Consider the following 59,737-nt stretch of genomic DNA (forward strand, 5'->3'; position numbering starts at 1 on the left):
TGCGCCTGCGCACAGCCCGGGAAGCGGGCGCTGAGCTTTTCCAAGTGTCCCGCAGTGCGCGCGCGGCTGTCATTGTCAGTGAAGTCAGGTTCTTCCGGAAGTTCTGCTCTTGGCACTCGACATGCAGGTGTCGGATCCATCCGCAGTTAATTCTGTGCAGGTGGAAAGTCTGTGTTGTTAACACATTTGCATGTAGATGCCACGGTGGTCCGGTCCCGCGTGTTAGTAAGGCCAGACTTCCTGGGTTTTGTGGTCTCAGGTATCAAAACTGACCTTAGAGTTTTTCTAAGTGTTCTCTCATATTTTGTTGATCTCTTTATTCTTTCCCAAACAGCACAGTTTTTATTGCAGGTGTATGTAAGGTTGTGAAGTCAGATGGTGTCATGGTATGTGGTGTTTATTCAGTTTTGTGTTGCTCATTTTTTTCATTCATGATGACTCTCTGTTGTTCATAGCGTAATGTTAGACTTTATATTGGGTTTTATAGTTCCAATTCTGTACTGATATAATATTGAAACTTCCTGTCCACCTTCATGGCTTTTTTTTTTTTTTTGTGATTGAGTTCCTTGATTGTTTTAAACACAAAGTTACAATTTTGAGTACAGAACTTTGTCACATTTCTACTTCCTGACCATTTTATCCATGCTGGCATATATGAGGTGTGGGGATGTGTATTGTTAATTTCCTAGGTACATGAGTGTTTTGCTTCCATGGATATGTTTTCATCACTTTGGTGTTTGGTGCCCAGAGAAGACAAAGACTGTATTGCATGCCCAGTAAGATGACTTAGAAGGAGTGCTGGTTAGATCTGGTCAGCTTAACACAAGCTAGAGTCAGACTGGTTTGTGGGCAAATGTATAGGGTATTTTCTTGGTTGATGAGTGATGTAACAGTGCTCATCCCAGTGTGCTTGGTGCCACCCTGGACAGGTGGTCTTGAGTTGAATAAGAAAGTAATTCTAGGAAGCCAGGAGATTAGGGCGGTGTGTTAGTCAAAGTTCTGTTGCTGTAAGAGACACCATGACCATGGCAGCTCTTCCATAGGAAATCATTTGGTTAGAGCTGGCTTACAGTTTCAGAGGTTCAGTCTGTTATTGTCATGGAGGGGAGTATGGTCACACACAGGCAAACACAGTGCTGGAGAGGAAGCTGAGAGTTTTAAATCTAGATCGGCAAACCTGAATTAAGCATTGAAACTCCAAATCCCACCCCTAGTGACACACGTCCTCCAACAAGGCTAAAGGTCCTAGTCCCTCTCAAGTAGCACCACTCCCTAGTAACCAAGCATTCAAATCTTTGAGTGTAGTGGGGCAAGGTGGAGCACGTCTGTAATCCCAGCATTCTGGGAGGCAGAGGCAGGTGGATCTCTGTGAGTCGAGTACAGCTTGGTCTACGAGTCCAGGACAGCCAGGCTCCACAGAGAAACCCTGTCTCAAAAAACCAAAAGGAAACCAAACCAACAAAAACCGTTTTAGTGTGTGGGCACCATTTTAATTCAGAGCAGCACAGGCAGTCAGCAGCATTTCCCAGGTCGACAGCATGTGGAATGCCTAAATCTCCAGTGTATAATTACATTAAGTTAGCAAAATCTGCTAGCCAGAGCTTGTTATTATAAAGAGCTTTTAATTTACTAATCTCTAAGTGTGGTGTTATTTCACGTTCCAGACCAGCTTTCCTCTAGGCTTTCAGAAAACTTTTTTTTTATACGGAAAGGTCTCTTATGTTGACTCAGGTTGTCTTCATCCCACTATGTAGCCACACAGGCTTTGCTGCCGTTCTTCGTCAACCTCCTCAATTCTTGGATTAAAGATTTGTAGCACCACACAGTTTCACAGTTTTAAGAATACCCATTTGAGTCACGGAGTGCACTGTCCATAGCAGTAACGGGAAAAGGATTTGTGTGTGGAGCATGGCTTCTTTCTTGAAAGCAGAATAGAAGGAATAGTTTACTGTGAACACTGTAGGGGGAACAGGCTGTTTAAGTCAGTGAGCTGCAGGGGACTCCATTATATATCTTCTGATGTGGCAGGTGAGTGACCTTCTGTGTACTTTCCCAGTGTGCATTCATTCATATATTATGAACGAAGGCAAACCAAGTTGGTGGGTGTACAATCGGGATGTTACCTTGGGCTAATGAAATTTCAAGCTGGGCAAGTCTTATATGGTTATGATGGTTATGTGCACACCTGCCTGGCTCACTTTAGTCTGGGGGAGAATGGAGACAGAGGGCCATCGGCTGTGGCTTATGTGTCAACATACAGCACTCAGCAGCAAACAATTTACACGGGACAGATCATACAGAGGAAAGGGAAGCTACTTCATGGGCAATGCAGAAAGAGGCAGTTTTACAGAGAGAGGTTGAAAGAGAGAGCAAGCTAGACACAGGTTAAGACAGAATGAGCCATAGAAGGAGAAGGACCAGAAGATTAGAGCAGATTGCTTGAGTTAGTTTGAGGCTTGAAGCCAGACCCGATCAGTGAGCTTGGAGAGGAGTTTGAGCCAGAACAGCTGAATTGAACTAGCCAGCCAGAGACCTCTAAGAACAAGAAAGGGGAAGCTTAATAAGAAGCGAGTCTCAGAGGCTGAAAACATTCTATTCCTAGGTTAGATTGTAGGGAGGCTAGAATCTTCCAGGACTAGACCTAGGTTAGTAGATGTAGGCAATAAGCTTCCAAGACAACAATTACAGTAGGCGAATAAAAGTTCCTTTTATAGGGAAGAGAGGCACTGCTCTAAAGGAGAAGAGTCCCTTCTTTAGGTCATTACATTTCTACATCTCTACATTCTGTAGAGAATGGGATCTTTGAGTAATCAGAAATTTTACTGGGTGGGGAGATTAAAACAATGTGAATTTGTTGTTCCCAAAACAAGATTAATAGTATTTGATTTTTTTTTTGACAAATCCCTTCTTTCTCTTTTTTAAAAACACTTTTTTTCAGACTCATTAATGTGTTGTCACCCTGTCCTTTGGTGGACATTCTCCCTACTTTGGTGTATGTTTTCAATTTTTAATAAATGCATGAGTCTTTGCATATATGTACATACATTCAAAACACACATATGTACATATGTACTATGTACAGTGTGCATCACTGTGTGCTTAGTGGTCACTGAAGTCAGAAGAACCTGGGATTTCCTTGACCTGGAGTTAATGAATAGTTGTGAGCCCCCAAGTGAGTGTTGAGGATTGATCCAGGTTCTCTACAAAATCACCTTAACTATTGACCCATTTTCTCATATATCTTTTTAGATTTGATATTGGATCAACATTTATTTGCTAATATTTTTAAGAACCCTTTGATGTGTCAGTCAGTAACTTAAAAATGTTTTTTTTAATGTTTTTTATTTTTGTAAATAGGAATATTGTATTCCCCTTATGGCTTAAACTGGGTACTCCAGTTTTCTGATAGACTAGTATTGAACTGGAGTGAATGTTTAACTCTTTGGATGAATTTTGAGTGAACTTCCAAGTGCTTCCTATTTGCTTCCTATTTTTATTTTTTAAAGACAGGGTCTCACTATGTTACTCAGGCTGTCATGGAAATCAGTAGGCTAGCCTAGAATTCTCATAGATTCACCTGTCTTTGCATCCTGAGGTATGGGATTAAAGGTTTGCATTACCACATCCATCTTGCCCATTCTATTTTGAAGTTAGGCATACAATTTTGATAGTGTATACTCAATAGTGTTTATGTGTTTGAGTCTCTCTCTGTATTATCTGTTAGTTGTCATTTTTCTTGCAATGCCGTATAGAATTCAATGGACCCAGAAATGAGAGGTGATCCTTCTTTTCTGTTTCTTGTAAAAGACGTGGTGATCACATTTGAAATTCTGGATATGGAATAAATGTGTGGAGTACCCAGAAGTATGTAAATATATTGTCAATGAAATGAACATTTATAATGCAGTAAGTCTCACCATTTCTATTATGTACATGTATGGAACATTTTAGGATGCAGTGACCTATGAGGATGTGCATGTGAACTTCACTCATGAAGAGTGGGCTTTGCTGGATCTTTCCCAGAAGAATCTCTACAAAGATGTGATGCTGGAAACCTACTGGAACCTGACTGCTATAGGTAAGATTGTTCGTTGTCCTTCACTCTCTACACAGTGGAACAGGCTTTTCTTAGTTATTGGTGCACTTCTCTGATTTTACTTGTTAAAGATGAAGAATGTGGTGAATAATCAGATATGGTTCTCAGGTTCACCAAAGATACTATGTTAAATTTGTATAATCTTCAACAATAATATATCATAAAATTCCTGGTACTATTTTTTAGGCTACAAATTGGAAGTCTACAATACTGAAGAACACGGTCAAAGTTCTAGAAGACATGGAAGGTAAATTTCATGTGCATGCTGATACAAATGTGTCACTGAAGAAATTTTAATGGGCCCTGAAGTTTTAAAGAAAAGCAGCAGTGTAAACAAGCGCAGGGCATCTTTATGTGCATTGATGATTGTTAAATTCTCTCAAGAACCTGTATTTCAATGTCAGGTAGCTGACCTGTGTTCACAAGGCATTCTTCTAATAAAAAAGACAAATAACAATATCTTAACACATGACACTATTTTAGTCATAGCCAGGAGAAAGCCCTTTTGTAGAATTGTCAATCTAGCTGGGTGGTGGTGGTGCACATCTTTAATCCAAGCACTTGGGAATCAAAGGCAGTCACATCTCTGAGGTTGAGGCCAGTCTGGCTATAGATAAGACAGCCAGGACTATACAGAGAAACCCTTTCTTAAAAGTAGCAAAACAAACAAACAAACAAACAAACAAACAAAAACCCCACTTGTCACTCCATTTAGTTTCCAGCCATTTAAGTTTTATAAATGGCATATACAATGGTTAGGGGATCAGTGTTTGTTCAAGACCTTTTGTGAGCAAATAGTCCATATTAAAGCTAGCGTTACATATACTCCTAGGGACTTTTCAAAGTTTAGTGAGAGGAACAGTTCATGGAGGCAAGAAGATTGTAGTCATGGAGAAACCTTAATCCCTTTAGCACATGCCTATGGGAAACTAAATGTAAATTTGTGTAAATGTTGTGTGAAAACTTCTTGTAATTTCTCTTTTAACAGGTATAGTATCAGTCATTCTGGATACAAGCCTTGTGAGCATAAGGGATGTGGAAAGAAGCAATGTACCTTTACACATAATAGTTTTCTTCAAATATGTGAAAGAATCTGTACCGAAGAGAAACCTTCTGAATGTAATCAACCCAGAAAAGCCTCGGTAAATTTTTGTACTCTTCAAAAACATGAAAAAAATCATACTAGAGAAAAACCCTATGAATGTAATCAATGTGGTAAAGCCTTTGCAAGTCGCAGATATCTTCCAATACATGAAAGAACTCATACGGGAGAGAAACCCTATGATTGCAATGACTGTGGGAAAGCATTTGCACGTCGCAGTAACCTTCAAAGCCACAAAAGAATTCATACAGGAGAGAAGCCCTATGATTGCAAGGAATGTGGTAAAGCATTTTCAACTCGCCATCATCTTCAGGTGCATAAAATAATTCATACAGGAGAGAAACCCTATGTATGTAATCAATGTGGTAAAGCCTTTGCATTTCAGAGTGGTCTTGAAGCACACGAAAAAACGCATACTGGAAAGAAGCCCTATGAGTGTACTCAATGTGGTAACACCTATGGAAGTCGTAGTAGTCTTCGAAATCATGAAAAACATCACACTGGAGAGAAACCATATGTATGTAATCAATGTGGTAAAGCCTTTACAAGTCAGAGTATTCTGCGCAGGCATGAAATAATTCACACTGGAGAGAAACCCCATGCATGTAATCAATGTGGTAAAGCCTTTGCATGTCGCAGTAGTCTTCAAGTACATGAAAGAACTCACACTGGAGAGAAACCCTATGAGTGTAATCAGTGTGGTAAAGCCTTTGCAAGTCGTGCTAGTCTTCAAACTCATGAAAAACATCACACAGGAGAGAAACCCTATGAATGTAATCAGTGTGGCAAAACCTTTGCAAGTCATGCTAGTCTTCAAAAGCATGAAAAGCATCATACTGGAGAGAAGCCATATGGATGCAATCAGTGTGATAAAGCCTTTGCCTTAAAGTGTGATCTTCAAATACATGAAAGAAGTCATAGTGGAGAGAAACCCTATGGATGTAGTCAATGTGGGAAAGCCTTTGCAAGTCGCAGATATCTCCAAAAACATAAAAGAAGTCACACTGGAGAGAAACCGTATGAGTGTTCTCAGTGTGGGAAAGCCTTTTCATGTCGCAGTAATCTTTATATACATGAAAGAAGTCACACTGGAGAAAAACCATATGAATGTACTCAATGTGGTAAAGCCTTTGCATGTCGCAGTAATCTTCATGTACACGAAAGAAGTCACACTGGAGAGAAACCGTATGAATGTACTCAATGTGGTAAAGCCTTTTCATGTCGCAGTAATCTTCATGTACACGAAAGAAGTCACACTGGAGAGAAACCGTATGAATGTACTGAATGTGGTAAAGCCTTTGCATATCCCATTAGTCTTCATAATCACAAAAAATGTCATGTTGGAGAGAAACTCTATGGATGTAATTGAGGCAGTAAAGCTTTGTTATGTTACTATAATATTCATACACTTCAAAAAAACCCATACCAGTGAGAAACCCTACAAATGTAATCTATGTGATAATGCCTCTGCATGTTACAGTCTTCTTCAGAGGCATGAAAGAGTTCATACTGGAGAGAAATACTGTGATTCTAATAAATGCAGTCAACCTTTGCACACCAAGCACATTTTCCCCACTAATGCATATTGCTGTTGCTCATGTGAGACCATTAGAACCCTCTTGGTTGGTCTATTTAAAGTTGCTAGGCCATGCATAGCCATCCTTATCATCTGTAGATCAGCATTCCTTACCCAGTGTTTTCTTCTTTTTCACTTAGTGCCTAAGCTGTGGTCTCTTTGATTCTGAGTATTTGTTTGTTTTAAAAGCAATTCACATTGTTTTTCTGACCTGTCCTGCAGGTCAGTCGAATGAGACCCTAAGAGAGGGGGTGAGAATGGGGTGGGACAAGAGACGTGAAGAATGGAGACAAGACAATTCTGATCAAGTCTCCATTTATTGTTCTTTAGGTTACAGCTTATAAGGAGTAAGAATGGGCAATTTGTGGGGGAGGAACAGGTTTCAGTGAAAATCACAGAGCAGGTCATTCTAAAGGAAGTTCTCAAAGCAGGAGGAAAGTCCTCATATTATACCTTCCAAATCTAAATGGTTGAGCAAACCATTTAGGAAACAACATCTGCGGTCCAGGGGTAAAAAATCACCATGCCATGCTAGCCACAATGTGCCTCATGGATTTCAAGCAGGCAAGAGTCAAACAGCCAGTTTATGGCCCCACACATTTTTCTAAGTGGCCAGGCTGGCCACCATTGAAATCTGCTGATATATGTCTTTGAACAGTGCTGGCTCAGTGGAGCTGAGGGTAGGTTGGCCAGTCCAGCTGGATGTCCTCTGTGGCTGAGCTGGATGGTGAGTGTCGAACGGTTCTTGAGTTGGGTGTGAGGATTAAAATTAATAAACACACAGCACACAGGAAACTTTTTAGAGGTCCAGACTAGAAAAAAGGCAGACTGCTCTAGCAAGTCTCAAGTCTGCCTCCTCCTCTGCCTCTAGCCTTCTCACCACTTTATTATTTGAGGAGTTCCTTTAGCCAGTAAAACATCTCAGAACAATGGGTTAATTTGTACAAGGAGCCTGAGGAAGAGGTGTAACCCTCACCAGCTATCCCACCTGTTGTCACAAACAAAAGGAGATGGACTTGCAAGTTCTTCTCTGCCATTAGTAAAAGGCCTCCTAAAAGCCATCTCTCTGCTGAGATTTAAATATCAAAGCAGGCCAATGAGTCTGGGCTCCTGATAGACACAGAGCCAGGAGATCTGTTGAAGTAGGAACTCTATTTATTAAATTAAGAAGCCCCTTTTATAGGTTTGATCAAGGGGCAGGATTAAGGAAGTGAGGTAAGATAACGTAGAGGGTGAGGTTAAGTGGTGTAAGGTGAGGTGGGCCAGTGACAAAACTCCATGTAACAGTTACCAAGCAGGGTTAATTTTAAGGCGGATATGCTGAATCACTTTTGCCTGGAAGTGGCGCCTCTTAAATCAGAAGCTAAAGACAGGTCTCCAAACTTGAGCCAGGCTCAGGTAGATGCAGCAGGCCTTATCAGGCCCAACAGAACAGCATAGGGTTCTAAAGCAGATAATTTTGTTCAATGTCTGTAGGTCCCCTGTGGGGACTTAGAATGTTCATAGCATTAATCCTTGGCAATCTTCATTGGTGTTATCAAAACCCAGGTGTTTTAATGTTACCCCTTGAATTTGTTGTCCTTTTACCTGGTAATAGCACCTTTGAGTCTTCCTATGAAATCAGCCTAAGGCTCAGAAGGACCTTGTATGATTTTTACATGAGTAGAACTGTAGTCAGGTTTGAGGGTGCCATGTGTAGCTGAGATCACCATGGGTGTGTTGAGGGGATGGCTCACTGCATGGCAGAGTCCCTTTAAGCTTTTAGCTGTATGGCAGAGATCCCTGTGATTGCTTAGAGCCATGTCTGGCCCTTGGTCTCTCTTGGTCTTCTTGTTGTTGCTCCTGGGGGTTTCATGGTGATCAGGAAAATAATGAGGGCAGGTTATGGGGGAATGGAGAATGATTCCCTCAGGGAGGAAAACTATGTGACTAGATGAAAGTTCAACACCTCTTTCACTCCTACTCAGCCTGAGTCTCTGACTACCCCAAATGCTTTAAGAAATGTTACTTTATCTGAACCCACTAAAGGTTCTTTAATGTGTCCTGGTGATTGTATTCTGAGAGGCACTGATCCCAGGAAACATTTTTTGGATAAATGGTATGAGGGACTTAGTGGTACACTAGACACAGGAAGCTGGAAGATCTCTGATTACCCGGAGCAAGGCTTAAAGTCTACACTTGTGCCTAGAATAGCTGGTGCAAGATCAAAGGGGCAGGGGGAAGGTATGCTTACAATTAATTATAAAATTGCCTGCAGTTAGGTCTAAGTTTCCAGACTATGCAGACTACTGGTTGGCAGGAAGAACTTGGTATGCACCCAGAGGAAAGAATTCTGTTAAAAGTGGAATTGTCTTGACTCCCTCTCTGCCATATACAGGGGAACGCACAGAAGGAGTTAGGATAGTACAGCATCATGGAAAAGGAGTAGAATAGAACCATCTTCCTTTGGGAATGTACGAGCAGAGCAGGGCTGGCTTGTAGACCTAAGGTACAGAGGAATGTGCTTCAGAATGAATGCTTAGTGTGCTAGAATAGGGAGCAGCTTGTGCATTAGGCCTCTTAAAGAATAGAATAACTCTGAGATTTGTTTCTCAAGACTCGGAGTCTGGCAGGTTATGCCCCGAAAGGGCAGTCTGACAAAATATCTTAACTAGTACAGAAAGACTTAGTCATTTGCTAACCTCAGGGGCCAGCTGTTTCCTGCCAGACCTGCTGAGAGGGGTGGAGCTCTTTAAATGTAGGGTTGATGGCCTGTGAGTAACTTTTGTTCCCTGGACATGGAAGGAAGAAGTGGGAATCATTGTGAGGCAGTCTTGAAAGTTCTTGGAAATTGGTTATGTAAAGCCAAGCTGCACAGACTTTGCTGCACAAAATGGTTTTATTAGTGAAAAGAAAATGAAAGATGTTCTTTGTGTGAGAAGGCAGAGAGTGTGTGATCAGCATGTCCCTGTGTGTCTCCATTTCTCCCTTGGAGACCCCGCACTTCCTCAGAAACTGAATCCTGCTGGAGCTGGACTCTGGCATCAGATCCTGAGACACTTAGGGCCCTAAGGGAGATGCTCCTGTCACTCAGACCGCAGTAGCCAATCAGTGCCTCCAGAGCGACCCGCCAGCCATAACGGGGAGGGCACTTCCGGTCGGTCTTTCTTAAAGCTCAGCTAAGGTATGGAGGGAGCCTGAGACAGTTCGGTAAGCTGCGCTGTGAGCCCCTGCAGCGAACCGAGGAGAGCGGGGCGAGCTCGGAGCCCGCGCCATGGTGAGCGGGGCCGCCGTCCCCACGCGGGGAGGAGCCGCGGGAGCCCGTGTGGGCTCGTCCCGGGGGCGGGGACCGGCGGTGACCCGCGGAGCCCCAGAGGTCCCTGCACCTCCCGCCCCCCCCCGCGGCCTCTGAATAACTTCTTTCTGCGGGCTGCGCCTGTGCAGAACACGGGGATTGTGTGTCTTGTGTGTCCTCCTTACTTATTGCTGACGTTATCTAAAGGGGTCGCGCACGCGCGGTTTTCCTTGTCAGGGAAGCAGGTGTGCTGACTCGCTGACCCTGCTTTCTCCAGTGTTGTCTCGGAGTTCTGCCCTTGACAGTCAGGTGTTGACTCTGTCCGCAGTTAATTCTGTGCGGGTGGAAAGTCTGTGTTATTAACACATTTGCATGTAGATGCCACGGTGGCCCAGTCCCATGTGTTAGTTACTGTGTTTCCTGGCCTCATGTGTCAAAATTGGCCCAGTATTAATTTTGGTTTTCTCTGTAAGTGTCCTGTCATTTCTATTGATCTCTATTCTTCCCCAAACAACACAGTCTTTATTGCAGGTGTAAGTGAAGTTTTGAAGTCAGATGGTGTCACTGTGTGCTGTGCATTCAGTCTTGTGTTGGTCATTTTTCATTCATGAAGACCTTTTGTCATCAATTTCCTGTTGTTCATAACAGAATTCGTTAGACCTTTTATTGGACTTTTGAATCTATAGCTCAGATTCTGTCGTGTAATATTGAGGCTATCTATTTACAGTCATGGAATTTCTCTCCTTTGATCGAGTTTCTTGATTTTTTTTTAAATTACAAAGTTATAGTTTTGGCTATAGATATTTGTCACATTTCTATGTATTTCTGGCTGTTTTATCTATGCTTTCATATAAGAGATTTAGGGGTCTGTATTGTTAATTTACTAAATTTCCTTCACGTACATGAGTGCTTTGCTTCCACATATGTGTGTCCATCACTTGGGTGTTTGGTACCCACAGAAGACTATATTTGATGCCCTATAACAGGATCTCTAGATATTTTTGTGCCACCGTGTTAGTGCTAGGAACCAAACCCAGGTCTTCTGCAAGAGCAGCAAGTGGTCTTAACTGCTGAGCCATCTCTCCAGTCCAATGTGACAGATTCTCAACATTTTACATGTGTATGTGCACATGCACACACTGGAAACTGAGTGTTAAGAGAATTGAGATTTGCTTTAAAAAAATCTGTCTTTGGAGGCTGGGAGATGACTCAGTAGGAATGATGGTTAGATTTGGTCAGCTTGACATAGCTGGAGTCAGACTGGCATGTGGGCAATTTAAATGTATAGTGTATTTTCTTGATTAATGAGTGATGTAATAGTGTCCTAGTCCCACTGTGGTTGGTCCCATCCTGAGCAAATGGTCCTGAGTTGTAAAGGAAGCAAACTTTGCAAAGCATGATGGCAGGAGGGCAGTAAGCAACACTTCTCTGGATTGACAGCGTATGTGGCGTGCATAAGCCTATGTTGTATGTAAATTAGCAACTCTGTTCCTGGCCACCTGAGCTTTGATGTCATCTAGAGCTGGACACTTGTAATTACTGAAGAGATTTTTCTTTATTAGACTCTAAGAGTTTGCTATAATGTTTCCTGGATCCCAGTATGTAGCCCCACAGGGGCTGTCTTTCTCCTTAACTATTCAGTTCTTGGAATAAAGGTTTGTAGCATCACACAATTTGATTTCTACCCCTTTGAGTCATAGAGTGGCCTGTCCATTTTAGTAACATGGAAAGGGGTTGTATTGAGACCAGAATAAATGGAAGTGTTCATTGTATACACTACAGGGGGAAACAGGCTAGGCAATGGCTGGATTACAAGCTGTTCAAGTTTAAGGCAGTGGGCTGCATGGTTCTCTGTTATAAAGAAGACAGATGGGGCAGTATCAATGGCTTTCGTGTACTTTCCCAGCATGGGTTAATTTATAACTTAGGAATGAAAGAAAACTGAATTGGTAGGTGTACAATTTCTGGAGGTTAGCTTGAGCCTCTGCAATTTCCACCGGGGCAACTCTCTTATGCTGGTAAGTGCAACGATGGTGGTGAGAGGACTGAGACACAGGGAATGTGGCTGCAGGTTGTCAGCATCCAGCACTCAGTGGACATTCTCCAGGAGGCCAACTCATCTATTCTCTTGGTGAGGACATTTCCTCTACCATGAAAGGGCTTACTCTGTTTTACAGTCAATATAGCAAAACTTTCTTTTAGTTATTTTTATTTCCTTTGATATGTCAAGTATTTTATCAGTGTTAGTGTTCTATTGCTGTGAAGAAAAGCCTTGACCGCAGCAACTGTTGTAAAGAAAAACATTTAATTGGGCCTTGCTTACAGTTTCAAAGGTTTGGTCTGTTGTCATGGAAACAAGGGATCATGCCAAGCACATAGAAAAAAAATATATATTTAAACCTAAGTTTGAAAGCCTCACATTTTAATCTCTTGTTAGACAGGGTAGGGAAGGTTATATTAAGGAGGCCTGTAACCCTTTCAGAGGAGTTGGCTCCTTCCTATTTCTGTGCAATGTTTTCTTCTTTCAGGCTCTTTCAGTCTCCCTCTGTCCCTCTTCTCCCACCCCCCATCCCTCTTAATGTTTCTCAGTTTTTTTTCTTTAGAGCTCTTTCTACTTAGGTGATATTTATGTCATTTTTTATATTTATTCAACAGCTTCGAGCTCCTATGTTTGAATGCTTGGTCCCATTTAGTGGAAGTAATTGTGTAAAATTAAGAGGTATGCCTTTGTGGGAGTCGGTGTGTCTTGTTTATTAAGGTGTATCGTTCTAGGTGGGCTTTGAGGTTTCAAAAGACCAGTGCAAGGCAAGTGTTTCTTTCTGCTTCCTGTGTATCAGGGTGAAATAACTCAGCCTGTGCCTGCCCATTATGATGCTTCCTTTCAGAGGATAATAGAGTAACCCTCTTCATTCTAATCAATCCCCAAATTAAAAGCCTTCCATCATAAGAGTTGCCTTGGTCATAATGTTTCTTCACAGCAGTAGAACAGTCACTAAGATTGGTTGTTTTTTTGTAATATTTTGGCATATTATCTGACTGTATTCTGCCCATGTCACATGAAATTGAGTAAGGCTGAATGAAAGAGTAATGGACTGATACCTTGACAGAACATTCAGTCTTCGATATGGTTATTATTGATGACTCATGCAGGTCCATAGAAAAAAAGAGCAACAATAGGGCAGAGCACTAAATAGTTTAGATGGCTGTCATATGCTCAGAGGCAACAGTTACGTGGAGATTAGGGCTACTGAAGAGAAGGCACCTGCCCTAACAGGTATTGTAAAGTTACTGTACCACCTAGTGAAGCATTTAACTGTGGAAGGAAAAGGCAAGGTGATTCCTAATTCCAGAGAGCAGCTTCCTTTAGAACCTACTGCTGCTCTGTTTCATTGGGGTCAGGGCCATCAAAAGCTAGAGCCCCATGTGGTGGTATCACTTATAAGCTACTATTTCTTGAAAGCAAAAAGATGGAAAATTTAAAGGATTTATGGATTCTTCCTCTGTACTTCTAGTTCAACACTGTTGCAACTATCTGTATAGCAGAGTATGATCCCTGGTGAGGAGACTATGAGAGTTCATTGTATGAAGTCTTGAAGATAAAGCCTTGTTTGTATTTTAACATCACAAGGTGTTGATATACCGAAGCTTTGAGACACTTTTCATGAACAGCTTCATGTAGTAAGTGGGTAAGTAGAAGTAGCCAGAGAGTGAGATGTGTGAAAAGTTGCAGTGAGAAAGAGCTATCTAAGCACTTTGAAACTGAATCCCCAGGTATTTAACACAGAGCTGCAGGATTTGATTATTGTTTAGCAGGGTTTCAGGCATGTCTTGGTCCAATTTTTCCTTATTTCTTTGGGATGAAATGTGTACTTTGTGCTATTGTATCTTGAGTAGATATGATTAATGTTTTGAATTTAAATGATGTCACAGTTAAAGAGATTGCTTTGAGTGTTAAAAGAAACTTTGGACATTCAGTGTTGGGACTGTTACATAACTGGGGATTTTGAAGTTAGACTAAATGCATTTGCATCATGGGTTGACTGTGACCCTATCATGATCTTTGTGAAAATGTGGGTTGAATAAAAAGTCTTAAATGTAGGGTGATGTAGTTGAGGATTTGTCTCTGGCTTGTGCCTTTCATTGGGGTGCACATGGAAACTTTAGGAGAAGCCTTTTTGGAGGAAGTCTCTGGAGATGGGTTTTTAGTGCCTATATCCTCACTTTTAAAATGGATGAAAATTCCAATCATCTGATTTTACCAGTGAAGACTGGAGCCAAATGCAGGGGAGCCAGATGCAGGGGTGAAAGCCTGCCAGCTCAGAGAGGCAGAGAAATCACCCAGCTGACCTTCTTACTCAGCTGATGTCCCAGAAGGAAAAAGCCAAAAGCCCTTTCTTCTCCATGCTGTCTTAGATACCCTTCAACTCAAAGTTCCTCCTTTCTGTTTAATCTCTTTCAGATGGTTTCTTGCTCCACCTCTTAACCTAGGGTTAACTTTATTTAATCTTGTGTACAGAAAGCTCTTGGATTAAAGGTGTGTGCTAGGGCTGAGCCAAACTGTAAGTTCTTGATTATAATAAACAGAAAGTTCTTGGATTAAAGATGTGTGCTAGGGTTGAGCCACTCTATAACTAGAAACATGTTTTTACAGTTCACAAGTTTGAGGTTCACAATGAGATCAAATATCCTGCACCACCTTACCACACCTCCACTTCTTTGTGTGTTTGAAACTGAGTAGCCTCTTCTTGTGCAGCCATGCCATCACTACCATTACAGACTCCATCGCTTATTAACATAAGATTAAATAAAAGCAATTGGTTTTATTTGCTAAGCCATTTTACTGACCTAATTTTTGTTGTTGTTGTTAAAATGCCCATGCATGTTTTATTAATAAAAACTAACAGTGCTAAGTTAAACAAGTCAGACAATTTAAGTCTCTTTATATTCCATAAAATATTGCAGAAAAGTTTATTTGTGTTTTAATAAAAAAGACCATCATTTTATAACAGGCAGCTAAGGGCAACTATGCAGTTAATGAGTTCTTGTGAATAAATTTTAGGAGACTTTTGCCTGTCCTTAAATCACACACACACACACACACACACACACACACACACACACACACACACACGTATAAAACTATTGGGGATGGAGAGATGGCTCAGAGAGTAAGAACACTGCCTGCTTTTCCAGAGGTCCTGAGTTCAATTCCCAGCAACCACATGATGGCTCATAACCAACTATAGTGAAATCTGGTGCCCTCTTCTGGTGCACAGGCAGAATGCTGTATACGTAGTAAATAAATCTTTAAAAAAAAAGAACTATTAAAAATGATTGAGTTAAATTTTGAGTTAAACTATTAAAACATTTCTATGTTTAATTTCAACTTTATAATAGATTACAGGAAGACACTTATGAAACAAATACAACATTTGTTTCAGTGCATGTCTTTAAATGATAATTATAAGTATGTAAACAATTATGTAATAAAAAGTTTCCAAATGTAGCCTGTAAGAAATTAGGCAGATTTACCATAAGCAAACTTTCTAGACAATTTCCATAGCTGCACTCGGGGAGGCAGAGGCAGGCAGGTCTCTGTGAGTTTGAGGCCAGTCTGGTCTACAATAAGAGGCCAGGACACCCAAGGCTACACAGAGAAACCCTGTCTTGACCACCCCAACCCCCCCGAAAATATAAATAACTTAAAAATCTAGCAATCTTATATGCCACAGCTGGTTGATATCCATGGGAGGAGACCTGCCCTTTTCTGAAGAGAAACAGAGGATCACTGGATGGGGTAGTGGGAGTGGGGAGGTGGTGGGAGAGACTGGGAGACAAGGAGGGAGAAAAAACTTTGGTTAAGATGTAAAACCAACCAATCAATCAATTTTCACGTTTTTACAAATTCAAACATATTAAAACGTCATTTTCTTTAAAATATCCAGTCTCTCTAAAAATCCAAAATCTCTAAATACTTTTTTCAAGAGGGAAGAATCAGAGCACAGTCACAATATGAACCAAGCAAAACTAAATTCCAGTATTATAAATAACTCAATGTCCAATCATTTTGGATTCACTCATCATTTTCTGGGTTCCTCCAAGGAGCTTGGGTCACCTCTCCTGCTCAGTCCTCCACATAGCTTGCTTTTTAGGGTTCGGCTGGCTCCACTGCACTATTTCTGCTGTTCTTAGTGGTCATCCCATGGTACTGGCATCTCTGAACACTGGGGTCTTCTGCTGCAGCTGGCCTGCACTTTCACCAATAGCCTCTTACATGTTCTCTTTATGTTGCCACATCTCAAAATCTGTGCATGGCCCTTCTATCCTGGGTCTTCAACTGCCACTGAGGCTGCACCTTTACTAATGGCCTCTCCTGGCCTCTCACAGTGTCAAGTCTTAGTTGCTCTTCATGACCCCTTCATGCGTTCAAAACCAGTGCTAGCTGGATCAATCTTACACTACCAAGTTTGGCTTCCAGAACAAGATACAACCTTGGCCAGTTCTGGAACACAGCTTCTGTGTGCTGACACCAAGGAAACATTTCCCAGAAGAGTCCATCTCATTTATGCTGGTTTCTTCTTAATCCCATTCATTTCTTAGCTCCAGCTAAGCAATACCAGCTTTCCCAGTAACACCAAAGTTTTGCTTCAGAAGCAAGCCAATGTGCAGCACACCCACCCAGCAAACACAAACACAGAAAGCAGCACCTGTCTTACACCCATCCCAACCCCAGGAGCCTAGATGCAGAGGCCAAAGGTACTGCTTCCTGGCTTGCTTATTTGTTTGTTTTGGTTTTTTGAGACAGGGTTTTCCTGTTTGGCTTGGCTATCCTGGACTTGCTTTGTAGCCCAGGCTGGCCTCTTAACTCACAGAGTTCTCCCTGCCTCTGCCTCTCTGTGTGCTGGGATTACAGGCGTGCATCCCCTTACCCGGCTAGCCTGTTTTCTTATAACACCCGGGACCACTAGCCCAGGGCTGGCACCACTCACAATGGGTTAGGCCTTCCCCTATTAATATTAATTTAGAAAGTGTTCTATAGCTGGATCTAATGGAGGTATTTTCTCAATTAAGGTTTCCTCTTTTTCAACAACTCTAGTTTGTGTGTCAAATTAACACAAGACTAGCCAGCACAAACACCTCTGACATATACCAGGCCTCAGCAGCTTTCTTTAGCAGGGGAGGGAGTTCCACAACCCCTTTCATGTATTCTTGACTCTAGAGACAGAACCATGTGGCCAAAGCTGCTGAGTGCTGTTGCTTACCGGGGCCAGAACTTCTTCCCCCCTTTCTATTACTTTTGTGTCAGCTTTCTCATGTTGATGGTTTCTTCCACTGCTTTAAGTGTTTCTTCCTTTCTGTTTCCTTTCTGCATTTTCAGGGAGTGTAATGGCTGTGTGTTGCCTGGTAGGAAATTTTCTTTGATCATGTTGTTCACTGAGGGTTCCAGGTAAAATGTGTTCCTGGCTACTGGGAGGTGACAGTTAGGAATGGGGATAGGCTAGGGGTATGAAGGGGTTCCCAGGAGGGAGGGGAGCAGATCAACCAAGATCTGTTCATTTCATCTCCTTACAGTCGGAGAAAGACAGTGAAGAGAGGTCACAGCAGAGGGTCTGCTGTAGGTCTGGAAATGAGATTGGTGGGTTGGTTCTAGAGGAACAACAGGAGAGAGGACTCTACGGACAGCCTACCTGCTTCCCTGGCAGGAGTGCTCTGTCAGTTAGTGCAGGAGTGCCTGCTCGAGTTGGGGCTGAAATAAAGCAACAAGTGCAGAAGGTGGTTGGAAGGGGAAAGTCTGTGGGTTCCACAGGAGACTTGGGTGGAGGGGAAGAGTGCCTGCAGCTGTTGCTCTGTTGTAGAGAACTGGGAGGTTGGGTTTAGAGGAGAGGAGGTGGTGGTGATGTTCTTGAATTAGCTTACCCATTTCTCCAGCCTGCTCAGCTAGAGTGTTCACAGTGAATGCCTGCTGATGTTGGAGCCTGGGGTGGTGGGATGTGTTGGGGGAAGGTTGGAAGAGACTATCTTTGTGATCCACTGGGGATGGATTCAGAGAGGAAAGGGAGACCACAGCAGGGTTTCTGCTACAAAGCTGAGGATGAGCCTTGGCAGACTGATCTGGAGAATCCATGGAGGAGTGTGGATCCAACAACCTACTTGTTGGGAAGAAGGCACCGTCACAGTCTGAACAAAGCAAAATCAAACTTCAGCAGTGTAAATAACTCAATGTACAATTATCTGGGACTCATGATCTGGTTTCCTCCAAGGCGCTTGCATCATTTCTTCAGCTCTGCCCTCAGCAGCACACACAGCTTGTCTTCTAGGCTCTGACTGCCTCCATTCCACTTCTGCTGTTGTTCTTGGTAGTCGTTCCATTTTTCTGGCATCTCCAATGTGCTCAGGCCTCTTGCTGAAGCTTGACTGCACTTTCGCCAATAGCCCCTCCTACGCTTTCTTCCTGGTGCCAAGCCTCAACCTCTCTTTATGAGTTCGTTCAATCCTGGGCCTGCAATTGCTTCTGAAGCTACACCTTCACCAGTGGCTTCTCACAGTGCCGAGCTTCTGCTACTCTCCACGACCCCTTCATGCTTTCAAAACCAGTACCACCTGGGTGACTCTCTCCATTGCCAAACTTGGCTGCCAGCGTAAGGTATAACCTCGGCCATGTCTGGAACACAGCTTCTGTGCATTGGCTCTGAGGAAACATTGCCAAGATTTCACCTCAGTGATCCTGATCTCTTCTTAACCACTTTAAATTTTCAGCTCCAGCTAACCAGTGTCAACTGTCCCAGTAAGACAAAGATTTTACTTTAGTGTTTCTGGTCTCTTGTTAATCACAGTTGATTCTGCAGCTCCAGTTGACCAGACACCACAGACTTGGCACACAAAAGACCTGGTAGAGTCTTTACTTCCCTCTGAAACTTCACAAGCCAGGTCTCCATTGTCTGTACTGCTCTCAATATTCTTATCTTCCAAACTCCTACACAGTAGCTCCCTGAGCTCTCAACACTCAATGGCTTTTCTAGCCCAAAGTTCCAAAGTTCTTCCACAATCCTCCCGAAACAACATGGTCACGCCTGTCACAATAACACCCCACTATCCTGATGCCAACCTATTTTAGTTTGGGTTTCTATTACTGGGATGAAACACTGTAACTAAAAAGGAAGCTGAGGAGGAAAGGGTTTATTTAGCTTACACTTCATATCACTGTACATCAAAGGAAGTTAGGGCAGACACTCAAATGGCTAAAAGCTGGAAGCAGGAACTGATGCAGAGGCCATGGAGGAGTGCTGCTTACTGGTTTACTCAGCCTGCTTGCCCTCTTATAGAACCCAGGACCAGTAACCCAAGGCTAGCACCACCCACAATTGGCTGGGCTCTCCCCCATCAATCACTACTTAAGAAAATGCCCTACATGCTTGCCTGAAGTATATTCTTAGTTATGGTTCTTTTCTCTGAGATGACGTTAGCTTGTGTCAAGTTGGCATAAAACTGTCCAGCACACATTGGATTACAGGTATGTAACATTCTGTAATATGTATGTAACATTCTCCCTACCTTCGTTTATGTTTAAAGTTTTTTTAAAAATTTTAAAAATGTTCATAAGTCTTTTGCCTATATATACATGTGTGTATATCTAGATATACACATATCTACATATATATACATATGTATATATATACACACATATCTACATATATATGTAGATATAAGTGAACCATTTATATTATATAGTGAACCATGTGTGTGCCTGGTGTTCACTAAAGTCAGAAGAGAGCATTAGATTCTCTTGACCTGGATTTACAAATGGTTGTGAGCCTCCAAGTGAGTGCTGAGGACTGATCAAGGATTTCTGCAAAAACATTATCTTCATTGTTGAACATTCTTTTCTTGTCTAGTTTTTTTTTTGTTTGTTTGTTTTTGGATCAGCATTTTCTTTGCTAATGATTTTGAGAACTTTTTAATCTATCAACTAGTAACTTATTAGAAATGCATTCTTTTGTAGGAATATATTAGCCTTCCATTTTACCTGGGGCACTCCAGTCTCTTGGAAGACAAGTACAGAACTAGAGTTGTTATAGGATCTACTTAGACCTTAAATACCAAGTCAATATAGAAAACAAAAATTTATTGTAACCAAGCTGCTATTGATCAATCAGGGACACAGAGTAGACTCAGAAGCTGAACTGTAACCCAGAGCCAGAATGTTGCAGAACTTTTAAGCCTAAAAACCACAAACGTGTGCCAAGTTACAGTTCTATTTCTCCCAGTCAGGATTTAGGGACAGGGCTCTTCCTTAAGAACATGTCTTTGTGTGCACTTACATTCCCATTGGCTAGTTGATTCAACTGTGGCAGGTTACTTGCCTAGCATTTGTGTCTCAACTTGATAACCACGTGTCAGCTACCCACATTCATGTCTCTCTCTGCCAAGCAGGATACTGGTTACCCAGGGAGGTCTTGGGAACTTTAACTTTATTTTACCCCTATTTAAAATGAAAGTTTTACTCAAAATGGCTCCAGTTTGGTTTCTTCTTACAGAGTTAATGTTTAACTCTTTTAAGGAATTTAAGTGAACTTTCTATCCTTTTTCATTTGTTCATCTGAGTCAGGGTATCACAGTGTAGCTCTGGCTGTTCTGGAAATCACTATATAGACTAGGCTTGCCTAGAAATTACAGAGATTTCACCTGTCTCTGCCTCCTGAGATCAGGTGTATAACACTACTTCCATCTTGTTCATCCTTTTTTGAAGTTAGGGATTTTGATTTAATTTTGCTAATGTGTTCTCAGTAGTGTTAATATGAGTGTCTCTCTGTTTCATCTGCTGCCATTTCTCTTCAGTGGCATATGGAATCTCAGTGGGTCCAGAAGTGAGAGGTGTGCTCCTCCTTTTCTGTTTCCTTCTAAAATGACTTGGTGACTGCATTTGAAATCTGCATTATGGAATAAATGTGTGGAGTGCCCAGAATTATGTAAATATATTCTCAATGAAGTGTATGTTTACAAGGCAGTAAGTCTCACTGTTTCTATTATGTACGTGTGTTGGCTACTTTAGGCTGCTGTGTCCTATGAGGATGTGCATGTGAACTTCACTCATGAAGAGTGGGCTTTGCTGGATTCTTCCCAGAAGAGTCTCTACAAAGATGTGATGCTGGAAACCTACTGGAACCTCACTGCTATAGGTAGGAATGTTAGGGTTTTTTCAAGTCACTTTTTACAATAAGAGGACAAGCATTTCTTCATTATTGTTTCTTTTCTGGGATTTCAGTTGAGAAAGAGGAAGAATATGGTGAATAAATCAGGCATGGTTCTCAGGTTCAACGAAGATAGTGACTTAAATTTTGCATAATATCCAATAATATGTCATACATTTTTGGTACTATATTTTAGGCTACAGATGGGAAGACCAGAATATTGAAGAACATTGTCAGAGTTCTAGAAGACATGGAAGGTATTTTTTCAATTTTTTAAAAAAATTATTTACTTTATCCAGACTGCAGTTTCTCCTCCCTCCTGTCCTCCCACTGCTTTCCTTCCACCTCCCATACTACACATTCAGTCTTCCTCTTTTTTTCTTCACAAAAAGGGGCACCCTTTCATGGATATCAATCCACCTTGGCTATCAAGTTGCAGTAAGATTAGGAAAATCTTTTCATATTGAGGCTAGATGACGAAGCCCAGTAGGGATAAAGGGTTCCAATGGCAATCAGTGGAGTCAGAGACAGCCCCTGTTCCTACTGTTGGGGGTCCCACATAAAAACTAAACTACACAACTGTTACATGTGTTCAGAGGGTCCAGGGAAGTCCCGTGCATACTCCCTGGTTGGCGGTTCAGTCTCTTTGAGCCTATGGGCCCAGGTTAGTTAATTTTATAGATTTTCTTGTGGTGTCTTCGACCCCTCTGGCTCCTACAATCTTTCTTCCCTCTGGGCATATACTCAAAACATGGTGGATTGTCCTTTATGTATATGCCCCAGGAGTGGTATAGCTGGGTCTTGGTTTATTTATTTATTGGTAGATTTATTCTCACTTTTATGAGAAACTGCCAAATTAATTTCAAAGTGGTTGCACAAGTTCATATTCCCACCAACAATAAAGGAGTGTTTCCCTAGCTCTACATCCTTGCTAGTATGAGCTTGAATTTTTGATCTTAGCCATTCTAACTGGGATAAGATGGAAAATCTCAGAGTTCTTTTGATTTGCATTTTCCTGACAGGAATTCTATTTAACTCTGTATCTCATATTTTAGTTGGGTTATTTGGTTTGCTGATGTCTAGGTTTTTTTGTTTTTTTGTTTGTTTTTTGAAATTTTTAAATATATTTTTGATATTACCTTCTGGTTGATGTGGAGTTGGTGAAGGTCTTTTCCCATTCAGTAGGCTGCTGTTTTGTCCTTTTGACAGTGTCCTTTGCCTTACAAAAGCTTTTTAGTTTCATTTTGTCCTCTTTATTAGTTGTTGATCTAAGTGCCTGAGCTGTTAGTGTTTTTTCAGGAAGCTGAGCAAGAACTATTCCCTTCTTTATTGTCTATCAAGTGTAGTGTATCTGGTTTTATGTTGAGGTCTTTGTTGCAGAAAATTAAAATGTTAATACTGTTTATTATTAAAGCCTATAATTATTATGGTGGTTATTATTAACCCACAACCTTAAATGCCAATATCAATAAGAGACACAGACACCTGTTATATTTTAAATAAGCCTTATTTCATCTGGGGCTGGGCAGATGTTTTCCCCTAACCTACCTCATTATCTCCCAGGCCCCGAACCATGTCATCTGCTTTAATCATTTCTGTCTGGGCTACTTCCTATCCACATTCCCAAAATACTTGCACATGCTTTCCATTTGGGCAGCTTCTCTCCACACCATGTCTCCGAGTCTATTCCTCCTGGCCACATGGGTCTCCCCATGCCTACCCATCAGCCCACTTCCTTCTCCTCCAGTACTTTCCTTCCGTTATCCTTCTGTCCTCCAAGCCTGAGAACCTTAGCTCCACCCCTCACTTCTGCCCTGCCCAGGTGTATAGGCCTTTTATTCTGTTAATTAAGGATAATTTTGGAGGCAAGGGCAAGATCACATAGCATTACTTGGGGTATGTGATAGTCTGCTCGAAATAGAGTAAGAATCTTGGGGGACAAGCAATTAATAAATACAAGGATTCAGACCATCTTTGATCTACTTGGACTTGAATTTTGTGCAGGGTGATAGATATGGGTTTATTTGCATTCTTCTACATGAAGACATTTAATTAGACCAGCGACATTTGTTGAAGGTGCTCTCTGTTTTCCATTGTATAATTTTGGCTTTGTCAAAAATCAGGTGTCCAGCAGTGTGTGAAGTTATGTCTGCATCTTTGATTCAATTCCACTGATGAACCTGTTTGTTTTTATGCCAATACCATGCAGTTTATATTACTATAATTCTGTAGTACAGCTTGAAATCAGAGATGGTTATGCCTCCAGAAGGTCTTTTATTGCACTGGATTGTTTTAGCTATTCTGTTTTGTTTGTTTGTTTGTTTGTTTTTCCATGTGAAGTTGAGTATTGTTCTCTAAAGGTCTATAAAGAATTGTGTTGGAATTTTGAATCTTGTGTTGTGTTGAATTTTTAAATTGATTTTGATAAGATGACCAGTTTTACTGTGTTAATCCTATTGATACATGAGCATGGGAGATTGTTCCATCTTCTGATGTCTTTTTATGTGCAAGTTGATACATATGTACCTCTGAAGCTTTAAGGAAATGAAACACTAAATAAGCACAGCTTTGTGAAGATTATTAAATTTTTACATACCTCAATGTCAAGTTGGTGATCTAGGTGTGCAAGGCATTCCTCTAAGAAAGAAGACAGCAACAGAAAGCCTTAACAAAGATGTCACCATTTTAATCATAGCCCAAAAAATATGAGAGCCATGTTTTAGAACTGTCCATCCTTGTAGTTTGATACCACTCAAGTATTGTAAGAGTATATATATTGATTAGGAAATCAGTGTCTGTCCAAGGCCTTTTATAAGCAAATAGTCTATATTAGCGCTAATATTTTTTATATGCTTGTAGTGACTTACCCTAATTTAGTGAGAGGAACAGTTTAGGAGAGGCAAGAAGGTTGTTATGGTAGAGAAATCTGAGTCCGTATGCCACATCTCTCTGATACACAAAAGGTTAGACTATGTGAATGCACTGTGAAAACCTTTTATGTTATTTTTCCTTTAATAGGTATATTGTCTGTCACCCAAGATACAAGCCATTTGAGCATAAGGGATATGGAACGAAACAGTGTACCTCTCCTCCTACAACAGTTAGAGGATATATAGTAGTCCCTGCTATGAGTAGACTTCATGAATGTGATATGAGTTTACAAGTCATTGGTATTGCAACTACAGTGGGAATACATCAACAAACTCACCCTGAAGAAAAGCCTTACAAGTACAAGGAATATAGGAATTCTTTTGTTAGTCCTAGTTCACTTTGCACTTGTAGTGTGACTCACACTGTAGGAAAATGTTATGAATGCAGTCAGTGTGGGAAAAATCTAAGTTCTTCCAGTTCTCTTCAAAGATGTGAAAAAACTCATATGGGAAAAGGAAGTGAGAAATATGAGCCATGTACTAAAGGCTTTAACCATCACAGTTATCTTCAAACTCACAGAACTAACACTGAAGAGGATCCCTACAATCAATGTGACAAAGCCTTTGGATCTGATTCCACTTTACAATTACATCAAAGAACTCATTTGAAAACAAAGCCCTATGAATATAATCAATATGAAAAAAACTTTGCACATCATGGTTGTCTTCAAGTACAAAGAACTAATAATAGAGAGAAACTGTATGAATGTAATCAGTGTGGTAAAGCCTTTACAAGTCGCCATAATCTTAAAATACATGAACGAATTCATACTGGAGAGAAACCCTACGTGTGTAATCAATGTGGTAAAGCCTTTGCACATTTCACTAGTCTTCGAAATCATGCAAAAACTCATACTGGAGAGAAACCTTATGGATGTAATCAATGTGGTAAAGCCTTTGCATGTCGCAGTAATCTTCAAATACATGAAAGTTCTCATACTGGACAGAAGCCCTATGAATGTAACCAATGTGGTAAAGCCTTTGCACATGTCATTTATCTTCAAAGGCATAAAAGAAGTCATACTGGATACAAACCCTATGAATGTAATCAATGTGGTAAAGCCTTTACACATTCCAGTCGTCTTCAAAAACATTATAAAAACCATACTGGTGAAAAACCCTATGAATGTAATCAATGTGGCAAAGCTTTTGCAAGTCGCAGTAATCTTCAAACACATGAAAGAAGTCATACTGGAGAGAAACCGTATGTATGTAGTCAATGTGGAAAAGCCTTTGCAAGTCGCCGTAATCTTCAAATACATGAACGAATTCATACTGGAGAGAAACCCTATGTGTGTAATCAGTGTGGTAAAGCCTTTGCACATTTCACTAGTCTTCGAAATCATGCAAAAATTCATACTGGAGAAAAACCCTATGGATGTAATCAATGTGGTAAAGCCTTTGCATGTCGTAGTAATCTTCAAATACATGAAAGTACTCATACTGGACAGAAGCCCTATGAATGTAACCAATGTGGTAAAGCTTTTGCACATGTCATTTATCTTCAAAGGCATGAAAGAAGTCATATTGGAGGCAAACCATATGAATGTAATCAATGTGGTAAAGGCTTTATACATTTTGGTGGTCTTCAAAAACATTACAAAAACCATACTGGAGAAAAGCCCTATGAATGTAATCAATGTGGTAAAGCCTTTACAAGTCGCAGTAATCTTCAAACACATGAAAGAAGTCATACTGGAGAGAAACCGTATGTATGTAGTCAATGTGGAAAAGCCTTTGCAAGTCGCCGTAATCTTCAGATACATGAACGAATTCATACTGGAGAGAAACCCTATGTGTGTAATCAATGTGGTAAAGCCTTTGCACATTTCACTAGTCTTCGAAATCATGCAAAAATTCATACTGGGGAGAAACCTTATGGATGTAATCAATGTGGTAAAGCCTTTGCATGTCGCAGTAATCTTCAAATACATGAAAGTTCTCATAAAGAAGAGAAACCCTATAGATGTAATCAATGTGGTAAAGTTTTTGCACATATTGTTTACCTTCAAAGGCATGAAAGAAGTCATATTGGAGATAAGCCATATGAATGTAATCAATGTGGTAAGGCCTTTATACATTTCAGTCGTCTTCAAAAACATTTAAAAAATCATACTGGAGAGAAACCCTATGAATGTAATCAGTGTGGTAAAGCCTTTGCAAGTCGCAGTAATCTTCAAGCACATGAACGAACTCATACTGGAGAGAAACCGTATGAATGTAATCAATGTGGTAAAGCCTTTGCAAGTCGCCGTAATCTTCAAATACATGAAAGAATTCACACTGGAGAGAAGCCCTATGGATGTAATCAATGTGGCAAAGCCTTTGCTTGTCGAAGTAATCTTCAAATACATCAAAGTACTCATACTGGAGAGAAACCTTATGGATGTAATCAATGTGGTAAAGCCTTTGCACATGTCATTTATCTTCAAAGGCATGAAAAAAGTCATACTGGAAGCAAACCTTATGAGTGTAATCAGTGTGGTAAAGCCTTTGCAAGTCGAAGTAATCTTCAAAAACATGAAAGAAGTCATACTGGAGAGAAACTTTCTGGATGTAATTGATGCAATAAAACTTTGACATGTCAGTGTAACCATCAGACTTGTCAAAGAATTCATACTGGAGAGAAACCCTATGAATGAAATGAGTGTGATGATGCCTCTGCATGTTACAGTTTTCTTCAAAGGCAGGAAAGAATTTTTACTGGAGAGAAATACATCAGTTTAATAAATGCAATTGAGCCTTGCATAGCAGACACATTTTTCCTGCTGAGCAATCTCACTGTTGTTCATTTAAGATTAGTAGAATTATTTTATCAATAAAATATTGCCTTGTTTTCAAATTGTATACAAATTGTCATTCAAGAACAGAAGTACACTGAACAATTTGAATAATAAAACCTATTGGCAAATGAAAATGATATTTATACTGCCATCCATTTTTATGGGTTATGTTCGCTTATTCTGAGGGATAAATACTTATTCTTAACATTTTCTCAGAAACACAAATGAATAGCAGAGAATTGTCTCAGTGGGTAAAGGTGGTTTCTGCTAAGCCTGATTTTATTCTCCGGGAGAGCTACATTACTCCTACAGGTTTTACTCTGACCACTACACTTGGGTTGTATGCACACTCACAGCCCAGCACATATATAAATACTTTTGAAACTGAAATGAGTGCCACTACAGTCACTTGCCAGGTTAAGACACTTTCTCCTAAACTTGACTGCTTTGCTTTGATCTTTAGTACTGACATAGAGACAGTAAAGAATAGACACCTGTAAGTTGCCCTCTGCCTTGTACATGCATACCATGGCAAAGGTCAAGTTTTTTAAAGAAATGAAATTAAAAAAGCATAGAAAATAACCAAAATATTGAAAACATAGGAAACAATTTACCAGTTGAAGTTAATACTTTGTAGCAGTTCCTGAAGTGTTACCGTTCAATAAAATAATAATTGTTCCCATTTAAAGCTTATTTGTCTCTGCTTCAAAGATGTGTCATTTTTTAACATATCTCAGTTGGGTGCAGTGGTTTATTTTGGAGAGATGCAAATGGATCTCTTTTAGTTTGAGGCCATCTTGGTCCACATGGTGAGTTCTAGGACACCCATAGCCATGCAGAGCAATCCTGTCTCAAAGAAACAAAAAGAATAAGTAAACATAGCACATATCACATTATGGAGTTTTCCTAGTATACTGTGGACTCATATCTACTCAACTAAATCCTTCCTTGTCTTTGCCTGAATGAAGAGAACAGCGTTAGCAATGACAATAAGTAATGTGCTGAGTCCATTTACAGAGGAATAGAAATCCATTCAATACTTTGATGACCATGTCGTAGAGACTTTGATCACATACAAGTGAGAGAAGATGTAGGACTAATGGGGCATCTTCATCTGCTATATAATGACATTTGGGTGATGGACACTTGCCTCAGTGGTACTGCTTCTGTTAGGTACCCCAGTTTTGTTTTTAGAATCCACATCAGATGGCTCGGAACTACCTGCAATTCCCGGTCCAGGAGATCTGATACATTATTCTGTCTTCCTTGGGCACCAGGTATGTAAATGGTGTAAAGAAATACATGCATTTTATATATTTTTATATGTTGTATATATTTTAATTACTAAAATAACAAACTTGAAGAAAAACCTTTTAAAAATATAGAGTCAGGCTAGAGAGAATTGTATAGCAGCTAAGAGCACTGTCCGTTCTTCCAGAGGTCCCTGAGTTCAATTCCCAGCAACCACATGGTGGCTTACACTGGGATCTCATTCCTTCTTCTGGCATGCAGGTGTTCATGCAGATAGACCACTCATACATAAAATAAATCTTTAAAACATATGGAGTCATTTTCATATATATGGTTTAAGGACATGCATGTGCTTTTGTGTGTGTGTGTGTGAATACATATTGTAAAAAGGGCTTTATGTATTTTTTTCTCTAAATTTAAATAAAAATTTAATTTAGGTGTACAATTGTAACAGTGTTCTGGAATGGGGTCATGTGAGAAGAATTCTGAATGTGTGAGAACACACCAAGAATACAAGAAAAGATTCTTGTGATCTCAGTTTCTTCAAAACACAGAATTGTTCCTGAAATGTGTTTCTGTGCTCCTCCCGGGTATAGTGGATAAGAGTTTTGTTCAGATAAGTCATTATTGCTTGCTGTTGCTTTTCAATTAAATGTTAAACTAACCTTTATGGAAAAGCTTGTTTTCCATGTCTGGCTTGTCCTACAGCTTGAAGTCATGAAAACTTGACTCATATGACCTTTCTTAACTCTCAGAATATAAATATGTAGGGCCCTGAATAAAGTTGACTATTTCTTTCATAAGACTTTAGTCTGCCTCATTTATTGGCTTCATTCTTCCAGATCCCCTCTAGAGTGGTGACAAGTGCACTGAACAGGAACCAGAAGTTGGCTATAAAATAAGAAAGTGTTGACTCACAGAGAAGGAGGTGACTAAGAATAATGGGGCAAAAACTGGGGAGAGGTCTGACTTTGTCAAGCTTCTGTATTTTTTTTTTTTTTTGGGAAAAGAGGAACACAGTATTATAATCTCTGGTTTTCAGAAGAAGGAACTTTAGTTGGAGATGTATAGGACAGAGTCCGAAATGAGCTAGGTGAAAACACTTCCTTCAAGCCTATTTAATTCATTATATGAATGATCTACTGTTGGCCACCTTTAAAGAGGAAGAGCTACAATTCATATGTACCATGACTCATGATATGCTTCCTAAAAATGGGCTTTTTATTGCACCTGAAAATGTATAATGATTAGACACTGCAATATTTGAGACAACTGGCTACTAGAATAACTGTTAAACTACAAAAAAAAAAAGTCCATTAGAGAGATGGCTCAGTGGTTAAGGGCAATGACTGTTTTTCCAGATGACCCAGGTACAATCCCTAGCACCTACATGGCAGCTCACAACTGTCTGTAACTCCTGTTCCAGGGGATCCAATACCCTCACATACTTGCAGTTAAAATACCCATGTACATAAAATTAAAAAAATAATCTCATTAGATAAGACAATTTAAAAATTATTTCAGAGGAGCTGGGGAGATGGCTCAGCAGTTAAGGGCACTCATAGTTCTTTCAGAGGACCCAGGTTCACATTCCAGTACCCACATGGCAGTTCATAACTGTCTAACTTCAAGATCTGATACCCTCACTACAGACATACATGCAGGCAAAACACCAATGCACATAAAATAAGGGTAAATAAATTTTAAAAATTCTTTATCTGGGAGTGCTATAATCCTAGTACTCTGGAAGGCAGAGGCAGGTGGATAGCTGTGAGTTTGATCTACAAAGTGAGTCCAGGACAGCCAAGGCTGCACAGAGAAACCCTGTCTCAAAAAAAAAATCAGAAGTTAGTAGGGGATATTAATTGGATACACCCTACTTTAGGACTACCTAAGTATGCACTAACTGTACTATTTAAAACTATAAGTTGAGATGTCATTGCACAGTCTTTGCATATTATCTAATGAGACAAGAAAACAACCTTAGCTTTTTGAATCCAGACTGAAAGAGACATTTGTGTATCACGAGGATCCTTTGCTGCCTTTAAACTTAGCAATTATCCCCACTAAATTGTCTCCTATGGATATTATAACACAAGAATAATAATTTGGAATGGATTTATTTACACTATAAGGGCCATGAAATACTAACTTGCTTTCCTTGCTCTTGTTGCTGCACTATATTACCCCTAACAATCAATGTTCAAGACTGTTACACAACTCTATGGATTTTCAGATTTCATTTGTAGATTATCGTAGAAGGATATGAAATCATTAGCTAGCAAGGTGTGGGATTTTCTCATATGAATTGATCATGTGATTATAAAAATTGCCCAACCTCCTCCCATTGCACAGACAGGTGCTTATGTTATTGATGGCTCATCTAATGGTGTAGAAGGGCTTCATGGTCCAGGTAGTCACTAATCAATTAATACTTCATCCTCAGCTCAACAGGAGGAACTCTTGTTTGATTCATCTATTATGGTTAATTCATGAACCCTTAAATACTATTTCAGATTTTGGTTATGTAGTTGGATTGTTTCCAGCAGTAGAAACTGCTGCAGTTTTCAGATCCTGTTATGCTCCTATTACTACAGGAACTACAACATCTGGTTGGAATCTACACACATTCTTTGTTTATTACTCATACTCATTCACGCCCTAACCTCCCTGGTTTTCTTGCAGAAGGGGCTAGGCAAGCTGATGCATTAATCTGCCCTATTTTTACTTTTCCAGAAGAAAAACATCAACACCTACACACTAAAGCTAATAGATTTCATGTGCCACATCCTGCTTAGACAAATGTGACTGTTGTGCAGGAATGCTCTATCTGTGCTCCCTTACACTCTCATGGTCATAAAGCTAAGGTTATTTCCAGAGTTAAAAATACTAATTATAGCAAATGGAAATCAATCACTTTGCTCCTGTTCTTTGAATACCATAAGTGCATGTCTGCATTGACATATATTCCAAATTTTGGGGGGCTTATACCTCTTCCTCAGAGAATGTTTTTGCAGTATGCTCTTTTCTTACACTTTTTTTTGTTATGCGAGTACCTACTTATATATTAGCTGACAATGAACCAATCTATAATAAAAAGTTTAAGGAATTCTCTAAAGAATCGAATATTAATCATATTATAGTCATTCCTTATAATCCTTAAGGCCAGGATATAATTGAAAGGGTACATAGAACATTAAGACAACAATTACTAAGCCATAAGGGGGAATACCAAGCGGTATTCTTTTTTTTTTAAGATTTATTTATTTATTATTTATACAGTATTCTGTCTGCATTTGTGCCTGCAGGCAAGAAGAGGGCACCAGATCTCATTATAGATGGTTATGAGCCACCACTGGTTGCTGGGAATTGAACTCAGAACTTTTGGAAGAACAGCCAGTGCTCTTAACCTCTGAGCCATCTCTCCAGCCCACCCAGGGGTGTTCTTGCACTTTCAGTTTTTAAAATTTGCCCCAGGTGATACATGTTTGAGAGCCAAAAAGAACATTTCTGTACAGAGCATTCTGACTGCCTTTAAGTAGGCCTGTGTGGTTTAAACACTTTGAGATCGAATCCTAAGCCAGGTGTGGAGGCACATGCCTGTAATCCCAGCAGTCAGGGAAACAGAGGCGGAAGATCTCTGAGTTTGAGGCCAGCCTGTTCTACAAAGTGTGTCTAGGACAGCCAAAGCTACACAGAGAAACCCTGTCTCAGCAGAGCGGGGTGGGTGTGGAGGTAGGGGGGAGGGTAGAGAAAGAAAAGAATCCTGGTTGGCTGGAAAAAAAATGTGAAGTTGTATTTGTTATTGCCGTTGGATATACCGAATCATTATGGATTTCTCTTCAGCTCCTCTAGCTCCAGGCCATCAAGGACAATGGTACAGCATGAGGACACAGGGAAACTCACCAGAAAGAGAGCAAATTTCCAGTTAAAGAGCAAAAGGAGATAGTGACCTATCATCAAGTCTGTCCATGTAGGGTCTAGTTCAGGCTTTATGTACCAAGGGAGAAGATATTGTAATTAGCTCTCAGAGCCCTGTGTTGTCTGAGAATTTTTTATGTGATGCTATCTTCTCTGACCTGTGCATCTGCTGTGAGTGTCTCTGAATATGTGTATTGTTCTTCCTCATCATCCTTTTCTTCGACTTGTAGTTTGGACAGATCTAGCTCCTGTTACCTTTACTAATGGCAATGTGTTTATGACTGGACCTTGGAAACATACTCATTCATCCATCTGAAGAAGGGACTGTGTTTAATTTTTTCTTTGGATTTGATTCACTTCCCATTTGCACAGGACATCATAGCATTCATATTCCTATAAAAGCTGAATAAAGGCTTATGTTTTTACAAGATACCAGAACTACTAATCACATGGGTCTCTCTTAAAGCGATCCTCTGGGTTTTTCTGACAAATACAATAATTTTACCAATAGTACTGGACATAGTTTGCATCCCTGTTCCTGGAAGCACACGATTACACACAATGTTTTCATTGTTCTGTTATTATCCATTACATTCATAATTTGCTTGCTAATAGGATACTCATGTATCAAGTAACAGTTACAACATGTCAATCAAAGTCACTGTGGATATCCCATGTTTAAAAATAAAAAGGGGATAGATGATGGAAGATGGTTCAGGAATAGAGGCATGTCACTTCCCACCCTGAATCATGTGTGAACACACATGTGCTCACATAGAATACAACAAAGATAGATAGATGATAGATAGATAGATAGATAGATAGATAGATAAATGTAAAATGTCCCAGGATTATCAGTGGTGAGAGTGCAGTCATGAGTCAAGATGCCCATTTTTTGTCTCTAAAAAGCAACAGATTAATAGCCTGAGGTAGGAGCACTTCTATATTTGATCATTTGTATATTAAAAAAAATAGTAAATGACAAATTTGTCATGAACTCCACCTTGTCCAAGTGTATGGTATGTTAACATTGTGTCAGGAACAGAGGGATGTGCAGGGTGAGGCATCAAGTTCAACAGGCTGCAGAAATGGCCCAGTGATTAAGAGCACTCACTGTTCTTCCAGAGGAGCCGGGTTTAAATCCCAGCACGCACGCGGCAGCTCACTGCTGTCCAGAACTCCAAGATCTGACCCATTCACAGACATTTATGCAGGCAAAACACCAATGCACATTTGAAAAAATTTTAACATGTGAATGAGTCCAGGGATTGGTGCTGAAGCTCAGTTCGCAGTGCTTGCCTAGGGTGCACAGAGCCCTGCTTCCAGCCTCAACATGGCAACCCAGGCACGTTGGCTCCTCTAGCACTCAGGAGGCTCTAAACTTTGAAATCGTCCTCAGCTACATGGTACCACTTGGTATTTCCCCTGGTATGGTTCAAAAGTCAGATGGCAGCCTGTGGGACCCAGGCCTCTTCTACCATATGGGTTCTGAGGACCAGTCCACGTCCATCAGACTTAGCTGTGAGAGCCTTTAACAGCTAAGCCATCGCTGAGCCCTGATTTTTTTTTCTATCCTTCATTTTTTTTTTTTTTTTGGAGGAGGGGAGGGGGTGTTGCTTTGAGACACTGAAATTTCTAGTTGGGCAACTCTCGTTTTTGAGACAGTGTTTCTCTGTGCAACCCTAGTTTTCCTGAAACTGGATCTATAGACCAGGCTGGACTTGAACTCACAGATACCCACCTGCCTCTGTCTCCAGAGTGATGGGTTAAAGGTGTGCACCACCACTGCCCATCTGGGTTTTATTTTTATAATGGGCTCATGTAGTCCAGATAGACCTTGAACTCAAGACTTACCTGCCTCCACTTCCTTAGGATTGGGATGACAGGTATCATCACCACATCCTGTTTATGCAAAGGTCTAGTAAATGCTGGTCTCAGTAGGCCACCACTCCACCCACTGAGACCATCAGACCTGAAAATATTGATAAAGGGGACTTGGACAGTTGCACACTGACATCTTGTCTCCAAAGACCAAATCAACCCCCCCAAAAAAAACCTAGTTTCGAGCAATTATGTATTCATGTGTTTTGAGATAGAGTCTAAGTTGCCTCTGCTGCCTTTGAACTTCTGATTCTCCTGCCTCAGCCTCTTAAGTACTGAATCACAGATCTGTGCCACTGAATGAGGAAGCTAGGGAGGCTTCCCTCCATTTCCTTTCCCTTCCCTCTCTTCTCCTTCCATCCCTTTTCTTTCTCCCTTCTATATCCCCTTTCCCCTTAGCCTCTTTCTTTCCTCTCTCTTCCTCCCTTATTCCTTCCACACCTTTCTTTTGAGGCAGGTCTCTCACAGCCCAGGTTGACTCATACTCTCTATGTAGCCAGGTTTGAACCCTTGATCCCTCTGCCTTCCTCTACTCTGTGCCCCAGGAGCATGGTGCTATGCTTGTCTTATAGTGAAGCTATCTCCTATATGCCACTCAGTGTGTCCCCTGCCTCCTGTCTCCATCTTGGGGTGCCCACTCCTTTTCAACATTTGTCTGCCAGTTCCTGGACCTTAGTTTCCCCTTCAGGGACATCCTCTTAGCTTATGGGAGCCCTCCTGTGAACAGTCCTACCTCATGGACTGTTGACTTCCTTTGGTTTGATTAGGAGGACTTGCAGGTGACAGGCGAACCCCTACTAAGTGTACCAAGGTATGTTTCTGCCTCTGTCCCTTCCCACCTCACTGCAAGACAGATGGACAAGGACATAAAATGCGTTCTCAGCCAATCCCTCAAGATGTAGCTGCTGCAGGCACAGTACTTCCGAGGACATAGCTTAGCTGTTCAGCTTCCGTTCTTCACCTCTACAAGCTCAAGCCACAGGGACCACTCTTCCAAGTCTTGGGATGATGAGTGGGGCTTATCATGCACTGGGAGGCCAGCCTGGACCTTACAGACAATGCCCATCTGACCCTAGCACACCACAGTTCCCTCCACTCTGGCCTTCTGAGTCCCATCACTCCTGCCTGACATGCTGTGCCTTCTGATAGGATGTGTGCATCACACCTGCCCACCCAGGAGCACAAGCTCACTTTGAGAGGGAGACATAACCTGTGTGGGCAGGGGAACACAGAACACAGTTTGATCTTCTCAATCCAAAACACAGATATAGCAAACAAACAAACAAACAAACAAACAAATAAGTGCAATGCAATATTTGAAGAAAAAAAATAATGGAGTTGTGGCTCAGGGGTGGAGATTGTGCCTAGAATCTTCCAGTGAGAGGATGGGTGCATGGCACAGGGCTGGAGCCCTGTCACCACTGTAGAGGCAGCCAGATCTGGGAGCATGGCGCTGACAAATAAGGCCGACTTAAAAGTCTCATGCAAGACAGCTTCATCAGAGCCTCAGTCAGTTTATACTCTTGACTGTTGAGAAAGGTCTTATTTTACAGTTTACCCTGTATACAGTCACAAAGGATGAGCCACACATGGTAAAAACATGCTTTTCCACAGTCGTCAAATTTTAACTGAGTAACAGCATCAAGCAAGGACAAGCAATCTGCAATAAACTCACTCCTAAATGAATGAGTTCGCTCCTGGAAGGAGCACAAAAACACACTCTAAGAACAAGTCTATGTTTTGAAGAAACAGGTTGCAAGCCTCTTGTCTTATTTCTCACAAGCACTCAGGATTTTTCTCACGTGACTCCATTCTTGGACGGTGTTTCCACAACCAAGAGCCATCAGCTTGTGCAAGACCTACTGATCCCAAACTTTCTACCTTCATCTTCTCATCCCAGATCCTCATCCCGGAATCTCCCCTTTGGGGATCCTAATTGCGGAGTCACAGACTAACCTGGTTTAACCTTTTGTCCTGCCTCTACCTCCAAAGTATAGGCATGATAGGCCAGTGCCACCACAGGCTGGAAATGTGTCAATATTGAGCTACTAGTGTGCTGCCCAGAGAGCTGTGAGCAATCCTGTGGAAACTGCTGATGCCTGGTGAATATCAATCAAGAGGTTCAACTTTGACGTGGATGGGCTGGGTGCCCTTTCACGTAGGAGGCAGGAGGATTGACGGTGTGTATGGAGTAACTATGTATGCTCAGGAGGAAGCAGAGAAAATGCCTAGTGAGTACAGGAAGACTTTAAGGGTTACTTTTCAAGTCCAGGCGCAAGTTCTACTGCAATGCTGATCTCTCCAGGTCTGGGACAGGTCTGTGCCTGGACTGGAAGCCAGGGTTGGGAACCACTGTGCTGTGACACTCCTCAGCACTCTGTCCCTAAGAGAGCTGTTCCTGTCACTAAGGACTCAGTAGCCAATCAGAACCATAGAGGGCACTCCTGGTCAGCCACGCCACAGGCTCTGTTCTGGGGCTGCAACCTGCTTCAGGGAGCTCTGAGACGAGTGTGTGAGCTAGGAGGGTTTGCCAAAGTGAGCTGCAGGAGCCAGTGTGGCTCCCCGCCCCCCCCCAGGGGGCTGTCAGGAATGAGTGGCCTCTGACCCTGTAGCTCTGCCCGCCTACTGTTAGGTCTCTATCCGGGGACAAAAGGCAACCTGAGGTGCCTATTTAGCATATCAAAGCAGACATGACCGCCAGGTTCTCCCAGCGTCTTTAAGTTCCTACTTTTAAGAGTATGGCTGTCGTACCCCACCCCTTACCCTAAACTTCTCTCACCCAGTTTAGGGTTGCTCTTCCCAAGCTGCCTTCCTACAGCTGCTCTTCCCTTTACTCCTGGCTCTCCCTTTCCCTCCTCTTCTCACAAGGCCTGGCTCAGGGTCATGTCTACTTTGGACTCTCCCAAATGTCTCTGCCTCTGGCTATGCTCTCCCTTCTAGCTACAATAAACCTCCATACATTCGAGCAGTCATGTCTTTCCTCTTTATTTCTTTTTTTTCATTCATTTGGTGCCGAATCCTAGGCTTGGTATATGTAAATTCTCTTCCAAGGAACCTGGCCTCTCCAAACCAAGCTGCCAATTTGACTCCTAAGGTATATGCGGACCACTTGTTTCTGGTGGCTCCTGCCATTCATCGAATTCGACCCCAAATTCTCGAGTCTGCTTTCTCTGTTACTTCTCCATCTCACCTGTGTGAACCCCAAAAGACAAGGAATAAATAGACTCTGCTGTAAATACATGAGTTTTTTTTTTTTAATTGTTTACCTGTTCGAACACAGGACACAAACCTCCTGTAAAAACAGAAGAGGAATGAGGCCCTGACGTCTAGGGGTATAGAGTTTTTAAGGGGAAAAAAAACCTGCAAGCAGTGATGTACATGCTTTGGCATTACATGATTGGGTAAAGGAAATGGACTTTTGAAATGACTGGTCCACTTTAGGCGCCAAGACTACAAATAGTTCTGGCCTGGTCATATGGGCTGGTTTCCTAGCAAATGTATAATTAGAGGGCGGTAAGACTAGTCTTCCCCTCAGGGTGTTATTGGACATGTCTCCACCCAGCTAGCCTTAGTTCAGGCCTTAAACTTTAAAATAATAGCCACCGAATTTTAATCTTTTGGTCTCTCACCTGCTCTAAACACTCCTCTCCTTGTCAATGCTGTAAGTGTCTCTGTGGCTTCTAGAGCCTTCTATGCTCTCCCAAGACATCCCCTTGGGCACTTATCTTGCATCTTTCAGTTCTGGCCTGCTACACCCATCTGGGTAGCTCTCCTCTCTCGCCTCCCCCTAGGCCTGCAGTCCCGCCTGCAGTCCCACTGCTGTTTCTTGGCTCCTGCCTACAGTCCTGCAGCTTCTGCCCTCAGCTCTCTCATAGAACTCCTTCTACCCCCTCAGATCTGCCCCTCTGTCTCCTCCTTCAGCCCTCCTAGGCCTCTTCCTCAGGCAGGGCTCATGCTTCAGCTTCTCTAGGCTGGAGCCCATCTGGGCCATGACACACTCCCTCTCAGCTCCCTCTTGGAGCTTATAGAAATTCCCTCTAGAGGAATTTCATTTTTCTTCTCTCTCTCTAAATGTCACGTGCACTTGGTTATGCCGGAGGACTTTAACCGAGATGCTACAAAAGGGCGACAAGGTATCTATAAAAGCCAACGCCAGAATGATTTTTGAATGCTGCTTTAATCACACAAATCACACAGATATCTAAGAATTGCATAGCACATTATACATCTTATGGGGAATACAAGCTGGCCACAGGTACAGGCTCGGACATGTTGTCTCTGGAATCAGTGTTTCAGTGTCTTCTAGGTCCTGGAACTTCGCAGCTCCTGTTGGGCCTCAGACGAGTCTTCTGATAACTTGATGGTCCTTGGAGTTTCTCTATCAGGCCTCAGATGTGAAGGAAGATTCGGTTGCTTGGGAGCCGCCTTTCGGGGCTGGTCGGATAAGGTGGTCTGGGATTTTCAAATAGCCATTCGGGAATAGGCTGGTTATTGGCAGTCTTGTGGCTTCCTTACCAAGAGTTTAGCCTGCCGCACCTGTGTGGGCTCAGGCTGCGGTTTTTATACACTTTTGGGGGGCATGGCTTGCCTTACCACTCTTTTAAAAGAACTAGCTGCTAATCAGCTGGCATTACCTAATTTCATTACTTAATGCCTTAAGGGTGTTACTTTAATTGTTATACTTATTCCAGAGCATCACTTAGCTCATCGTTCTTTCACACACACACACACACACACACACACACACACACACACACACACACACCAGCTGCCTTAAGGGTGCTATTTAGTTACTGTCACTAAGAATATCTTCTAATCTATCCTTGGCAGCTCTGCTTCTTACAAGCTCTCAATGACTTAAGGGCATTACCCAGTCACCGTCACCAAAAATGTCTCTTAATTTTGCTCCTGACAGCTCTGCTGTCTTATAGGCTCATTACAAGAAGCCATAGTGGCGGTTCCACCGTCTTACTCATGCTCCCATTAATTTAGGGGAAGAGAGTTTGTTCAACAAAGTAATGCAAAGATCCATATTTCCTCCTCTAGTGCTACCTACTCCACAAACACAAATGCGGTGGTGGCACATTCCTTTAATCCCAGTCCTCAGGAGGCAGAAGCAGGTGGATTTCTGTGAGTTCAAGGCTAGCCCGTACAAGACAGCCAAGGCTACACAGAGAAACCCTGTCTCAAAAAAACCAGAGCGGGGGGGGGGGGGAGCAAGGAATTTTTAAGCATAAACACCAATTGGGTTTTTCACTGGGGCCTTTGGAAAAAAAAATACCACCCACAAAAATTACATGGAAATTTAATGAGTATCTCTAGATACCTCAATATGCCCTTATAAAGAAAAGTTACAGGCTCTTCATGAGTTAGTCAGAGAGACTGTGCACCTAGAACCCCCTTTTCCTTCCTGGAATTATCCTGTTTTTGTCATTAAAAAGGTAAATGGAGATTATTGATTGACTTACAGAATGGTAATGCCACTGTGTGGCCAATGGAGCTTCACAGCCTCATTTACCTACGCCCGCCGCTATTAAAGATTTGATTTTAATAGGCTTCAGTTTAAAAGATTCCTTTTATACTTTACATATTCATCCTGATGATAAGGTACATTTTGTCTTTTCTGTTCCTCCACACAATCACTCATTTCACCTACCTGGCTGCAGGCCGCCTTTGCTCTGCCCAGCCCTGCCCTGGTTGTTTCTATTCTTTTTTTCTGGCCCAGCCCTTCTGTCTCATTCTATGCTTGCCCTTGACCCCTGCCTCTCCGGCCCCCTGCCTTGACTCCACCTTCTTTGATGATGGCCCTGCCCCCACCCAGTCTCTGCTCTCCTGCTCACCTCTACCCCTAATCTAGGCTCCAAGCCTCCCAGCCTCTGGTCCTGCTTCCACAGCAGCACCCTAAATCTCTGGCTGCAAGAGCTTCGTCATTACCAAACACGTGGATAAGAACTCGCTATTACCACATTTTTTATGCATTTGTGTATTTATTTCTTCTGAGTGGGTATATACGTGTGCACACTTGCCACAGGGTGGGAAGTGGCTCAATATTCCACAGTGCATGTGTAGAGGTCGGAGGACAGTGTGCAGGAATTGGTCCCTTATGGATTCCAAGGGCCATGGATTCCACTCAGGTCACAAGGCTTGGCTGCAAGCTCCCTTAAGCAGCATTGTTGGCACAGAAATTGAACCTTTGATTTCTCCTTTTTCTTGACATTTACGAGCAAACTTTTTTTGGTGAAATAAAATAGTAAATTCAGAGAATCTTTACCTTATCAAAGTACATTTCACACAATACACCTATCTGCAATGATAGACGACTACCTCTCCCCTATTATTTTCAGCTAAGGGGCTTCCAGGTCTCAATTTGTTTAAACCAGACAGGCCTATATAAAGGCAGTTGAGAATGTTCTGTAGAGAAATGTTTCTGACAGCTTGAATTTATATCACCTGGGGGTAAATTTTTATTTGTTCATTAATTAATTTATTTACTTTACATCTCAATCGAAGCTTCTCCTCCCTCCTCCCCTCCCAGACTCTGCCGGTCACCTTGCCATCCCCACCCCTTTCTCCTCAGTGAAGGCTTCTCCAGATTGTCGTGCACTCTTTGTAAACAAAGTGCATCTTATCCCAGGCTTCTCAACTTAGTCCCAAGCTCTTAAAGCCACTAAGTGACGTGGTTCTATAGTAACGTCAACAAATAGACTCTGTTTATGTATTTTAGGGTACCACCCTTCATCCAGCAATTGATCTTTTACTATATTCATTCCCCTCGCTCTTCTTCACTGTTCAATATTCAAAGCTCCTTCCCTCCACCATGTTAACCATTGCAGTTGCTGACTGGCCTCTAGTACAGCTATCACCAATCCCTTCCAGTCTTGGGGAATAATTTTATTTTGAGTAGGCCAGTTATTTACAGTTTGTTTCACATATGGCAAGTTCATACCACATGAAACCATGGACTCCTTAAAATGCCTTAGATCTATCACTTCTATAGGCCACCCCATCTTGTCTTAACTTTATTCTATCCTGTTAGCAGGCACAAGACTACTGGGAAAGTTGATGGTGATTTCAAAACCCTAGCTGCCTGTGTCCACTCTCGTTGCACAGGTGTTTTGCACTAACCCTTTCTTTTGAAATGGTTTGTTTCATCAGACTGTCCTCTTATCTTTTCAGCTTTTCTCTGGCCTGACCACCCTCCAGCACTTTCTTTCCTTCTTTTGTGTGAGAAAGTCTTACTCTCTTGCACAGTCACTGTACCGGAATCTATTTGTTCTCTCTTTTTCAGTGCTTCTTGCTTCCCAAATGCTTTGACCATCACCATCACCCAGTAGTCCTGCCAATTCTGAAACCCTTTCAGAAATAAGAACAAACCCCTTTGTTTTTCTGTATCTGCCATCTTCCTTCCTTCCTTCCTTCCTTCCTTCCTTCCTTCCTTCCTTCCTTCCTTCCATTCTTATTTTGAGACAAAATATAGGGAGAAAAAAAGAAAACAAACTGAAACCAGAAAAATCTCCTCTGGGAGCAAAACAGGCAATACCCCAGCAGTAGTAGCCACAATAAATGTTTTGCTGGTATCTTGAAACAAATATTCCTTCGTTCCCTGCTGTTTCCCCTACAGCATTTGAAATCAAATTTCCAACTCTGCCTAGCCTCACATATGGGTGCCACTTGTAGCAGGCATTTGCTACTTTGTGAATTCTTCTTTCTTCCACTCTTCTCCACTCCTTTTCTTCTTCCTTTTCAACTCCTCTAACACTAGGTAGGAGAGAAAAAAAATCATAAAGAGAAAAGGAAGCAACTTTAACATTAGACTACTTCCTGCTGATTAGGGATGTTAGGTTCCTTGAGGAAAGGTTGATCTTCAGTGTCAGGATATCTAATTTCTTTGTCTTGTTTCTTTTTGCACGACTACTTAACAACAGCAACCAACAACATCCAACTACTAACCAGCAACTCATACCGCCTCTGACAAAATCACACTTCTGCTAAAGTATGAGGCAAATCATAGTCACCTACTGTGAAGAAGCTCCATGTACCCACACTTGGGATTAAAACAAAAACATAGTCCCATATTATTTCTGTTTTTTAAAAAAGAAACCTAAATTACAAAATTCTCACCTCATCCAGATACTATTAGAAAAAGACCCATAATAGGAGCTATGATTGATTGGTTTAGGATTTTGTTGTTGTTGCTTTTGGGTTTTGTTTGTTGTTTTGAATTTTTTTGAGACAGGGTCTCTCTACATAAGTATGCTATCCTGAAACTCACTATGTGGCCCATGCTGGCCTGAAACTCAGAAAAAGCCATCTGCTTCTATTGCTGAGATTACAGGTGTCCAAACACTACACCTAGCTGAGATGTTTTGAAAATGACCTATCTTTGAATCAGAGTTCAATGAAAAGATAATGTAAGCTTCAAACAGGAACCAACATTGTTTTAATGAACAGAATCACTTCTTGGAATACTAAAATGCATTAATTATGACTGGTAAATAGTTTCTTACATGAGCAATATTTTGGTTTCTTTGTTTTCTTAATTTCATCTTTAATACATTTTACCTGTGTGTATATAGCTGTGCTGTGTTGTGCACATGCCATCAGAAGACAATTTACGGGTATCTATTCCCTAGTTCTCCTAGAAGAGTTCTAAAGATCAAACTCAGGTAGTTAGCAAGTACTTTCAACTGGTAAGTGAACTCATTGTCTCTTATTCAAGTTTCAAAAATATGTATGTATGTGTTGGCTAGTGTATGCATATGTGACAGCCCAGGTGCAGTAATCAGAGAAAAACTTGTCTGAGTAATGCGGGTCTCCATATTACATATAAACTCAGGTCACCTGGCTTAGCAGTGCCGCCTTTACCCACTGAGACAATTCTTTCCCATTCACTGTGTTTCTGAGGAAGTGTTAAGAACAAGTATTAATTCCTCAGAATAAACAAATGTAACCCATAAAATGATGTTAGTATAAAGTCATTTTCTTTTGCAAATAGGTTTTATTATAGTGTTCCCCTATCCTTATAATTTATAAACAAATTACAATATTTTATTTTATAATATTTGTATTATAAACAAAATACAAATAAACAAATAAAATACTTTACAAACAATATTTTAATGATGAAATGGCTCTACTGATTTTACATAAGCCCCAGTGAAGTGGTTCAGTGGGAAAAATGTGCTTCTGTGCAAGGCTTTCCTGCATTTATTAGATTCAAGGTGTTTCTCTGAGTAGGAATTCTTTTATGGCTCTGTAACATGCAGAGACATCATTACAGTGATTACATTCTTAGGGTTTCTCTCAAGTGTGAGTTCTTTGATGTGTTTGAAGAGTACACTAATGTACCAAAGCTTACTGCATCAATTACATTCAAAGGGTTTCTCTCCAGTATGACATTTTTGTGATAACGAAGATTACTGTGACATACAAAGCCTTGTCCACATTGACTGCACTCAGAGATTCTTTCCAGTATGATTTCTTTTACGCATTTGAAGATGACAGGACATGCACAGGCTTTGCTGCAGTGATTACATTAATTAGGTTTCTCAACAGTATGATGCTTTTCATGATTTCGAATACTACTACGACTTGCAAAGGCTTTACCACATTGATTACACTCATAGGGTTTCTCTCCACTATGACTTCTTTTATGTATTTGAAGACTGAAGTGACGTGTAAAGGCTTTACTGCACTGAGTACATTTATAAGGTTTCTCTCCAGTGTGAGTTCGTTCATGCCTCTGAAGACTAATGCAATGTAGAAACGCTTTTCCACACTGATTACACTCATAGGGTTTCTCTCCAGTGTGACTTCTTTCATGTATATGAAGATCACTGCGACGTGCAAAGGCTTTACTGCACTGAGTACATTTATAAGGTTTCTCTCCAGTGTGAGTTCTTTCATGTTTTTGAAGACTGCTACGACATGCAAAGGCTTTGCCACACTCATTACAATCATAGGGTTTCTCTCCAGTATGAGTTCTTTTGTGTATTAGAAGATTACTGCGACATGCAAATGCTTTACCACAATCGTTGCAAAGATAGGGTTTCTCTCCTGTATGAGTTCTTTCGTGTATTTGAAGAGAACTGTGACTTGGAAAGGCTTTACCACAGTGCTCACATTCATAGGGTTTCTCTACAGTATGACTTCTTTCATGTATAGAAAGATTATTCCAATATGCAAAGGCTTTACCACATTGAGTACATTCATATGGTTTCTCAAGAGTATGATGTTCTTTATGATTTTGAAGACTTCTATGACGCGCGAAAGTTTTACCACATTGATCACACTCATAGAATTTTTCTCTAGTATGACTTCTTTCATGTTTGTGAAGAACACTGCTATATGCAAAGGCTTTACCACACTCATTGCAATCATAGGGTTTCTCTCCTGTATGAGTTCTTTTGTGTCTTTGAAGATTACTGCGACATGCGAATGTTTTACCACACTCATTGCAATTATAGGGTTTCTCTCCCGTATGAGTTCTTTTGTGTCTATAAAGATTACTGTGACATGAAAATGCTTTACCACATTCATTACAATCATAGGGTTTCTTTCTCATATGACTTCTTTTGTGTATTTGAAGAGAACTGTGACTTGGAAAGGATTTACAACAGTGATTACATCCATAAGGCTTTTTTTTAGTATGATTTTTTTCACTTTTCCGAAGACTACGGAAATTTGCAAGGATTTGACTCCATTGATTACATTCATAGGGTTCCTCTTCAGTGTGGATTCTTTCAAATATTTGAAGAAAACTGTTCTGTGTAAAGGCACACTGCTTCTTTTCACATCTCTTATGCTCACAAGGCTTGTATCCACAGTGACAGATGTTATACCTATTAAAGGAGAAATAACAAGGAAGAGGTTTTCATAGGCATGTGCTATAGGGATTAACGTTTCTCCATGGCTACAACCTCCTTGCCTCCCATAAACCATTCCTCTCACTAAACTGTAGAAAGTCATTATAAGTGTATGAATAACATTAGCTTTACTAATGAACTATATGCTTATAAAAAGTCTTGGACATACACTAAACCCCTCATCAACGTATATGCTTTTTATGATATTTGAATGGTTTGAAACTAAATGGATTGACAAGAATTTTTTTTTTCTTTTTGAGAAAGGATTTCTCTGTGTAGCCCTAAAATAGTGTCATGTGTTAAGATATTGTTTCCTTGTCTTGTTTCTTAGAGGATTGCCTTGCAATTACAGGTCAGCTACATGAAATTGAAGTACATGGTCTTCTGAGTATTTAATAATCATCAATATACATAAAACTGTGCTTATTTACACTGCTGTTTTTCTTTAAAACTTCAGGGCACATTAAAATTTCATCAGTGATACATTTCTATCAGCTTGCACATGAAATTTACCTTTCATGTCTTCTAGAGTTTTGACAATGTCCTTTAATATTGTGGTCTTCCAGTTTGTAGCCTAAAATATAGTACAAGAAAATTTACTATATATTATTCAATATTATGCAAATTTTAAGTTAGTATATTTGAAATATGAACCTTAGAACCATGTCTGATTCTTCTTCTTTCACAATTGAAATCACAGAAGTGTGTCAATAACCCAGAAATGCTTGTCCCCTTGTTTAGAAAGTGAAAGAAAACTAGCATGCCTACCTATAGCAGTGAGGTTCCAGTAGGTCTCCAGCATCACATCTTTGTAGAGACTCTTCTGGGAAGAATCCAATAAAGCCCATTCTTCAAGAGTGAAGTTCACATGCACATCTTCATAGGTCACTGCATCCTAAAATATCCCATAAATGTACATTATAGAAATAGTGAGATTTACTGATTGTAAATGTACATTTCATTGACAATATATTCACATAATTTATAATATATTTACTCCCCTCATTTATTCTATGTCACAGACTTACAAATGCAGTCACCAAGTAATTTTCAAAGGAAACAGAAAAGGAGGATCATGTCTTTCATTGTCGGGCCCACTGAATTCCATATGGCATTGCCAGAGAAATGACAACAGAGAGACAGTACACAGAGACACTCAAACAGATCAGCACTTGAGTGTACATTAGCAAAATTGTACCAAAATCCTTAACTTCAAAAAAGGATAAACTAGGTGGATGTGGTGACACACACCTTTAATCCCAGAACTTAGGAGGCAAAGTGGGTGAATCTCTGTGGCTTCTAGGCCACCCTAGTTTACGTAGTAATTTCCATGACAGTCAGAGCTACATAGTGAGACCCCGTCTCACAAAAACAAACAAACAGGAGAGAAAGCACTCAGGGGCTCACTCAAAATGTCTCCAGGGGGTTAAACATTCATCCCAGCTCAATACTAGACTATCAGAAAACTGGAGTGCCTCACTTTAAACTGTAAGGGAAATGCAATAGTCCTATAAAAGAATGCATTTTTAATTAGTTACAGTCTGACATATAAAAGAGTTCTGAAAAATACTAGCAAATAAATATAGATCCAAAATGAAAACCAAAAAGTATAGGCAAGAAAGATGAGTCAACAGTTAAGATCACCTGTCGCTTTTACAGAGGATCTGGATCAATCCTCAACACTCACAACCATTCATAATTCCAGGTTAGAAAATTCCAATGCTCTCTTCTGACTTCAGTGAACACCAGGCACGTAAGTGGTATACATCCACAAATACGTATATATGTCTGTGTGATGTTTATGCAAAAGACTCATGCACATTTTTTAAAAATCAAAAACATGCATAAAGGTAGGGAGAATGTTAAACAATTTATGACATTAATACTGATTCTAAAGAATTTTAATCAGTATTAATGTCATGAATTGATACCATTCTGGTGAAAGAAATAAAATCCACTGCTAAAATTTAAAAGTCAAGATGTGAGTAAAGCTCAGCACAAGAGTAAATACTTGACATGTAAAAAACCTAATTCCATCAGCCAAAAATATAAAAATAAAGAATATAAGGCTTGAAAAGGAGCATGGCAAGGAAAAGCAATTGCTTCTGTTTTATCTTATGCTTTTAGGGACAGAGTCTGTAATGGTGGTGAGGGTGTGGCTGCATGAGAAGGAAGTGGGCTGCTCAGTTTGAACCACCAGAAAACATACAAATAAGATGAATTTGTGGCGAGTGAATAAACACTGAAAGCCCATCCCAAGAGACTAACTTCCTCCAGAAGGGATCCTCCTCCTAAAATTCCCATAGCACCCCAATTAAAGGCGCAAACATAATAGAAATGCTCAAAGATATCATCCTACCTTGGAGATTTTTCATTCAACCATCACATTTTGACACAGGTCATTATAGGCTCTCATCAACCCATGCAAATGTCCACATTATGGAACAGTCCCAACACTGTTCCAATGTCCAAACTTTCTTCAGAAACTCAAGGCAGGATATTGACTGTGACATTATGGAAAAGCAAGCAAACAAACAAACAAACAAAAAACACCTATATTTTCCCAACACACAATGGAATGGAATCCATATTTCCTTTTCAATGGAGAACAGATTGGACTAAGGCAAGACTGAATCCCTGCTGGGCAAAAGCCAAATCTTACAGTGTATCAGACACCTGGGAATTTAGTTTCAAAGGACTTAGATGGCTCTTTCTCTTCTCAACTTCTCATCTTTGCTCTTGGTTTCATAAAAAATGGGGGAGGGTAAAGGTCATGTGACTTCTTGGTTGCTATAATCACATGTCATAAACCAAATGTCAATACCCATAAATTTCCTGGTGTCACTGAGCCCTAAGGAGATTATGCCATTAACACTAAAAGGAGACATAAGACTGCCATGCTATGTGTTTGCTTTTTTCACACACTGTTTTATCAGATGTCTTTACTGGTTTGGTCAGCCAAATGTAGAATTCTCTTAGCCATGTGCCTCTAACAAATAGCTAGGTATCAAAGGCAGCTCCTAATGTTCTATGATGCTTAGATGTCAAAGAGTCATGTGAGTTTGCATCAACTTGGAAAAGCAATATCCCAAGGGAACCAAAAGAACAGATTGCTGGGTGCTAGAAAAGGGATAGTTATGAAGCCTGAGGCTGTGGATACAGGCCAACCTGGGTCCTAATGCCTCACCTCCCTCACCTGCCTATGCCTTTTTTTTTCCTCCTCTGTTCCACCTGTTATAATCCATTCTTTTGTCTGCCCAAGTGTTTTTCAGTTGCTCTGACATAAACAAGCTATGGAAAAATAACATTTTAGCTGGTTTCCTTTTTTATTATTTTAGATGTTTTTTTTGTATTCTATATCCTACAGTCTTTAAACTATGTGTGAGTACTTAATCCTGGACTAGATTTTGGGGGAGGGGAAGAAAAGGTTTATTTCACTCAAAGTTTCATATAACAGTTCACCATAAAAAACAGTGAGGGCAGAAACTCAAGCAGGGCAGGAAACTGGACACAGAAGCTGATGCAGAGGCAAGGAGGGTACTGCTTCCTAGCTTGCTCAGATGGCTTTCTTACAGAACCCCAGACCACCAGCCCCTGGCTGACACAATTCCAAATGGGCTGGACCCTCACCAGTTAATCACTGTAAGAAAATGTCCCATGGCCACTTTTTACTCTTTGTGAATTTCACATCATGCATCCCAGTTCCACTCATCTCCATGTCCCTTCACATTGGCCTTCCCTTGCAACCTCCCTCAAAAAAAAAAATCTTGTAGAAGCTGTAGTGTGTCCCATTGTATCCCACAGTCTACCCTTTTGTCCACACATCTTTACTTGTAAGTGCTCGCTGCAATGAGTCATAGGTCTGGTTTGAGTCCTCTGGCTTCTACCACACTATCAATACTGGATCCTTTCCAGGACTCCTCTCAGATGTCCTATTGTTGTTTTGTGTCACGGAAATCCCATAGCTTTGGATCTGCAGGAACCATCCCTTCATGTGCTAAAGCAGTTAACAGATGAGATAGATGTTAGGTTGGGCTAACTCATAGCCCTAGATCTGGCCCTGGGTGGTAGCTGAGCTGGTCAGCCCGCTAGCTCTCCCATACCCACCAGGATAGGTTCTCCAGCACTGCCCCAGCTAGCTCACCCAATGCCACAGCTGGCAAGGGACAGGCCTAGCTCTCCTGTCCTCAGTACCAGCTCACCCAAGTCCCCACCACCAGGGCCAGCTTTACTGTGCTTGCCTGGGGGAAGTATACAGATGGCCCTAAGCACTGCAGCCTGCAAGGGGTGGGGCAGCTCTCCCAATTGCTGCAGCCAGTGAGGGGCAGGGACAGCTCTACAAGCCCTTGCATAGAAACATGGTCCCAAGTGGCAGCCCAGACAAGAAAACTCAGCATGGGCTCTGGTCATGGTATGGGCCATGGACATCCACACAGTCCCCTGCTGCTCCATGGCCTTGGGCCTGGACATAGCTCTCAGTAGCAGCACAGGCCAGCTCTTCACCGTGGCCTCAGGTGGTATCACATCCTACTCACATCAGGCTGTTCCTCTCCACTTTTGCGTCTCCAGATCCACTTTTCTTCACAGTACACAATCAGTTCTGCTTCCCTTTTTCTCACATCTCTCCACCCCATACTTGTACATCATAATGGCTCACGCTGTGGGCAGGCCACATGGTGGGCAGGGTCTCTAAATGTCTTCCCCCTGTGTGCTTTGTGTGGCAGTGAGCAGAGCTCTTCATGTTGGAATCAAAGAAATGAGATTTATTGTAAGTACTGCCATTTTGTTTCCAGACTCCTTTTTGATCAAGAGGGGAAATTAAGTTTAAGTTCCCAGGTTCTAGGGGAGCTGAGAACTTTCCAGATGGCTCACCAACTTCCTCCTTCTTCTTTTGGTCCTCAAAACATAATGATTGTTTTGAACCACCAAACAACAAATGATTCTAAGAAATGAAAAACTGTAACTGCATCTTGACACAGATGTTTGTGGGCTTTGTGATTTTTCTGCTTAGTGACTAAGATGAAAGGTCAGGGATGCAGTCAGCTCCCGAGTCTGTGCTGCTGTCCCCGACTGGTCAGTTTTCGTTGCCTAATTGAAATAAAAATCTTGCTTTGTGTGGACTCTTGTGCCTGCTTGGATTGTTTTGTATTTTTAGACCCTAATATTTGGAGGGTTGGCTGGGAACCAAATGCCTACCCACCTGAGCCACAAAACCCACTTGGCAGCACCTGAGACTTTTTTCAGTAATCTGTTTCTCCTGAGACAAGCCTTTATTCTGGTTTCTAGTTGGTGTCACCTGGGACACAAGAAAGGAGAAAATGGACACAGTACTGCTCAGAGGTCAGAGGTGGATGGGAGGTGTCCTGGCCCTTCACTAGTTCCCACTAAGGAAACACTTGCTTCTGCAGGTCTGCCCATGTCTGTCAGTTTGTGTTTGTAGTGTCATCTAGTTTGATTGTTGTTCTATGTTTCACATTCAGAGAAATGGTCCAAACTTCATCTGCCAGGTGTTCATTCCTTGACTTGGTGTTACCTATTTCAAGGATATTCAGAGGGGAAAAGTGGCTAAAAATTAACACCACAGCTAAACACCAGAAAATATAAAATTTCTATCTTATGATGCAGTAGATCAATAACCTTAAGCAGTCTGATAAGGAACTTGAAACAGTTTCTCAATCTATGTATGGGTCGTAACCCTTTGGGGGGGTCAAAAGACCTTTGGATGTTTATTTTATGACTGGGGTCACCACACATTAAAACAACAACAACAACAACAAGTATGTTAAGTAGTTTCAGCATTAAAAAAAATTAGAACCACTAACAATTCATCTTGGAACACACTAAAGATAACTAAAAGCTTTTTTTCAGGCAACAGGTCAATTAGGCAGAACTACACCAATTTGTCCAACTTTTCAGTTCAACTAATTCTAATTTGGTTTGCTCTACTCTCTGGACCCTAAAATGTGTATTTATCAGTACACTTACCAATCATCTAAAATTGATTATCTGACTAATCACTGATAAGCCCAACAGCAGGAAAAACTGGAAAACTTTCAACCTCCTTCCTGCCACCTTCCTCTCTCTATTCTGACTACAAGACCTTGCAGGGGACAATGGACTTTGATTTTTACATGGGTTCCTCTGCATTCACAACTCCCCAGTAAAAGCCTGGGCTCTATTAAAACATTCAGTCCCTGTCTCTTTCTTCTTTTTGCTGACCTGAATACCTTACTCCCAGCACTGGGCAGCAGACCCAGTTTTAGGTGTTCAAAACAATTCTCAATGACATAGTGCAAGACAAACCTGGTATACTATGTTGGATTGTTTTGTGCCATAGGGTGAAGTCATCTGAGACGAGGGAACCTCAATTCAGAAAATGCCTCTATAAGACTGGGTTGTAGGGAGGCTGCTAAGACTTTTTTTTAAATTGGTGATTAATAGGGAGGGCCCTGTCCATTGTGAGTGGCATCATCCCTGGGTTGGTAGCCCAGGCTGAGCAGACCACAGGGAGCAAGCCAGTAAGCAGGCCCCTCTATGACCTCTACATCAGCTCCTGCCTCCAGGTTCATGCCTTGTTTTAGTTCCTATCATGACTTCCATCAATGATGAACAGTGATGTGGAGCAAATAAGTCCTTTCCTCCCCAACTTTCTCTTTGGTCATGGTGTTTCATCACAGCAACATAAAAGCTAACTAAGACACCTACATGACACATTGCTCTACAAATAATGAAACACCACTTGAGGAAAATCAAATGAAGTTCTTAATAATTCAGAAACACTGGGGAATAGAAGCAGATAAAGATTAGAACAGTGATCAATGCACGAAAATCAAAGTTTAAAAGTGATACTGTGGTAGTTTAAAATGAGATTGGCCCCCACTGGCTCATATGTTTGAATGCTTGGTCAAGGAGATTAAAAGTTTAAAGAAAAGTCTGATGTTAAATGGAAAAAGGGAGTAAGGATCTCAGGTCAAGACCTTACCATGCTAAGCTTGCAATTTGTGAATAGGAATTTTTTAAAAGGCTTAAGCAGTGAAAGAAAACACCAACAAGAGAAAGCTGATACAAATGAAATTGAAAAGGCAGAAGTTCTAACCCCAGCAAGCAGCAGAACTTGGAACCTTCAGCCATATGGGTCTAGTTTTAGAGTCAAGGATACAAGGGGTTATGGAATCGCCCTCTGCAACTAAGAAAAACCTCTGAGGACATATGTGAGGGGTGTCCTTGCATGGAGATCCAGAAAGGCCTATGCACGAAGTTAGAAGAGTGAATCCTGCATTGACTGGAGGACCCCAAGAAGTTGGAGATGTCAGAGCCAAGGGCTACTAGCAAGAAAGCCTGCTAACAGAAGGTGGACACAGCACAAGACAGAGAAGTAAGTTGAGCAAAGCTGAAAGGAGTTGAAGATCTGGAGAAGGCTTTGACATCAGATATGGAGCAGCAGAGATTAGAGTTTGTCCAGCTGGTGTTTGGTCTTAATTTGGTCCAATATGTACTCACTGTTCTTCCTTTCCTTTCTTTTGGAGTGGTAATGTATATCCTGTACCACTGTGTGTTAAAAGTATGGAATGGCTTTTTAATTTTGAATTTACAAGGATTAATGTTGAGAGATTGCATAAATCTTAGAAGAGACTTTGGAATTTGGAATTTTAAACATTGTTGAGACTGTTGGTAGACTACGAGAAATTCTGAAGTTAGGCTGGCTGCACTTTGCATTATGATACGGTTATAAGCCTGTGGTGGTCAGGGAATAGAATGTAGTGGATTATATAAGAATGGCTCCCATCATATGTCTGAATGCTTAGTCATGAGAGAGTGGCCCTGCTTGAGAGGCATTAGGAGGTGTGGTCTTGTAGAAGGAAGTGTGTCGCTTGGAGTACACTTACAAGTTTCAAGAGCCCAAGCCAGGCCTAGTGGCTTTCTCTCTTCATTCTGCATGCTGTGGCAGGTGACATGTGAGAGGTTGTTAGGCAACCTGAAAGCAGGCTATTAGAATAACATTTCTCCCTTTTTGTTTAAATAAAAAATGGGGAATTAAGAAGGGGTGGTGAGGAGGGAATGGGGATGTTGGGCTGCTTCTCATGCAAGACATGTTAAAGTATATAAACATAGGTTCATTGGAGGCAGCTCTTGGCCACCATGCAAGGGGGGGGGGACAGAACAAAAACAAGAGCACCAAATGTCCAGATTATATAGTAAAGGAGTAGAGGGCAGGGTATGCCAGCCATGCCCGGCAGCAAATAGGGACTGAGGAATCCTGGGAGAACCTGGAGCTGCTTGTCCTGGGTCTGAAGCATACCATTCCCGCCTTTTGTTGATAACAAATGATAAGTAGTGAAGAAATCGTCTTTGCCTACTTTCTGCTAACATTGGGGTGGTGATGTGGAGGCCAAAAGGCTGGAATGTTGGCCGAGTTCAGGAAGAGCAGGCTGTCCTACTTGCTGTTCAGAATCTGAGAACATGTGCAGCTAGGAGGGAAAATGCAGGTCCAGTTGGCACAGTCTGTGAGGCTAGACTGGAGCACCTGTGGAGAGTTGCTTTGGCCCTGTTGTGGAGGTAGGGAACACCTGGACCTGACAGGATTCTGGACCACATATATGGGCAGAAGACAAAGTTAAGTAGGAGAAAGTCCGCTTTTAGGTGCACATTTGAAACTGTTGGCCCCATGGTTTTGGTAGCTGGGGGGGCACCCAAAAACTAGGGAAAGGGAGAGGAATCCCACCCTTCGAGATAGACAGTAGGAGGAAAATGTAGGCTGCTGATTGGCAGTACTTCTCTGGAGTCCATCTGATCTGAGGTGGATGTGGGTAGATTTCCTGTAGTTTACAAGAATCTTTTTAAAGTTTATTAGCATCACCACTGTTTGTAATCTGCAGCGAAATACACACTGTAGAAAAAGAGAGTAGACATATCTTGTGTCATAGAACAGCAGAGGCTTGGGAAATGATTTTGGGTTAAAGCATGAACACTCTCTGAGGTGAGCTCAGGGAAGACAGAGCCTTCTGTGAAGCAGAAGGGGCAAAAGCTCACGTGACCTTAATTTTCAGTATGATTACACACCACGAAAGAAGGGCTTCTTCCCTCTCTCCAGAAGGCTGGATGTATATAAATCTAGCACAGTGAGAGACATTTTTAAGTCTATACTTAAGGACAAACCAAAAGAAATTTAAAATGTTGAGCTTAGAACCATGATAGTGGACCATATAGTGCATTTTTTTTAAAAACTAGAGTTAGATTAGCATAGCAACAGAAAGAAATCTGAAGCATTTTCTGTTATTTTTTTTTTTAATATGTCTTGGTTTTGTCTTACAACTCTCTAGCCCTGAGAGCAACGCAAATCTACTTGCCTTTTAAATAAGAGATCTAGTAGTGAGTAGTTTAGCTACTGAATTGACTAATGAACTGACAGCGTGGATTACCTTGGGATTAGGAGCTAACTTCCTGTCCCTTAGCTGTCAAGCTACCAGCAGCTTAGCCGTCAATGTGATCAGAGGCCTGAGGATAAACTGTAATCTAAATGAATCTACGTATTAATCAAAATGACAGAGATGACTAGGCAGTCCATATCCACTACCTAGACAGTTGACTCATGTTCCCAAAGTCTCCATGGCAATGTGGGCAAAGGCAGTCTAGCCAACAGGTGCAGAAGGGGAGAAGCTTTTTCTACGGAGGAAGAACATGAGAGAGACTGAGCTCCCCTCCTTTTCAGCAACCTGAGATAACAACTCTCCGGGTATCCGGTTTGTCCGCACAGTTTAGGCTGGGCCCTAGCAGCTGGTGAGGCATCGGGGGCAGTCGTGTCTGGTGGTTAGCATACCACAATTCAGGGTTGAAGTCATCTGTAGTTATGCCCAAATCTTCTTGGGGACCTTGGGAGTTATTGTTAGGATTTGGGGGTCTCTGTCTATCATAATAAGCTTACCCATGTTAAAATGCCATATTCAGCAGGTGTCTGACAGACTTGAGGGCCAGCATACTTAAGTTAAACAATCTTTTAAATAAGTTATCTGCTCTTAATTACACTTTGCAAACATAAACCACAATGTTATTATCTGTAACTATGTCATATTCTGCAGATTAGTGTTTGAGGACCACTTCTCTCTCAAGTAGGTCTAAACAAATTTTGTTTCTGGTTACTTTTTTGTTTAACTTTAAAAACATGTACAGTATGCAAAATAAAGCTTAATTCTGCAATCAGTCATACTGGTTCTTATCATAACTACAAATATGTTTCCAGACACATTAAAGGATTTGACCATTTTAAGATGACTATTAACTTTCATTTCTTAATTATTAAAGACTAGGACTTTAAGTCTCATCTATGTTCAGTTGGAGCCTTAAAAATCATAAACATAGTCCACAAAGAGAGAACATACCAGTTTCCCGTATGGTTTAGTTTATAAAAAATCTAAAGCCATACTATAGTTTAGTAACATTTGCAAAATAACATGTTTTGAGGCAGTGATTTTTAAACTTTTGAGAGTGAAGATAGAGCATAACCACCAACCTCTAACATTGTAAACAATGGAATGTCTCTAGATTTAATATATTTCAGTGTAAGAGTATCTTTGGAATTATGTCCCATGGTTTAAGACTATCTACGCAGAATTTTAAAATTAGAAACCTTGAGTTATGAGTTCAATTGTATCCTGTTTTTGACCCTGGACTTTAAAACATACCCATGTCTGAGAAGGAGAGAACAATAACCTGTTTTTAGAGTTAGCAATACAGTAGCACAGTATAAAACAACTTTAAAATTACATTTGAATTTATTATGCCAAATCCATTGGCCAGAAAGCCTAGAGCTGAACCCTGAGCACAGGCAGCTGGTGGCAGGAGAAACAGCGTGCATTAATGCATCCAAGAACTAGCAAAGGCATAAGTAGTTAGACATACATTTATAATCCGAATAGACCTTTATAAACATTTAAAAACATTCCCAGATGTGGTTCTATAGATGCTATGAACCTGTGTGTGTATATATAGTTACACATATATATTCTAAATGATAGTTTAAATGTAAAATTTAAATATCATGCCCAATAAGCAAGTTATAAATCTTTAGATAAAATTTCACAGTATAATCTTAAGATATATATTTTTCTTTTGAGAACAGAGTGTAAAGAAATCAGAGAGAAAAGATTTTCTTTATTTTAAGAGTTGGAAAGTACGTTCTTAGGGATAAGACTAAGAATTAGTCTTATCTAAGTTAGAGCAGACCAAGTTTAGAAAAAAAATATATGTGAATCATTTGTCTGTAAGAATTTGGAAATTTGGTACAGCAGTTTCTGACCTTTGAATGGGGCTAGGTTTTTGTAATAAAGAGTCCATTACAGGGGTGGGAAAGAGGGAAAGTGCAAGCTTGGACTCCTGCAGGCTGGCTGTGAGACGGGGAGGGGCCACTGGCTGCAAGCGGGTCCGTGTGGAAAGCAAGCCATGGAGGAGCTGGACTCTTAACCTCAGCAGTGGTCACTGTCTGGGCCAGAATTCCCAGCTTGGCCTGAAGCAGCACGTGGCCGGAGCCGCGTAGTCTCTGCTCCTTTCTGGCTCTGGCCGCTGCGTGCTCAAGTCACACACCGTGGGAGAGAAACCAGGCAGCGTGAAACAGGGTTTGGAGGGAAAAAAAAACAAAGGCATAAAGAAAGGAAAGCTTTTCGTGTTCCCCAGATCACTTGGGCAGTGTGATGAGGCAATTTAAAAGCATCCCAACCGAGCTTGGAGGTCCAAATGGGGGCCACCGTCCCATGGGTGAAAAAGAAATCAGTTGCAAGCCTGACTTTCTGGTGTGCCAGTGGGGTAGGAGGAACGTGGGGGCGGGCGGGAGGGAAGGGGGAACACAGACTAGAAACGAGTCCGTACAGCTGCCTCAAGCAGGTCGCCATGCACTTGCCAGGAACTGAGGGACAAGGTTCCACCTAGCACTAGAAGTTTTGGCGACTGAGAAACACACAGAGAGAGGGAACCATGCTGGTAGGAGGGAAGGTATCATCCTGGGAAGAGACCTGAACGGTGGGCAGGGAAAATCTCCCAGTGAATCAGTCAGCGCCTAGCGATCGGTGGAGCAGAAGGCAAATCTGTTGCAGGCGGCATGACGGGTAAAAGGGGTCCTGGTGTGCCCAGACACTACTGGGAGAGCCCCACCAGCTGCAGCCCCAATATTTACATATTTAAAAAATCCGCTGCAATATATTTGGTATGAGGAAGCTTATTGTGGGAAAGGGGAGAGAAGGAGAGGCGCCCCAGAGAGAGGGAAACTGAGAAAGCAGGAGAGCACACGTGGCATGCCCTTCGCTGTGGCAGGTGATGATGTCAGACGTTGCTAGGTAACCTGGAAGCACGCTATTGGAATACCAAACATAAAATGCCTTTTCTAAAAGCCTGAAGGTGGAGCTGCTCAGGAATTGATGTGCCTTCGCAATGTGAAATCACCCCGCACACTTAAAAATGTGCAAATAAAATTTGCTTCATAATAACAAGTCTCTAGCTCCGGTGGACAGATTTTTCTAACTTACATAACTATATACCACAGACTTAGGCATTCCACTTATGCTGTCAACCTGGTAAACGCTGCTGACTGCCTGTGGTGGGCTGAATAAGAACGGTGCCCACAGGCTCAAAGATTTGACAGAGACTAGGACCCCAAGCCTTGCTGGTGAAAGTGCATCACCAGAAGTGCGCTTTGGAGGTTCAAATGCTCAGGCCAGGCCCAGCGTCTCTCCTCCTGCTGCCTGCTGATCTGGATTTAGAATTCTCAGCAACCTCTCCAGCATCGTGTGTGCCACCATACTCACCACAGTGACGACCATGGGCTGAACCTCTGAAACTGTAAGCCAGCCTTAATTAAACCCTTTCCTTTGGAAGAGCTGCCATGCTCATGGTGTCTTTTCACAGCAACAGAACTCTGACTAAGACACCACCCTGATCTCATGGCTTGCTAAGACCGCTTTCTTATGCAACTCAAGACCACCTGACCAGGGTCGCACCAAACGCAATGGGATGGGCACTATTGTATCATTAATCAAGGAAATACCCTATACATTTGCCCACATGCCAGTCTGACTCCAGCTTGTGTCAAGCTGACCAAATCTAACCATCATTCCTACTGAGTCATCTCCCAGCCTCCAAAGATAGATTTTAAAGCAAATCTCAATTCTCTTAACACTCAGTTTTCAGGATGTGAATGTGAACACACATGTAAAATGTTGAAAATCTGTCAAGTGTAGGACTGGAGAGATGGCTCAGCAGTTAAAACCACTTGCAGAAGACCTAGGTTTGATTCCCAGCACTAACATGGTGGCACAAAAATATCTAGAGATCCTGTTGCAGGGCATCCAATACAGTCTTCTGTGGGCACCAAACACCCAAGTGATAGACACACATATATGGAAGCAAAACACTCATGTATATGAAGGAAATTTAGTAAATTAACAGGCACCCACATCTCTTATATGTCAGCCAGAAATACACAGAAATGTGTCAAATATTTGTAGCCAAAACTATAACTTAGTAATTAAAAAAAAATCAAGAAACTGGATCAAAGGAGAGAAATTCCAAGATTGTAGACAGGAAGCTTCAATATTATTTCAGTCCAGAATCTGAGCTACAGTTCAACAAAACTCCAATAAAAAGTCTCACGATTGCCAGGTAGTATGGCACATGCCTTCAGTCCCAGCACTCAGAAGGCAGAGGCAGGAGGATCTCTGTGAGTTTAAAGCCAGCCTGGTCGAGAGAGAGAAAGATTCAGGACAGACAGAGCTACACAAAGAAACCCTGTCTCCAAAAACCCAAACGTCTAAGGATTTCTGCTATGAACAACAGCAAACTGATAACTTAAGGTCATCTTGAATGAAAACATAACCAACGACTGAACGAATAGCACACAGTGACACCATCTGACTTCAGAACTTCTCATACACCTGCAATAAAGACTGTGCTGTTTGGGAAAGGACAGAAATCAACGGAACATAAGAGAACACTTAGAAACAAAATCACAAGTAATACAGAGTCAATTTTGACACTTCAGGCCAGGAAACCCAGGAAGTCTGAACTTACTAACACACGAGACTGGACCACCGTGCCATCCACATGCAAGTGTGTTAACAACACAGACTTTCCACCGCACAGAATTAACTGCGGACGGAGCCAACACCAAAATGTCAAGTGCCAAGTGCAGAACTTCTAGAAGACACTGGAGAAACTAGGGTCTGCGAGTCAGCAAATCTGCTTCCCTGCCAAGGAAAGCCGCGTGCGCGCGCCCTGAAGGCTGACACGAACGGTTTTCAGGCACCAGCTCCCTCCTCCTATGCTGTGCACAACTGCAGCCAAGGGAACTCAGTCACTCAGAGGTCCCCATTTCACCTGGGAGGTGCCGGGACCTCAGGTGAGCGAGCGGAATCACACCGGGCGCCGCCGGTCCCCGCCCCCGGGGCGAACCCACTCGGGCTCCCGCGGCTCCTCCCCGCGTGGGGACGGCGGCCCCGCTCACCATGGCGCCGACTCCGAGCTCGCCCCGCTCTCCTCGGTTCCCGGCAGCGGTTCACGGGACCAAGGGACATCCTAAGACGCAGAACCCAGCCCACTACACGGCGGACCGGAAGTGCCCGCCTCCATTCTGACTTGCGGGTCGCCTGGAGACCCTGATTGGCTAGTGAGGCCTGAGTGACAGGAGTACTTACCTCTCTTAGAGACTGACTGCTGAGAAGTGTCCCAGCGCGGTAGTTCCCAGCGCTGTGGTTCCCAGCCCTGGCTTCCACCTCACGCACAGACTGTCCCGACCTGCGGAGTTGGGCCTTGCAGTGGAACTTGCGCCTGGACTTCAGGGTCGTCTCTGCACTTTTCCTGCCCTCAGCAGGCACTGCCCCTTCGTTCT

The 59,737-nt window shown here is 41.6% G+C and overlaps 3 protein-coding genes across 6 annotated transcripts; 2 read left to right on the forward strand and 1 right to left on the reverse strand.

Moving 5' to 3' along the window:
- The first annotated feature begins 297 nt into the window (after window positions 1-297).
- Window positions 298-6,759, forward strand: LOC132648778 (zinc finger protein 431-like). Its single transcript, XM_060371220.1, has 4 exons — window positions 298-2,028; window positions 3,952-4,078; window positions 4,283-4,343; window positions 5,085-6,759. Exons 1-4 carry the CDS (start codon window positions 2,020-2,022, stop codon window positions 6,565-6,567), a joined length of 1,680 nt encoding a protein of 559 aa, XP_060227203.1. The 5' UTR covers window positions 298-2,019; the 3' UTR covers window positions 6,568-6,759.
- A 139-nt stretch (window positions 6,760-6,898) lies between these two features.
- LOC110562042 (zinc finger protein 709-like) lies at window positions 6,899-29,004 on the forward strand. Its single transcript, XM_021658692.2, has 4 exons — window positions 6,899-10,030; window positions 21,099-21,225; window positions 21,434-21,494; window positions 24,256-29,004. The coding sequence occupies exons 1-4, from the start codon at window positions 10,028-10,030 to the stop codon at window positions 26,729-26,731; spliced, it is 2,667 nt and encodes an 888-aa protein (XP_021514367.1). The 5' UTR covers window positions 6,899-10,027; the 3' UTR covers window positions 26,732-29,004.
- A 14,097-nt stretch (window positions 29,005-43,101) lies between these two features.
- LOC132646054 (zinc finger protein 431-like) lies at window positions 43,102-59,471 on the reverse strand. Of its 4 annotated transcripts, none has more exons than XM_060371224.1 (4): window positions 59,354-59,471; window positions 45,637-45,763; window positions 45,382-45,442; window positions 43,102-44,844 (listed from the first exon to the last, which is right to left on the reverse strand). In XM_060371224.1, the coding sequence occupies exons 1-4, from the start codon at window positions 59,354-59,356 to the stop codon at window positions 43,539-43,541; spliced, it is 1,497 nt and encodes a 498-aa protein (XP_060227207.1). In that variant the 5' UTR covers window positions 59,357-59,471; the 3' UTR covers window positions 43,102-43,538. The 4 variants fall into 4 exon arrangements, with proteins under 4 accessions (XP_060227207.1, XP_060227208.1, XP_060227209.1 ...); XM_060371225.1 differs by lacking the exon at window positions 59,354-59,471 and adding an exon at window positions 59,227-59,353; XM_060371226.1 differs by lacking the exon at window positions 45,382-45,442.
- Between the last annotated feature and the right edge of the window lie 266 nt (window positions 59,472-59,737).

This window comes from Meriones unguiculatus, chromosome 17 (genome assembly GCF_030254825.1).
Source record: "Meriones unguiculatus strain TT.TT164.6M chromosome 17, Bangor_MerUng_6.1, whole genome shotgun sequence".
Lineage (NCBI taxonomy): Eukaryota > Metazoa > Chordata > Mammalia > Rodentia > Muridae > Meriones > Meriones unguiculatus.

What these genes read in the sequence shown, in the direction of transcription:
- LOC132648778 (XM_060371220.1), top strand. An exon ending in CTGGAACCTGACTGCTATAG is followed by an intron (nt 4,079 to 4,282) that starts GTAAGATTGTTC and finishes ACTATTTTTTAG; the next exon opens with GCTACAAATTGGAAGTCTAC. An exon ending in AGTTCTAGAAGACATGGAAG is followed by an intron (nt 4,344 to 5,084) that starts GTAAATTTCATG and finishes CTCTTTTAACAG; the next exon opens with GTATAGTATCAGTCATTCTG.
- LOC110562042 (XM_021658692.2), top strand. An exon ending in CTGGAACCTCACTGCTATAG is followed by an intron (nt 21,226 to 21,433) that starts GTAGGAATGTTA and finishes ACTATATTTTAG; the next exon opens with GCTACAGATGGGAAGACCAG. An exon ending in AGTTCTAGAAGACATGGAAG is followed by an intron (nt 21,495 to 24,255) that starts GTATTTTTTCAA and finishes TTCCTTTAATAG; the next exon opens with GTATATTGTCTGTCACCCAA.
- LOC132646054 (XM_060371224.1), bottom strand. An exon ending in CTGGAACCTCACTGCTATAG is followed by an intron (nt 45,443 to 45,636) that starts GTAGGCATGCTA and finishes ACTATATTTTAG; the next exon opens with GCTACAAACTGGAAGACCAC. An exon ending in AACTCTAGAAGACATGAAAG is followed by an intron (nt 44,845 to 45,381) that starts GTAAATTTCATG and finishes CTCCTTTAATAG; the next exon opens with GTATAACATCTGTCACTGTG.